The following is a 66,635-nucleotide window of genomic DNA, read 5'->3' as shown; positions in this document are numbered from 1 at the left end:
AAGGGCTGGAGAGATGGCTCAGCGGTTAAGAGTACTGACTGCTCTTCCAAAGGTCCTGAGTTCAATACCCAGCAACCACATGATGGCTCACAACCATCTGTAATGAGATCTGGTGCCCTCTTCTGGCCTGCAGCCATATATGCAGGCAGAGCACTGTATACATAATAAATAAATAAATCTTTAAAAAAAAAAAAAAAAAAAACAAAAAAACAAACAAACAAACAAAAAAAGACATATATTTTTTAAATAATGTATTTATTTTTATTTTATGTGCATTGGTGTTTTGCCTGCATGTATGTCTGTGTGAGGATGTAGGATCTTGGAGTCACAGACAGGTGTGAGATGCCATGTGGGTGCTGGGAATTGAACCTGGGTCCTCTGGAAGAGCAGTCAATGCTCTTAACCTCAGCCATCTCTTCAGCCGCCAGGACTTGTAATTTTTTAAATTTACATGTAGTGTTAAGTATGTGAGCCTGTGTTGAGTAGATGTAGCACCACATGCATACAGAAGCCCTTGAGGGGGGTCAGATCTCCTGGAACTGGAGTTAAAGGAGGCTGTGAGCTGCCACGTGGGTGCTGGGATCCAAACTCAATTAATTTTCAAGAGCAATCAGTGCGTCTAACCACCACACCATCTATACAGTCTCTCGCTTTTATGTCCATAATTTCCCCGGTCTTCCTATCTGACATTAAGTTAACCTCTCCGAACTTCAATTTCCCTATCCTCAAAATGGATTAATAAAATCCAGTAAAGGGTGGTCGTAAGAATGACCTCAATATAGGGGCTGGGAATATGGCTCGGTTAGCAGCGAGCTTGTGAAAATAACATGAATAATTGAGTTTGATCCCTAGAACCCATGTGAAAACATGAGCCTAATCTCTTTTCTTTCCTCTCTTTCTGAATCCATCAAAGGACAAACATCTCCAATTTGCTCCTCACAACAGTTCCTACATTGATCTACTTTGTGTGTATTCATATACATGTTCCTGTGTGTACATGTTTGTGTGTCGGGTTACTCATGTGTGCATGTGTGTACACACAGGTGTGTGAGGTATGTGCATGTGTGCTTGTGTGTGTATGTCATGTGTGTAGTATGTGTGCATGTTTGTGTGTGTGTGTGCTTGTGTGTGTACATGTGTGTGTGCATTTGTGTGTGTTTGTGCATGTTGTGTATGTGTGTGCTTGTGTGTGCCTGTGTATGTGCGTATGTGTGTGCCTGTGTTTGTGTGTGTGTGTGTGTGTGTGTGTGTATCAGAGATTGACATCAGGTGCCTTCCTCCATCACTCAATCACTCTCCATCTTATTGAAAAATTTTAAATTACATTTGCTTATTTACTTGTGGGGGGAGGGCATGGGTGTACGGATAACTACGAAGACCACACTAAGTACCCAGGACTCTCCTTCATCTACCCTCTCATCTCCACTCAAATACTATCAAACCCCTCTCCTTCTTACAGTAGACTCAGGGCATTCCTTCTCTGGCTTTGATTCTTTTCCACCAGGCTCCACCCATAGTCTCCATCCCTATCTACATTCAGTTTCTGTTCTTTACCAGCTCCGCTTGAGGTACTAGCTACCTCTTGTCCATTTCCTCGCCCATCCAAAGCCATCCTTGAAAGCCTGGCTCAGACCTCAACTCCTTCCTCAAGCTTTCTCTGACCACTCCAGTTGACAGCACCCCCTTCCTCTGAGTTCACTCCGAGGGTGCAGGGTTAAGCAGTGCTCGGCTCTGTGAGGTTAGTGCCTGTGGGCACACTGTTGGCCTCCCACTTATACCCGGTGGCAGAGACAGGACTCTCCACTTCCTCCTGGGTGACAGAGCGTGGTGATTTAGAGATGAACACGTCATCCTTAGCTGTCACTCTTTCACTGGTTGTGAGGCCTTGGCCACTTCTCCAGGTCTCACTTTTCCTCATATGGAAAGTGGGTCATAAAGGCCTCATAGAGCTGTGGAGATCAAATGATCCCATATGCCAATGGCTCCGCACAGCACCTGGCACACGGTCCGCATCCAATAAAAGGTAGCGATTATTATAGATCCTGCCATTCTTGCTCAGCCCCACTCATCTGCATAGCCAAGCAGTAATTTACATAGACTGTTATAGTTCACTCTCTCTGCTTCCAAAACAGCTCTCTTCTCCAACTTTCCATTTTTATAAATGGCATCACTGTTCCAAGGCTCCCAGGCAAAAACCTTGGCAAAATACTCATTTTTTTTTTCTCCCTATTCTTTCATGGGCCAAACCCATTGGCATTTAACCATGGGCTGTCTCCAACTGTCCTGGAGATGTCTTAACTCCCCACTGGGACTCTAAATGTCCGACACTGCCTTGGAGTCTATTACAGACTCCAAGCAGAGAGCAGTGTTTGTTTTCTGAAAAGATTTCATCAACAGATTTACAGGGACAAGTGTGAAGAAGTGTGACAAGGTGCAAAGGACGTGCCACACTGCTCTTGTTCCTTTGCTTTCTCCACTGCTGACCCTCCTGCTCATCCTGAAGTCAGCATAGCATTACTTCCTGCCTTCATTGACACTACACTCGTAACCCATAGGGATTTACCACAACTCTTACGCTAAACGTTGAACTGAAATGTAAATAATGTAGAAACACCCGAAATGATGAATTTTTCCCTGTGTTCCCACTTCTCAGAGGTAACAGCTTCCAACATTTTGCAGGCTTCTCCGCAGACCTTTTTCTGTTACGCTGGGAATTATCTTATGTGAGAAACAAATATGAAAATAATCTTTTTTAAAAGAGAGAATAATCTTTTCAAAATTATTGTTTCCCTAAGATTTTAATGTGCCCCTAAATGGCCATTGGGTGGAGGATTGACTAAAATAAATCCAAATTGTGAAATGATTAAAATCTGTTCCCAGCACTTTGATAACTCAGAGTACTTAGCACCCTGTGTGGTTTTTCTACACATCTCTCAGAGCTAGCCTGTACTCCAGGCAAAAGCTGACATTAATTTGTATATTCCTAAAACCTAACTTGCACATAAGCAAATAATCAACAAATACTGAATACAACTTAACTTTCTTCTCATATAGTTTATGAGATTCCTTTTGAAAATGTTACAACTCACCTTCTTTTGGGATTTGTTTGTTTGAGAAAGGGTATCTCTATGTAGCTCTGGCTGGCCTAGAATTTACTGTGTACGCCAGGCTGGCCTCAAACTCACAAAGACTTGCCTGACTCTACCTCCCAAGTGCTAGGATGAAAAGCTGTGTCACCACACTAGGCTGGTTGGGAGACTTCAAAAAAAAAAGATAGCCCAGGATGTCTTTGAACTCATGGCAATTCTCCTGCCTCAAAGTCTGAAGTGCTAGGATTATATATGTGAGACACTACTTCTAGCACAAATCACCTTTATATTTTTCATTTTATTTATTTTTTATTTAAAAATGTATTTATTTGGGACTAGAAGATGGCTCAGGTTCAGTTCCCAGCATCCACATGGTAGCTCACAACCATCTGTAACTCCAGTTCCAGGGGATCTGATGCCTCTTCTAGCCTCTGCAGGCACCAGGCACACATGTTGTATAAACATATAGGCAGTCAAAACAGTCATACACATGTGATAAAGAGACCTAGCCGGGCGGTGGTGGCACACGCCTTTAATCCCAGCACTTGGGAGGCAGAGGCAGGTGGATCTCTGTGAGTTTGAGGTCAGCCTGGTCTACAGAGCGAGATCCAGGATAGGCACCAAAGCTACACTGAGAAACCCTGTCTCAAAACCAAAACAAAACAAAACAAAAAGGCTGTAATATACAGGAGAGACCACTGCTGCTAGAGTAACAAAGAAAAATGTGCAATGTGAGAAAGGAAAAGACGAGGCTGAGAGCACTCAGCAATGTAGAGCACTGGCTGTGCTTCCAGAGGACCCAGGTTCGATTCCCAGAACCCATAGGATGGCTAACAACTGTCTGTAACTTGAGTTCCAGAGAATTCTGACTTCCTCTAGCACTGTATGCATGTGGTACCCAGAGATCTGTGCAGGTCAAATACCCATATGCATGAAATAAAAGTAAATATTATAAAAAAGGAAGGAAAAGAAGTGTGAGTTGTTGGCTCTAGTACTCAGAACGAAACACAGGGCTCTCACGTGAAAGGAAGTGACGTAGGCACCCCAAGCTGTGTGCAATGACAACTTGTCTTTAAATAGCTCATGAGGACACCTGCAGGAAATGGAGTTAACCTCAGAGAAACTTTCTCGTCGGGACTGTCCAAGAGGCACGGGCAGAATGAAATGAACCAAACTGGGAAGCTGAAATGGGCAGAGGCTGGTAATACCCGGAAGCCATCGCCAGGCCTGCTTGAGAAGACAGGGTGTGTAAGGGTGGGATAGAGGTGGAGTGTCCTGAGCAACCAGTAAATGACCTATTGGAAAGAAATAGTCACCACAGGAAAGTTAAAGAACTGCCCGGAACAAGGTAAGCCCTAAACTCTCGCTCCTCTTTTTGCCAATGTACTGGTACCTCTCATTGGCCCAATCCAAGAGCAGTGGATCCAGGCAAGAAGGGCCACGAAGGCGGGCACAAAGTCCCGGGCTACCAACTGTCAACTACATCAGAGCCAAGAGATTTCAGCATGTTTACTCTTCCACTTGGAATCTGAACAGTAAAATTAGCCACCGCCAGCGCTTTTCATATCAGATAGCAGGAAAATTGTGAAGAAAGAAAAAAAAAAATAGTATGTTGTATGGTGATATTTTATTTGTGTTAAAATGTTATTTGTATGTTAATAAATAAAGTTGCCCGGGGGTCAGAGCTATTAGCAAGCCATAGGAAAGCAGGGCAATGGTGGCGTATACTTGTAATCCCAGCACTTGGTAGGCAGAGCTAGGTAAGTCTCTGTGTGTTCAGGGATACAGCCAGTATTGGATATACATGCCTTTAATCTCAATACCAATCATGGAAAACCTGGAGGTCTATACAGACAGGCCGTGATGAGGCGGTCATGTGGTTGGGTTTACAACCAATGAGAAGGCAGAACAGGAACTCTATATAAAGACTTTAACACAGGGGTAGCTCTGGTTCGGAGAGGTAGGACCACCGCAGGAGGAAGGGTAAGGTTTTAGCTCTTAGCTCTGACCTCTTGGTTTTCTTCTTTGCATTGGTTCTGTGTTTATTTAAAAAGACGGTTGGTTACATCTACAATATTGTTCATAGAACTGCCAAGTGTGGTAGCCCACACTTGTAGGAGGCTGAGACAGGAGGATTGAGAGCTAAGTGTGGTAGCCCACACTTGTAGGAGGCTGAGACAGGAGGATTGAGAGTCCAAGGACAACCTGGGCAACATACTAAACCCATCTCTAAATAAAGACATACATACATAACCAGAAATGCAAAGCCAAACAATTAGAAGGCATCTGCAGAACTAGCCACGCTGCCTCTGTGAGTGGAAATGATGCTGAAGTGGTACTTATTGCTGCCTTCTTCCAATCTCCAGTCCACGTTTCCTTCACCACTGCCAGCACGTTGCTATAGGCCAGTCTTTGCTTGCTTAAGATAACCAGACCTGCTGGGCGGCAGTGGCACACACCTTTAATCCCAGCACTCTGGAGGCAGAGCCAGGCAGATCTCTGTGAGTTCGAGGCCAGTCTGTTTTACAGAATGAGATCCAGGACAGGCACCAAAACTACACAGAGAAACGCTGTCTCGAAAAGCCAAAAAAAAAAAAAAAAAAAAAAAAAAGGATAACAGACCTTCATTTCCACAAGATTCAAGCTGTTAGCGGTCCCTTCTTTACTGCTTCGCTTTACACCAGCAGTTATTAGATACGGGAACACTAAGAGGCTCCCTGGTGGAGCCACCGGAAACAGACAGTTCTCTTTGTCCTTTTTGATAGTCACAATCTAATTTCCAAATGATGATGAGGACCAATCACTCCAGCCAATACTGTAAACTCCTTTTCTACCGTTGGTTCAATAGTATGAGGAGCCCAAGTTAACCAGCGGGGATGTCTGAGCTTGTAAAACAGGTAGAACCAATTTAATATGTGTCTTCCCTGGAGGAGGCATCACCCCTTTGGGAAATGGGCTCTCCGAATCCACTGAACAGATTCCTGCAAGGACAGGAAACCAGAATTAGGGAGTCACTAAGTCCCAACGTGAAAAGGATCATTACAGTTTCCACCCTACAGCCTAGTGTTCTGACATGTTGAAGAGAGCACCCCACACCAGTGTCTTTTTTCGGGAGGGAGGTGTCCTTGAGACAGCCTCTCACTATGTAGCTCTGGCTGTCCTGGAACTACTATGTACACCAGGACGGCCCCAAACTCACAGAGATCCTCCTGTCTCTGCCTCCCCAGTGCTGAGATTAAAGACATATGCTACCACGACCAGCCAGGGAAGGAGTCTTAATGTCTTCTTTTTTGTTTGTTTGTTTTTGTTTTTTGAGACATAGTTTCTCTGTGTAACAGTCCTAGCTGTCCTGGAACTTACTTTGTAGACCAGGCTGGCTTTGAGCTCACAGAGATCCTCCTGTCTCTGCCTGCTGAGTGCTGAGATTAAAGGCGTGCGCCACCATTGCCCAGCTGAAAGGAGTCTTAATGTAAGTGAATCACATGCATGTAGTGCCTGAAGAAACCAGAAGGGGGCGTCAGAGCCCCTTGGAGTACAGGTGATTGTGAGCTGCTGTGGGGGTGCTGGGAACAGAACCTGGGTCTTCTGAAACAGCAGTGAGTGCTCTTAACCACTGAGCCATCTTTCTAACTCCTATCTTACATTTTCATTACCCAAATCAAGAAAGCCAAGCTGTAATTTTGTTCATATAGGCAAGCCCTGGTCTTGGACAAAGTCTTTGGGTTTTTCCATGTTATCTGGTGTGCCATTATCATTCATAATTCTCCTCTCCTTGCTTTGCCCAATACAGTGTACAATGTGTTCACCACACCTATCTCAACAATTTTCACAGAGACTTTGAATATGCTAATGAAGGGCTGGAGAGAGCTCAGTGGTAAGAGCACTTCCAGAGCGCGCGCGCACACACACACACACACACACACACACAAACACATACACACACTAATAATAAAGTATTGAAGTTAACAACTAATTGCAGTAGTTGTTATACACTAGGTATTTGATGCTCCATGATGAATGGAAGATTTCAGGAACTCATACCAGGGAAATTTAACTAGAAGAAAAAGACTCCAAATTCTGTTTTGGTGTTTGGTGGCCTGGAGCTCACTCTGTAGTTGACCTTGAATTCCTGATCCCCCTGTTTACACCCTTTTAGCACTGGCTGGGCAGACCTTTGCCACCACACTTAACTTTTACATTTCTTCCCATACCATGCCTGGCACTGTGGTCCTGGATCTTCAGCAGCTCTAGGGAGACTCAGGCAGCTTCCAGGCAGCCATTTCCAACATCAAGAGCAGTAATGTCTCCATTTCCCCTCCTGTGGTCCCCTTCATCGTATTAGGGGAGAATGGAGGTGTTCAAGCATCGTGTTTTGCTTTTTTACACACCAAATCTGGTGTCAGGCTTGAGGTTCTGGCAGGATGGATGGTTATTAAGACTGACTTGCCGGGCGGTGGTGGCGCACGCCTTTAATCCCAGCACTCGGGAGGCAGAGCCAGGCGGATCTCTGTGAGTTCGAGGCCAGCCCGGGCTACCAAGTGAGTTCCAGGAAAAGGCGCAAAGCTACACAGAGAAACCCTGTCTCGAAAAACCAAAAAAAAAAAAAAAAAAAAAAAAAAAAAAAAAAAAAAAAAAAGTGAAGACTGACTTGAGGAGATTAGGGAAAAGCAGCCGAGAGCTGGGCAGGCTCTGAACCATCATTCGGCTGCCGAGAAACCTTTGAATGCCTTTCCTATGCACACTCAAGAGGCTTATAAAAATAAAATCAAATCAACTTAAATGGATTTGCTTTTAAATAGAGGGGGTATCCCTCAGATCCAGACATACTGAACTGCTCACGAGTCCCTCACACTTGCCAGGTTCTCTCTTCCCTTCAAGCCCTATCCTTTTTCATTTCTCCCCTTTTTTCCCTGTGGGATGACACCCACAGCCTCACACATGCTGACACTACCACTGAGTACATTCTCAGGCCTTTTCAGTCCACTTTGTGTGTGTCCACATGTGTTTCTATATGCACGTGTGTGTCCGTACGTACTGTGTTCATGATGTGCCAGTGCGTGAATGTGTAAGAGTGGGTGTGCACGCAAGTGTGTGCCTGTGGGTGTGGAGACTAGAGGTTGACACTGGTTATCTCCCTCTGTCTACCTTAATCTCTTAGACAGGGTCTCTGAGTGAGCCCGAGGCTCACAGATCTGCACAGACCGGCTGGACCAGCAGGCCAGCAAGCCCCAAAGGATCCTCCTACCCTGCCTCCCCGGTGGTGCTGAGATAACTAACAAGTGCTAGGCTTTTTTTTGTGGATGTTGGGGATTGAACTCAGGTCCTCGTCCTTGCGGAGAAAACACTACCAACTGAGTCATCTCATCAGCACCTCTGACCTTTATTTAGTGTGTATTTGTGTAGGCCTGTGAGTGCTCCCATGTGCCTGTGGAGGCCAGAAGATAACTTGTGGGGTCAGTTCTCTCCCTCTACCATGTGGTCCTGAGGACCAAACTCAGGTGTCCACCTTGAGGGCCACGGCCTTCTGCGGTGGAGCCACCTCACCAGCTTTTTGTCTTCCAGACAAGGTCTTGCTAAGTTGCTTGGGCTGGCATCCAACTCCCTATGTAGGCCAGGCCAGGCTTGAACTCACTATTCTTAAGCCTTAGCATCCAAGTACTGGATTCACAGGCCTGTGCCACCGTGTCTGGCTTCCAACTTTTCTCTTGATGCCCTGAATATACTTCTCCCGAGTCCCTTTGTGCTCCTCCAGGAAGCACTTCTGGATCCTGAAGACCAGGTTAGGCAATTCTCCTCTTTACTGCTGAGATATCTGTCCTTCACCCCGGGGCTCCCCCTCCCCCAACTCCCCCCCCTCCCCAAGACAGGGTCTCTCTGTGTAGCCCTGGATGTCCTGGAACTCCTTCTGTAGACCAGGTTGGCCTCTAACTCACAGAGATCTACCTGCCTCTGCCTCCCAAGTACTGGCATTAAAGACATGATGAGTCACCTCCTCCTGACACTGGCCCCACTTTTTTTTTTTTTTTTTAAGATTTATTTATTATGTATACAGTGTTCTGTCTGCATGTATGCCTGCAGGCCAGAAGAGGGCATCAGATCCCATTATAGATGGTTGTGAGCCACCATGTGGATGCTGGGAATTGAACTCAGGACCTCTGGAAGAGCAGCCACTGCTCTTAACCTCTAAATCATCATCTCTCTAGCCCCCACCGGGCCTACTTTTTAAAAAGACTTTTTTTTTTTTTTTTTCTTTTATGAGTGTTTGGCCTGCAAGTATGTAGGAGCCAAGTATGTAATACCTGCAGCAGCCAGCAGAGGGTCCCTGCTCCCCAGGGAACTCAACTTGGGTCCTCGGCAAAAGCAGCAAGTGTTCCTAAGAGCTGAGCTGTTTCTCCAGGGCCCTGCCCTTACTCTTACTCTAGCATTTACCATATTGCCGATTTTCTTTTCTTTTCCGGAGCTGAGGACTGAACCCAGGACCTTGCACTTGCTAGGCAAGCGCTCTCCCACTGAGCTAAATCCCCAGCCCCAGCCGATCTTCTTACCTGTGTCCCCTTTGTCATCAGTAACCTGAGGATAAGATCCCACATAGTATTTAATTTCACCGGTGTATTTGTAGAATCTAGCACACATTCTGGCACATATTATATGCTCAATAATAGCCTCCTAGATGATCTTCAGTATTCAATTTCTTCAGCACAGCCAAGGATAACTCTTTTTTGTTTGTTTGTTTTTCGAGACAGGGTTTCTCTGTAACTTTGGTGCCTGTCCTGGATCTCACACTGTGGACCAGGCTGGCCTCGAACTCACCGAGATCCACCTGACTCTGCCTCCTGAGTGCCGGGATTAAAGGCATGCGCCACCACCCTCTGGCCAGCCAAGGATAACTCTTTCACACAGCCTACAAGGCCACATAGATTTGACTTTATCTGCCTCATCTACCTCACTTACCCCCTTGTGCTCACTGAATTCTCAGCTCCATATTTTCTCCGCTCCTTTTCCTTTCTGATTTTTTTTTTTTTTTTTTTTTTTTTTTGGAGACAGGGTTTCTCTGTGTAGCTTTGCGCCTTTCCTGGAACTCACTTGGTAGCCCAGGCTGGCCTCGAACTCACAGAGATCCGCCTGGCTCTGCCTCCCGAGTGCTGGGATTAAAGGCGTGCGCCACCCCCCCCCCACCCCCCCCCCCACCCCGCTCTGATGTTTGTTTTAGTTGCATGCTATATATTATGTTCATGCCCAGTACCTTTAGAGGCCAGAAGAGGGCATCAAATCCTCTAGAACTGGAGTTATAAACGCTTGTGGCTCACAGGGAATTGAACCTGCATCCTCTGAAGGAGCAGGCAGTGTTCTTAACCATTGAGGCATCTCTCCAGCCCTTATATTTGCCTGTTTCTGATCCACTCAACTAGTTCCTGCTTCAGAGCTCCTGCATACACTATTCCTTTCCTTCAGCATGTCCGCCCCATACCCGTGATGACTGGAAGCTTCTCCATCAGGACCCCTCAGAGACGTTCCTGGACCATCCTACCTAAGCTATCCAACCCCACCTCTTTTCAGTCCCTCTACCATGGTTCCTTGCTTTACTGTCTTCCTAAAATGTCTACCCTGTTTGTTTACTTGGTGTTTGTTTTCCTTGCAGAGAAAACAGCACAACTCACTCAAGCATCGAGACCAATGTCTGGCACCTGTTTAGGAAAGTGTGCAGGGAACATGTATTGAAGAGATGCATGCATGTGAACACGGGGGAAAAACAATGCAGTCTTGAAGGAGACCTTGTGAGTAGGCGTGTCTAGCTTTCTCCTGACCGTGTCATTGCTTGAAAGTCCTTTGGAATCTCATCCTTTAGAACGGACTTCCATGCCACATTTGTAACCCCAGCACTTTGGAGGCCAAGGGAGGAAGAACTGGAGTTCAAAGCTAGCTTCTGGTACATACTGAGTTTGATGCCATTCTATCTGCTCTATGAATTAGACCTTGTCTTCTTCATGACTGTATCCCCAGTTCCCAGCACAGTGTCTGCCACATAGTGTTTAAAATATTTCCCACTCTAAGTACTACAAGATTTTTTTTTTTTACCTCCTTTACTCTGCCTAAATTATTTAAATGACCTCCCCTGCTCCAACCTCGGTGTGAATGCTCACACTTGTAATCCCAGAGTTTATAGACTGAGCCAGTGGGGCTCCAGGCCAGCCTTAGCTACAGTCTCAAAATAAATAAAGGCCGGGCGGTGGTGGCGCACGCCTTTAATCCCAGCACTCGGGAGGCAGAGCCAGGCGGATTTCTGTGAGTTCGAGGCCAGCCTGGGCTACCAAGTGAGTTCCAGGAGAGGCGCAAAGCTACACAGAGAAACCCTGTCTCGAAAAACCAAAAAAAACAAAAAAACAAAAAAACAAAATAAATAAAGGATCTGGGCATGGTAGCCCATGCATTTAATACCAGCACTTTGGAGGCAGAAGCAAGAGGTTATCTGTGAGTTCGAGGCCAGTCTGGTCTACAAGGCAAGTTCCAGACCAGCCAGGACTACACGAGACTCTCTCTGAAACAAAAAGATATTCCTAGACTGTCCATTTCATGTGTAGAAAAGACAATGGTCTCATCTTTATCTCTCTTTCCATAATGGAAAGTTTAGGGCTGGGCTGGGGCCAGAAGGTATTATCTCATTGAAATTCCAGTTTTTTCTTGGATCAATCAGTAGCAGTTGATTTCCTATTTTGCTTTTCTTTTCATGGAGTGCAAATAAAAGTTCTGATGGCAGAAGATGGATCCTATCTCCTGAAGACTAAACTGTTCTCTCCCTGACCCTAAGACTGGCTAATTGAGACCAGGCTGAGCAAAGCAAGCGGTAGTGTCCCTTGGGTCTGGGTGTCTTCACCTTGAATACGGTGCTTCTGACTGCCATTGCCTTCAGTTTGCATCTACTTCAGTCCCCTTCCTTCCTTCCTTCCTTCCTTCCTTCCTTCCTTCCTTCCTTCCTTCCTTCCTTCCTTCTTTCAGATTTATTATAAATACAGTATTCTGCCTGCATGTATGCCTGCAGGCCAGCAGAGGGCACTAGATCTCATTACAGATGGTTTTGAGTCACCATGTGGTTGCTGGGAATTGAACTCAGGACTTCTGGCAGAGCAGCCAGTGCTCATAACCTCTGGGCCATCTCTCCAGTCCTTCAGTCTCTTTTCTGATCTCACAGCTAGAATAAGTCCTCTAGAACAGGGTCGCTAATTCAAATGCTGAAGGAGACAGGTTGATCATGTGATTGTCTAGGGAACTGAAGGCAGTGGCCATCTACAGGCCAAAGGTTTGAGGTGCATAGTAGGCCCCAGTGTTTCCTAATCTTCAAGAAATCTACTAGACTTTGAAAGAAGAGGGGGTTCAGTGGGAGTGGGAGGAGATGAGAGGATAATGGGGTTCATGTAACCAAAATGCATTATAAACATGGATGAAGTTGTCAAAGCATTAAAAGTGAGAATGTAGGTCTGTGGTGGAGAGCTTGCTTAACACATGGGAGAGCTATGAGCGCATGTACCAACGTGAGCTAAGCTGACCTGCCCTTGGATGTAGGAGGAGTCCCTCCTGGAGAAGAGGCATGTGGATATACCTAGGATAGAAAGAGGTACTGCATGTACTGTGGACCAATAGCCCAGGAGCCCCCATGGTACTGGACTAGGCCCTCTGGATAGGCGAGACAGTTGTTTAGCTTAAACTGTTTAGGGGCCCCCCAGGCAGTGGGATCAGAACCCATCCTTAGTGCCTATGGTGAGACACTTTGTGCAGCCTTGGTGCAGGGAGGAGGGGCTTGGACCTGCCTCAACTGAATGTACTAGGCTCTGCTGACTCCCCATGGGAGACCTTTCCTTGGAGGAGGTGGGAATGAGGGGTGGGTTGGGGTGGGGAAGGCTGGGGGGTGGGAGGAGGGAGAACAGGGGAATCTGTGGTTGGTATGTAAAATGAATAGAAAATCTCATAACAATAATAATAATATACTAAAAAAAAAAAAAAAAGAAAAAGAAAAAGAGGTACCAGGGCAAAGCTGGGTTGGATGAGGGAGGGGAGCAGTGACTGAGGCTAAGGAACCAGCATGTGTGCAGTCTGAGGTAGGCAGGAGTCCGGCTTGATTAAGGAACTGAAAAAAAGCCGGGTTGCTGCACCCAGGAACTGAGACGCTTACTAGCAGGAAGTAAGAAAGCCAGGCAGGGGCAGCCATGCTGGCAGAACCAGATCAAACATGTTGTAAGTGTTCTTTTCTTTATGACCTGAAAAGGTTAAATTCCTCTGTGTGTGTGTGTGTGTGTGTGTGTGTGTGTGTGCGCGCGTGCATGTGTAAAAGAGATTAAAGGAGTAGAAAGATGGTTCCGTTGGTGAAGTGTTCCCATGTGAGCATAAGAACCTGAGTTCAGATCCCTAGCACCCACATAAAATATCAAGTACAGAGACACGTGTCTGGTCCCCGCTCTCAGGAGGGTCCCTGGGGCTTCCAGGACAGCCAGGCTAGCCAGTCTTAGGGCCAGTCCAGGTTCAGTGAGAGACATGATGTCAGCAAATTAGGAGAAAAGCAATTGAGAAGGACATCCAGTGCTGACCTCTGTCTGGCACACACATGCACACACACATACACACACACACACACACACACACACACACACACATACACACACAGAGAGGTGCATGCTAAGGAGGTTGAAAGATATAATCTGGTATGGTTTGCATCTTGATATTGTCCTGTCTAGTTTTATGTCAATCTGACACAAGCTAAAGTCATCTGAGAGGAGGGAACCTCAGTTGAAAAAAATAAAAAAACCCTCCATAAGATCAGGCTACAAGGCAGGTAAGTGTGTGTTGTGAATTTTCTTAATTAGTGTGGCCCTGGGTTCTAAAAGAAAGTAAGCTGAGAAAACCATGAGGACCAAGCCAGTAAGCTGCACCCCTCCATAGCTTCTCCTGCCTCCAGGTTTCTTTTTGGGTTTCTGCTTTGGCTTCCATCAACAGACTGTGATTCAGGACCTGTTAACCAAATAAACCTTTTCCTCCAACAGGTGCTTTTGTTATGATGTTTCATCACAGCAACAGTAACTAACTAAAACAAGAGGGGTGTGTGTGTGTGTGTGTGTGTGTGTGTGTGTGTGTGTGTGTGTGTTTATTTTTCAGACAAGGTTTCACTATGTAGCTCTGGCTGTCCTGGAATTCACTATGTAGACCAGGCCGGCCTTGAACTCACAGAGATCTGCCTGTCTCTGCCTTCTGAGTGCTGGGATGAATTTCTTTTTAAGCCAAGGTTGTACTCTGGAATTTAAATTTAGGTCAATCCCCCTGTCACAGCCTCCCAAGTGTTAAATTACATGTGTGAGCTAACAGGCCCAACTCCAAGACTTGCATTTTGAAAACAGTGTGCTAAATTCTGGGTATGCAGGTAACAAACAGAGTGTAAAGGTGGGAAATTGTTAGAGATGTAGAGGCCTAAATGTTGGCTGCTCACACAGAGGCAGAGGCAGTGGAGGCAGAGAAATTTGAGTGGGATTCATGTTACTATTTGGTAAACAACAGGTTTTAAGACTACAGGGGTAGAGCTGAGCAAGGCGGCTCCTGTCTTTGATTCCAGCACTCGGGAGGCAGAATTAGGCAGATCTCTTTGAGTTTGAGGCCATCCTGGTCTACAGAATGAATTCCAGTACAGCCAGGGCTATGTAGAGAGACCCTGTTTCTTTTTTCTTTTTTACTAATTAATTAATTTATTTATTTATTTATTTTTGGTTTTTCGAGACAGAGTTTCTCTGTGTAGCTTTGCGCCTTTCCTGGAACTCACTCTGTAGTCCAGGCTGGCCTCGAACTCACAGAGATCCGCCTGCCTCTGCCTCCCAAGTGCTGGGAGTAAAGGCGTGCGCCACCGCCACCGCCCGGCTCGAGACCCTGTTTTAAAGAATGTTTTGTTTTTGTTTTAAAAAATACTACAGGGGCAGCCAGGGTGTGGTAGCACAAGCTTTTAATCTCTATGAAGGTAGAGACAGGAGGATCTCTGTGAGTTGGAGGCTAGTCTGGTCTAGGGTTAGTGGAACAGTGAGGTGTGGAAAACTGTCAGGACAACCTCTGAGGAGCCATATCAGGGGTGGAAATAAGGTAGGAAAAAACAACAACAACAACAACAACAACAAAAAAACCTGGCTCTTTGGAACTTCCCCACCTCCAAAACACAGTCTAGGTAAAAGCCAGTGAAAAGGATGGAGAGCAGGCCTTTCATATCCACAGGCACATGAGACACCCCGAAATCTTCGTTAGACACTAAGCGTGTGGGCAGAAGGAGTGATTGTTTTTCTATGGCTGTGATAACGCACCATGACCAAGGCAATTTATAGAAGAAAGAGTTCATTTAGGTTTAGGGTTCCAGAGGGGAAGAGCCCATCACCGCACGGAAGCATGGAGGCAGGCAAGCTGGCAGGAGCAGCAGAGAGCTCACATCCTACACGGCAAGCAGGCAAGCACCAGGCAGAGTGAACTAGAACTGGAATGAGTCTTTTAAACTCTCCACGTCCCCCTCCAGTGACACACTTCCTCCAACAAGGCTCACCTCCTAATCCTCTCCAAACAGCAGCCCCAACTGAGGGCTGCATTCAAATATCTGAGACTACAGGGGATAGTTTATTCAAACCACCACAGCAGGGTTTGCATTTGTTTGTCTTGCTCCACAGGCAGTCTTTTCATGAGTCTGTCACCCTCAACTGAAGCTGGAGACGTCCGGACCTCTAGGCTTCAAGGGATGGAATTCGCTTCCTTGCCCCCAGGGAACCCCCTGGGTTAGCCCCCACCCTATGTTTCTAAATGGCTAGTTCAACAGCAGCCTCCTCAACCAAGATTCTCTCACTAGGAAAAAGGCCTCGTGCAGCCCCCTCGATTCTACTTTCAAAGCAAGCAAAGGTATGGCATGATGCTGGGCGCTTTAGTTTTTGTTTTAACCGTGCATATATTAAAATGTATTGCGGGATGTTCTGATGGACAGATGCAGTAACTAGTGAGGCCAGTCTTAAAAAACCCGCAGCCAGCACCACCCAGCTCCTTCCCAGCCACGTCTTTATCAAAGTTTTATCAGCCTCAGCTCAAGGTTCCTCTATCTGGGCATCTCATTACAGAGCAAGGACACGCCAACCATCTGTAACACCATCCCCCAGGATTTTCATGGACGGAAGCACACAGGAATTGCAGGGGACCCATAAATCCTCCTCTCCCCTCGCCCTCCTCTTGGATTTGCTCTCTCCACCTATTTACCTATTCCTCTGCTCTGAAATTGGATTACTTCTCCTCCCTGACAGCAGCTCTCACATTTCATTTCTGCTCATTTATTCACACTTCCTCTCTCCTGGAACTTATTCTCCCGATTCAAATCTGCCTTCTGCTTTGAACTCAGTAGCACTTAATTTTCACCTATGTTTTAGCACTTGTCACATTGCATTCTTCATTACAATTGTCAGAAACCAGTCTTTTAGGAGGGAACACTCACTCTGTCTTATGCAATAAGGTGTTGCCTGATTCTAGAACCACAAATAAAAGCCAATTAAGAGTCTTACATCTTCCAAAGGCACCTCCCATATATATACACAATTAAATTAAAAGAAATAGATCTTATGGCTCAGCCATTAAGAGCACATACTGTTCTTGCAGAAGACCCAACCAAGTTCAAGTCCCAGAATCCACATAGGGTATCTTACTATTCCTGTAACTCTAGCTCCAGGGGCTCCCACTTCCTCTTCTGCTCTTCTGGCCTCCGTGGGCACTGTATTTACGTACACAAAACTACACACACACACACACACACACAATATTAAAAACAAAAAACTAAAAAATATTTAAGCTGGGTGTGGTGGCACACACCTTTGGTTCCAGCACCTGAGAGGCAGAGGCAGAGGCAGAGGCAGGCTGATCTCAGTGAGTTCTAGACCAGTCTGGTCTACATTGCAAGCTCCAGGCCAGGTAGGGCTATAGAGTGAGACCCTGTGTAATAAAAGCAGCAATTAAGACAGAAACATGAACATTACAGGATCTCATAAGAAAAATGTTTAGTTGCCTGACTATCTAACTGATTGAGATAGAAACCAACAATAACTGTAAACAAAGAAGGTGTGAACTCTGCCTTTCTTTTTGGTGTACTAGGGATAGAATTCAGGGCCTCAGGGCTGGAGGGATGGCTCAGTGGTTAAGAGCACTGGATGTTCTTCTAGAGGTCCTGAGTTCAATTCCCATCAACTACATGGTGGCTTACAATCATCTACAATGGGATCTGATGTCCTCTTCTGACATAAAGGCATACATGCAGATAGAGCACTCATATACATAAAAAATAAATAATTTTTTTTTTTTTGTTTTTTGAGACAGGGTTTCTCTGTGTAGCTTTGCTCCTTTCCTGGATCTTACTCTGTAGACCAGGCTGGCCTCAAACTCACAGAGATCCACCTGGCTCTGCCTCCCAAGTGCTGGGAGTAAAGGCGTGAGCCACCACCGCCCAGCTTAAATAAATAAAATTTTTTAAAAAGATTTATTTATTTATTGTGTATACAGTGCTCTGTCTGCATGTGTACCTGCAGGCCAGAAGAAGGCAACAGTTCAAGATTTGAAAACTGAAATCGAGACAATAAAGAAGACACAAACTAAGCCGGGCGGTGGTGGCGCACGCCTTTAATCCCAGCACTCGGGAGGCAGAGCCAGGCGGATCTCTGTGAGTTCGAGGCCAGCCTGGGCTACCAAGTGAGTTCCAGGGGAGGCACAAAGCTACACAGAGAAACCCTGTCTCGAAAAACCAAAAAAAAAAAAAAAAAAAAAAAAAAAGAAGACACAAACTAAGGGAATGCTGGAAATAGAAATCCTGACTAAACAAACAGGAACTACAGAAGCAAGTATAACCAACCGAATGCCAAGAGATGGAACAGAGAATCTCTGACATTGAAGACACAATAGAGAAAATAGATTCATCAGTCAAAGAAAACACTAAAGACAAAAAAGTCATAACACAAAACGTCCAAGAAATTTGGGACACCATGAAAAGACCAAAACTAAAGAATAATAGGGATAGAAGAAGGAGAAGAATACCAACTCAAAGGCACAGAAAATATGTTCAACAAAATCATAGAAGAAAACTTTTCTAACCTAAAGAAAGAAATACCTATGAAGATACAAGAAGCTTAGAGAACACCAAATAGGCTGGATCCAAAAAAAAGTTCCCTCGCCACATAATAATCAAAAAACTAAACATACAGAACAAAGAAAAAATATTAAGAGCTGCAGAGGAAAAAGACCAAGTAACATAAAGGCAGACCCATCAGAATAACACCAGACTTCTCAATAGAGACTATGAAAGCTAGAAGGTCCTGGACATATGTTATGCAGACACTAAGAGACCACGGATGCCAACCCAGACTATTATACCCAGCAAAACTCTCAATCACCATAGGCGGAGTAAACAAAATATTCCATGATAAAACCAGATTTAATCAATACCTGTCCACAAACCCAGCCCTACAGAAAGCACTAGAAGGGAAATCCAACCCAAAGAAACTAAACACACCCATGAAAACTCAGGCAATAGATAATCCCACACCAATAAACACCAAAGAAGGACAACACAACACAACCACAAAAAATAACAGGAATTAACAATCACTGGTCGTTAATATCCATCAATATCAATGGTCTCAACTCACCTATAAAAAGACACAGACTACCCAGCACTCGGGAGGCAGAGGCCGGCGGATCTCTGTGAGTTCGAGGCCAGCCTGGGCTACCAAGTGAGTTCCAGGAAAGGCGCAAAGCTACACAGAGAAACACTGTCTCGAAAAAACAAAAAACAAAAAACAAAAAACAAAAAACAAAAAAAAAAAAAAAACAGGATCCATCCTTCTGCTGCATACAAGAAACACACCTCAACTTCAAAGACAGACACTACCTCAGAGTAAAGGGCTGGGAAAAGGCTTTCCAATCAAATGGACCTAAGAAACAAGCTGGTGTAGCTATCCTAATATCTAATAAAATAGACTTCAAACTAAAATCAATCGAAAGAGATCATGATGGACATTACAATTTATCACAGGAAAAATCCACCAAGATGAAGTCTTGATTCTGAACATTTATGCCCCAAATACAAAGGCACCCACATTTATAAAAGAAATATTACTAAAGCTTAAATTGCACATCAAACCCCACACATTAGTAGTGGGAGATTTCAACATACCACTCTCACCAAAAGACAGATAAAGGACCTAACAGATGTTATGACTCAAATGGACTTAATAGATATCTACAGAACATTCCATCTTAACACAAAAGAATATACCTTCTTCTCAGCACCCCATGGAATCTTCTCAAAAATCGACCACATGCTTGGTCACAAAGCAAATCTCAACAGATACAAAAACATTGGAATAACCTCCTGTATCTTATCGGACCACCATGCCTTAAAGTTAGATTTCAACAACAACAAAAATTACAGAAAGCCTACAATCTCATAGAAACTGGATAAAGCCCACCTGAAACACCAATGGGTCAAGGAAGAAATAAAGAAATTAAAGATTTCCTAGAATTCAATGAAAATAAAAGTACAACATACCCAAACTTATGGGACACTATGAAAGCAGTGCTAAGAGGAAAATTCATAGCTCTAAATGCACACACAAAGAAGATGGAGAAGTCTCACACTAGTGACTTAACAGCACGACTGAAAGCTCTAGAAAAAAAAGAAACAAACTCACCCAGGAGAAATAGATGCCAGGAAATAATCAAATTGAGGGCTGAAATCAATGAAATAGAAACCAAGAGAACAATAACAAAGAATCAATGAAACAAAAAGTTGGTTCTTTGAAAAAAAAGAAAAATCAAGAAAGACAAACCCCTAGCCAAATTAACCAAATGGCAGAGAGAGCACCCAAATTAACAAAATCAGAAATGAAAAGGGAGACATAACAACAGGCAATGAGGAAATCCAGAGAATCATCAGGTCATACTTCAAAAACCTGTACTCCACAAAACTGGAAAATCTGGAAGAAATGGACAATTTTCTGGATAGATGCCACATACCAAAGTTAAATCAAGACCAGATAAACTATTTAAATAGACTAATAATGCCTAAGGAAATAGAAACAGTCATTAAGTCTCCCAACCAAAAAAAGCCCAGGACCAGATGGTTTCAGTGCAGAATTCTACCAGATTTTCAAAGAAGAACTAATTCCAATACTCTTCAAATTGTTCCACACGATACAAATAGAAGAAACATTACCAAACTCTTTTTATGAGGCTACAATTACCCTGATAACCAAATCACACAAAGATGCAACAAAGAAAGAGAATTACAGACCAATCTCCCTCATGAACATTGGTGCAAAAATACTCAACAAGATATTGGCAAACCGAATCCAAGAACACATCAAAAAAAATTATCCACCATGACCAAGTAGGCTTCCATCCCAGGGATGCAAGGATGGTTCAACATACGAAAATCTGTCAATGTAATACACCATATAAACAAACTGAAAGAAAAAAAAAACATGATAATCTCATTAGATGCTGAAAAAGCCTATAACAAAATCCAACACCCCTTCATGATAAAGGTCTTAGAGAGATCAGGAATACAAGGAGCATTCCTAAACATAATAAAGGCAATTTACAGCAAGCCAACAGCCACCATCAAATTAAACAGAAAGAAACTCAAAGTGATTCCATTAAAATCAGGAACAAGACAAGGCTGTCCACTTTCCCCATATTTATTCAATATAGTACTTGAAGTTCTAGCTAGAGCAATAAGACAACAAAAGGAGATCAAAGGGATACAAATTGGAAAGGAAGAAGTCAAACTTTTACTATTTGCAGATGATATGATAGTATACACAAGTGACCCCAAAAATTCTACCAGGGAACTCCTACAGCTGATAAACTCCTTCAGTAAAGTGGCAAGATACAAGATCAACTCAAAAAAATCAGTAGCCCTCCTATACACAAATGATAAAAGGGATGAGAAAGAAGTCAGAAAAACATCACCCTTTACAATAGCCACAAATAATATATAAAATACCTTGGGATAACACTAACTAAACAAGTCAAGGACCTTTTTGATAAGAACTTTAAATCTCTAAAGAAAGAAATTGGCCGGGCGGTGGTGGCGCACGCCTTTAATCCCAGCACTCAGGAGGCAGAGCCAGGTGGATCTCTGTGAGTTCGAGGCCAGCCTGGGCTACCAAGTGAGTTCCAGGAAAAGGCGCAAAGCTGCACAGAGAAACCCTGTCTCGAAAAAACAAACAAACAAAAAAAAAAAAAAAAAAGAAAGAAATTGAAGAAGATATCAGAAAATGGAAGGGCCTCCCATGCTCATGGATAGGTAGGATTAACATAGTAAAAATGGCAATCTTACCAAAAGCAATCTACAGATTCAATGCAATCCCCATCAAAATCTCAACACAATTCTTCACAGGCTTGGAAAGAAAAATACTCAACTTCATATGGAAAAACAAAAGACCCAGGATAGCTAAAAGAATCCTGTATAATAAAGCAACCTCTGTAGGCATCACCATCCCTGACCTCAAGCTCTATTATAGAGCTATAGTAATAAAAACAGCTTGGTACTGGCATAAAAACCAACATACAGACCAACGGAATCAAATTGAAGACCCTGACATTAATCCACGCACATATGAACACCTGATTTTTAACAAAGAAGCCAAAACTATATAATGGAAAAAAGAAAGTATCTTCAACAAATGGTGCTGGCATAACTGGATGTCAATATGTAAAAGATTACAAATAGATCCATATCTGTCACCACACACAAAACTCAAGTCCAAGTGGATCAAAGACTTCAACATAAATCCAGTTACACTAAACTTAATAGAAGAGGAAGTAGGAAGTAGTCTTGAATGCATTGGCACCGGAGACCACTTCCTAAATATAACACCAACAGCACAGACTGAGCACAACAATTAATCAATGGGACCTCTTGAAACTGAGAAGCTTTTGTAGGGCAAAAGACACAGTCAATAAGACAAAAAGACAGCCTACAGAATGGGAAAAGACCTTCACCAACCCCACATCTGACAGAGGACTGATCTCCAAAGTATATAAAGAACTCAAGAAACTAGACATCAAAATACTGAACAATCCAATTAAAAAATGGGCTAAAGAGCTAAACAGAGAATTCTCAAAAGAAAAATCACAAATGACTGAAAGACATTTAAAGAAATGCTCAACATCCTTAATCATCAGAGAAATGCAAATCAAAACGACTCTAAAATACCTTACACCTGTCAGAATGGCTATGATCAAAAACACTAATGACAGTCTATGTTGGAGAGGATGTGGAGCAAAGGGAACACTCCTCCACTGTTGGAGGGAGTGCAAACTTGTACAACCACTGTGGAAATCAGTATGGCGGTTTCTCAGAAAATTGGGAATCGATCTACCTCTAGACCCTTGGGCATATACCCAAGGAATGCTCAATCATAACACAAAGATACATGCTCAACTATGTTCATAGCAGCACTATTCGTAATAGCCAGAACCTGGAAACAACCTAGATGCCCATCAACTGAAGAATGGATTAAGAAAATGTGGTACATATACACAATGGAGTACTACTCAGAAGAGAAAAACAATGACAGCATGAAATTTGCAGGCAAATTTCATGGAACTAGAAAATATCATCCTGAGTGAGGTAACCCAAACACAGAAGGACAAACATGGTATGTACTCACTCATAAGTGGATACTAGATATAAAGCAAAGAACAATCAGACTAGGATGACTGTGGCTTATAATAAGTTTTGGTTTTGCTCAATTACTGGGCAAACCTCAATGAAACATTTCACTATCAGGATAAGAATTTATACTGTATCAAGCTGAAAATAGAAAAATAAAAATGAAAAAATACTTCATTATAAAAATAAAACATAACCCTTCAAAGGTCCAGTAACGGTCAGCAGAACTGGTTATTATATGAATTATATAAAATTAATATTCATAACTTTGCTTAGAATGTAGCTCAGGTTGGTTGAATGCTTGCCTAGCTAGCATACACAAAGCCCAAAGTTAGACTCTCAGTGCAGCAAAAGCAGGGGGTGGTCATGCAAGACTGTAATCTCAGCTATGGAGATGGAGACAGGAGGATCCAGTCAAGCTCATCATCAAGCAATGTGGTACATTCGAGGCTAGCCTGGGACAAACAAGGACCTGTTCAGAAAACAAAAAAGTGTGTAATAATTTGTACCAGTCTGTCTCTGTGATGGGAGGTCTCCCCTCCTGTAGTAAAAGTTCGTGGTAGAACTCTCTGAGGAGAGAATTGATGAATGAGTTCTTATTGAAGGCTCTGTCTTTGGACAGATAAGGACATTTAGAAATCCTTAACCAGATTGCCTATTCGTGAGCAATGTATCAAAGCAAAATATCTTGGGGTGGCTTTTCTTGAACGCTTTCAATGGCTAGCTTCAAGGAGCGACTCAACCACAAATGCTGAAGACACATGGTTAAGTGACCATAAATGGGATAAAAATTTATAAAATAGCATTTTAGAAATCTTTTCAGGTGGTTGTGGTGGCACATCCCTTTAATCCTAGCACTCCAGAGGCAGAGGCAGGTGGACTTCTGTGTGGACTTCTACATATCAAGTTCCAGGCTAGCCAGGGCTACATAGTAAGACCCTGCCTCAAAAACAATAACAAAACAAAGAAACGAAGTCCCAAAACAAAAAAGACAAACAAAAACACACAAGCTTTTCAGTAACTCAGCATCTTAAAGCTGTGTTGATGATATTTATGAAATTTGTAACTTTTATTTAGATCTTTATTTGTGTGTGTCTATGCTCTTGTGTCCCAGCACACATGTGTGGACTAGAGCTCAGCTTTTGAGAGTCAGTTTTCTCCTCCCATGTGGTCTTGGGGACCGAACTCAGACAATCAGGCCTGAGAACATGCTAACCAGCTGAACCACCTTGACATCTCCGCCTCAGACTTTCAATGGGAGAGACTTGGGCTCCATCTGCATATAGCACCTCAGGATGAGGGGAATACCTTGGAGGCTACGTACCCTGGTCTTTAGAGCAGTATTAAGTGCCTGTCTCATGGTGATTTACCTCTGTTATCCCAGCATTCTGAAGATTAAGACTGAATTGCTGTGAGTTCAAAGCCACCCTGGGCTACAGAGGGAGTGCCAGGCCAGCCAGGACTCTGCGGTGAAATGCTATGTTAAGAGAAATAGGGGTTGGGGATTTACCTCAGAGGTAGGGCTCTTGCCTAGCAATCACAAAGGCCCTGGGTTCCGCCTCAGCTCCGAAAAAAAATAAAATAAAATAAAATAAATTAAAAAAGTTTCTGTCTTTTTGAGTGTAGTACGATCCATATTGAAGGACCCAGCATTCATACCAGCAGTAGGAGCATGAGAACTATACAGCCAACGCAGATTAAGGACTGACTGGGTCTGTGATCAGCTTTTTACAGAATAAACAGAAGGCAACAAAATGCATACGCTAAAATGCCTCAGTCTCACCAGTGCTAGGCCTGCAGGTGTGCCCTCTGACTAATCTAACCAAAACGTTTCTTGGTTTGTTTTGCGGGGATTGGGTGTCCCTTCGATACCCTCCGTGGCTTGGAGCTCCCTTTTGCGGTAATTCTGTGTTTCTCCCTCCTCAGCGCAGGCGCACACTACAATGGTGCGTCTTAATCTGCCCCTAGCGTGTGTGTCGAGGTCAGAGGACAATTTGTGAGAGCCAGTTCTCTCCTTCCACCATTTAGGGCCTGGGGATAGAACGCAGGAGACAAGCAGATTTGCCTGCGGATCCGACCCCAAATGCATCCTTTAACAAGAATTCTCTCGCCAGTTTTGAACCTGCTATCACGGAAAGCTTAGCACCCGACTTCCTGGATGCCCTACTTGGGTCTGGAGCCCCTTTCTTCGGCCTTGGAGTCTCCGATTGACCCTTCTGAGCAGCAGTCCTGTAATAAGTGGCATTTAGTCTTCTACTTCTCCCTCCAGGCTTCCCTTTCTCACACCCGCCTGCCACTTACTTACTCCTTGGATCAGCCTCACCCAGTGCTCCCATCTTCCCATCCCGTTGGGGCCGTCTTTCCCTGTCTTACGGCCTCACATTGCTTTAACCCTCTAGCCCGTCCCTGGGTTCCCAGAAGCGTTCCTTTCATTTCCTAGCCGGAGGGGCGGAGCGGGGGGCCCTCGGATTCCTCTCTGGAGCACATCTCTCCAGGGATCTCCCGCGGCTCGGCCGTTGGAGGAGGCGTGGCCCACGAATAACAGGTCCGCTGCCCCACACTCGGCGGGCCGGCGCGCAGACAAAGACATTCCACAGCCCCCGCCCCCTCCGCCCGAGTGTCGGGGGGGGCGGGAGGGGGGAGGAGACACGTGTACCGCTAGCGCCGCGTCACGTGGAAAAGGAAAAAAAAAAAAAAAAAAAGAAGCGAACGAAGGCGGCAGGCGCCCGCGCAGGCGCAGTAAACTCGAAGCCCGAGCGGGGAGGCGACGTCTTTAGTCGGCGCAGGCGCCGTGGCCAGACTGGGGACTTTGTTCTCCGCGGAGAAACTCAAGGGCGGTGCCGGTAGACGCCTGCGCACGCGCGCCGCCTCATTTCCGGTGCTCTCTCGCTGGGTCGCTCGGGTCGGCTTCGGTCGCCGTCGCTCCCGCTCTTCCACCCCCGCCAACCGCCGCTCGGGCCTCAGCCGCCGCCGCGTCGCTCCCTCGCTCGCTCGCCACACATCCTCCCCGATGCAGCGCCGGGACGACCCTGCCGCGCGCCTGACTCGGTCCTCGGGCCGCAGCGGCTCCATGGACCCCTCCGGTGTCCACCCCTCGGTGCGTCAGACCCCGACACGGCCGTCACCGCTGCCTCACCGGTCCCGGGGAGGCGGAGGTGGGCCCAGAGGGGGCGTTCGGGCCTCGCCCGCCACGCAGCCGCCGCCGCTGCTGCCTCCCTCGGCCACGGGTCCCGACGCGACGGTAGTGGGGTCCGCGCCGACCCCGCTGCTGCCCCCGTCAGCTACAGCCGCGGCCAAGATGGAGCCGGAGAATAAGTACCTGCCCGAACTCATGGCGGAGAAGGACTCGCTCGACCCGTCTTTCACTCACGCCATGCAGCTGTTGTCCGTAGGTAAGCGGGTACTGGCGGTGGGTGGCCGCCGCTTTGTTCCTCTTGCTCCCGCCCCCTCGGGTCCCGGGCATCGAGAGTTACCTTCTCGACCTGGCCTGGGCGAGCCTGGACCCACCAGTCCCACCCCGGCTCAGGGTGTGAGGGGAGATTTCTGAGCCCTGGATGAGGCCCGAAGGAGACTGGCGATCCCCGAGCGCGGAGAGCTTGATGGATAGTACTGTGCTCCCGCCCCATTCTCGACCCTGCCTCCTCCTCCTCTGGTAGTTGCCCCGCGCGCCAACGACCAAATCTTTCCAGAAATGAACCCTCTCTCCCCGCTTTCCCAAAGAGGGAAAAAAAAAAAAAACCAAAAAAACCTTTTTGCTCGCGCGTGGTGGAGGGCGCCTTGATCCGGCGTGTAGGAGGGAAAGACGGCCGGAACCGGGAGGAACTGGGAGGGAGGCCCGGGATGCCGGTCCGCCGCCGGCACGGACTGCCGAGCGGTGCGGGACTTAGCGGGAACTCCCGAATTTAAGTTACTCAAGAGGCTGGAGCGACGAGAGAATCGGAACTTGAGTCTTTTCTCTAGCCGAGTTTTCCCCTTCGGCCTGTCGAAAAAGAATTGCTGCAGACCCGGATGGTTTGTCTCCGTTATTTTAAAATGTCTCTTGGCAATCATGCAAAAGTAGGGAAAGTAACCCAGGAGACCGTGGGAAGAAATGATAGAGGGAGGTAAGGGACCGCAGGTTCTTCAGCGCGAGATGAACGAGAAATGGGTGTTCTTGTTTTAGTTTTGGCTTGAGTAGAGATAGTTTAAGAAAGGTAGCCTTTGTTCTCTGCAGACTAGCGAGTTCTCTTGACTTCAGTGACTTAGTTTTCTTATTCAGACCATCTGCTTGACCTTCACTTGTGGTTAAGGCATGGTTTTAATAAGTATTTTTTATATCTAAATCTTATTAAGCATATAAAAACCCACAGTCCGTCTCACTGATGAGTAAGTTGGACTCTGGCCAGAATGATACTGTGGACAGTTCATTGTGAAAATACCATTATCTGAGGGAGAGATGGATCAGCGGTTAAGAGCACTTTCTGCTCTTCTGCAGGGGTTCGGTTCCCAGCACCCACATACACGTGGCTCACAAACACCTGTAACTTCAGCACCAGGGGATCTGTCCTACAGGCACTCAAATACAAATCTGAAATGAAGTAAAAGGAAAATGCCATTTTCCTTCATTTATTCTCTATCTCCCAGCATTGATGAAGTGGCTTTACTGTTTTTATAATGCAAAAGGGTCATGTATCTAGAATGATTTAAGGACGTGGTTTTCTTTACAGACACATGAAAACAACAATAAAGAGTCTTAAAGCACAGTGAACAAAGCCTGTGTCAGTAAATAAAAATGTTTAGATCAGTTGGTTGCATTTCAGCTTAGTGCCCTCTATGCTGTACATACTGGGGTTCCTATGTTTCATTTAATTTCTTTCTTTTTGGGGAGCGGGGGTTTGAGACAGGATTTCTCTGTGTTTTCCTGGCTATCCTGGAACTTGTTCTGTAGACCATGCTAGCCTCAGACTCACAGAGATTGACCTGCCTCTGCCTCCCAGAGTGCTGGGAGGCTTGGTTCTTATGTTTCTGTTCATTATATTCAGACAAGTTATTTACCGATAAGAATTTTCATATTTTTCCTTAATTTTTTTTTTTTTTTTTTTTAATTTTAGACAGGTTTTATGTAGCTGAGGCTGATTGGCACTCACTATGTAACCAAGGATGGTTTTGAATTTCTGTTCCTTCTGCCTCTGCCTCCAGAGTTTGGGAGGTGTGCCCCACCACACTCAGTTTGTGCCGAGGCTCAAACACAGAGCTTTATGCACGATAGGCACTCTACTAACTGACCTTCACATTCAGGCTGTCTTTTATACTTTTTTCCATACTGACTTGAAACAACAAAACACTAGTGTTTGGTTGACTGAGAACAAGTGTCTGCAGACTGAAGAATGTCGCTATGGTAAAGGTTGACTTGGAGGTCAGAGAACAACTTAGGGTGTCAGTTCCTCTCCACCATGCTGGGGTAGATCAAAAAAGTTCAGATCATCTGTGAAGCTTAACATCAACAGAACACCTTTACCCTCTGAACCCTCTCACCAGCCCTTAAAACTAATTTGGAGACAGTCTCACTAACTTGTTTAAACTGGCTTTGGACTCACTTTATAGCTTAGGCGGGCTGTGAACTTGTTATCCTCACCCTGAACAGGCATCTTACCACTGGAGTTCTTTCCCAGCCTGTTTTGTGTGACACAAGGTCTGTGTGTAGCCCAGGCTGCCCTCCAACTTAAACTATTTTCTGCCTTTTTTTTTTGGTTTTTCGAGACAGGATTTCTCTGTGTAGCTTTGCGCCTTTCCTGGAACTCGCTTTGGCTGGCCTCGAACTCACAGAGATCCGCCTGCCTCTGCCTCCCGAGTGCTGGGATTATTGGCCAGGTTTAAAGATATTTCTGAATAATCCAGAAAAAGGAAAAATGTGAGAAAGAAGACTGAATTTAAGCTGTAGACAGATCACAAGAAAGGAAAAACAGCTAATGTTTACTGTGCTGGGCAGTGGATTGAGTATATTAACTTTTTTTTCTTAATTTATTTTTATTTAGGTGTGCGTACATGTGTGTGTATGCCATGTGTATACAGGTGCTTCCTGGAAGCCAGAAAAGAGCATCAGATCCTCTGGAGCTAGTTACAGGCATTTGTGAGCTTCCTGATGTAGGGATTGAACTCAGGTCCTCTGGAAGAGCAGTAAGTGCTCTTAACTACTGAGCCATCTCTCTAGTCTGTATTTACCTTTCATAAGGACTATGTGAAAAAAGTTTTTTTGTCTAGGGAGGGTTTCTCTGTCAAGTCCTGGCTGTCCTGGAACTTGATCTATAGACCAGGCTGGCTTCAAACTCAGATCCACCTGCCTCTGCCTCTGAGTGCTAGAACTAAAGTCATGTGCCACCATGGCTGAGAATATAATCTTATTACATTACAGATAATAATTGGCTAAACTAAATTAGTAGCACAAACAGGATTTACAATCAGTCTACATTTTGATTCACACACTTGACTCTTTTTTTCCCTCCATCACCTAAAAGTTTTTTTCTTGACTCCTTTATTATATACTACCTACTACAAATTGACATTTAAAAAGGAAGCTCTAACTGGGTAAAATGAGAAAACTATGAGAAAGTATAGAGTGCTAGAAGGGAAGAGAGAATGAAAAGGCTGAGATAAAGAACACTGGAGAGCAGAGCCCAACACTTAAGACTGCCTTTTTAGGCATCTGTCCATTCCCTATAAAGTGTAGTGAGACCCAGAACTACCATTCCTGTTACTACCACACAGCCCTCCCTGACCCTTGCCCAGTTTAGTTTATGTTTATTAGCTTCTGGTGCACTAGTAGTTTAATAATACATTATATGTATATATATATATATATATATATATATACACACACACATACATATATATACATACATACATACACACACACTCGTATATGAGTGTTTATGGTGAGGAGTAATGAGGGCAAGATCTTTCTACTCAGTGCTCACTGTGTAGACCAGGCTGGCCTCAAAACTCACTAGACTACCTGCCTCTGCCTCCTGAGTGGGATTAGCCACCAAGCCCAGCTGTAACTGTATTTGTTGAGCATCTCGATTTGCAATGATCTTTTGTCTCCTTTTCCACCACTCCCCCCCACCCACCTCCCTGTGTCTTGGAAGGGTGCTGCCCAGAGTGGCCTCAGACTCTGTTATAAATTACTTTGATGGGAAAATGCTGAGGAATATAGAACATAGAGTTACTGCTGCTGCTGTAGGCCAAATTGATGTTCAGCTGTGATGATAGATACAGTGCAGATCTGCAAAGACTCAGTTACCTATCCATGCTAGACTTTTTTTTTTCTTTTGGTTTTTGAGATAGGGTTTCTCTATGTATCCCTGACTGTCCTGGAACTCACTCTGTAGACCAGGCTGGCCTCGGATCCACCTGCCTCTGCCTCCCAAGTGCTGGGATTAAAAGCCTGCACCACCACCCTGCTATACTTTTTTTTTCCTTGACTCAGGGAAATGTATGTAAGAATTCTAGTTTGTCAGTGCTTTTTGCACTTAGGAAAGTAGACTTTATAAATGACTCAAATAGTGAACAGTTTGAGTAGAATAAGAGTCAACAGAAGATCTTTATTTGAATCAGAAGAATTGTGTGCCATGTCCTTGGAGAGCAGGGAGACTAAAGCTACAGAGAAGACTTTTTTTGGGTTTCTCTGTGTAGCTTTGCACCTTTCCTGGAACTCACTTGGTAGCCCAGGCTGGCCTCGAACTCACAGAGATCCGCCTGGCTCTGCCTCCCGAGTGCTGGGATTAAAGGCGTGCGCCACCAACGCCTGGCTAGAGAAGACTTTTTTATTAACTTTTTTTTTTTTTTTTTTCATTTTGTAAACTGATTACAATTAGATTTAGTTTTCTATCTTGAAGGCCCGGAGTATAGTTCTGTGATAGAATGCTTGTTTGGCATGTACAAGGCCCTGTGTTTGATGTTCAGCACAGTAAGGGATTTTGGGGAGTTGTAGGGGAGAAAAATATGTTTTGCCTTTATTAGAATATAAATTAGCTAAAAGAGTAAATGAAGGTAAACAGTTAAAAGTCTTTTAGAGATAGGAAGACATTGAAGACCAAGGAATGGGCTGAGACCTCAAGTTAGAAGGAGTTTGTACAACTCTGGCTAAGTCTGACATTTCACTTGAAAGCAGAACGCTAATTCCTTAAAGCTCAGTAACAGAACTGGGCCTGTTCGTACAGGCCTGTTAATCCCAGCTGCTCAGGAGGCCAAGGCAAATAAATCTCAAGTTCAAGGCATGCTAGAGCTACAGAGTTCAGGGCTAGCCTGGGAATTTAGGAGACCTTGTCTCAAAATGAAAATGTAAAAAAAAGCCATGTATGGTTGAGTGGTAAAATGCTTGCCTAGCATGTGTAAAGCCCTTGCTTTTTTAAATTTTTTTAATTTTTTTTTTTTTTTTTATTGTGGCTGGATCTCACAGTGGAGCCCTGGTTAGCCTAGAACTAGCTGTAAACCAATCTGGTCTCATTCACAGAGATCCCCTTACCTCTGCCTCTGAGTGCTGGAGTTAAAGGTATGTGTGCTGCCACCCTGCTAATGAAACATTTTCTTTGAGACAAGATCTTGCTGTTTAGCTTGGGCTGGCCTTGAACTTGTGAATTTAGTGCAATTCAGTCTCTTGAGTGCTACCACACTTGATTCTAGCATTCTTGAAAAAACAGTAAGGATGGAAAACAGATTGGTAGTTACTGATGTTTAGGGAAGAAAGATGGTGAAACCTGTAAATAAGGTAGCATGTGCGTGGAAAAATGGCTCAGCAATTAAGAGCATTTCCTGCTTTTGTGCATGACCTTGGTTTAGTTTGCAGCGTCCAGATTTTAGCATGTAACAGCCTGTAACTCTAGTTCTAGAGGATCTGATTGATGTCCTCTTCTGGTCTCTCTAAATACCAGGTATGAGCTATACATACATAGGGCAGGCAAAATGTGGCTGGAGAGGTAGCTGTGCAGTTGAGCACTGATTATTCTTCCAGAGGACCTGTGTTCAGTTGTAAGCAACCACGTAATGGCTCACAGCTGTTTGTAACTCCAGTTCTGGGGGATATGATGCTCTCTTCTGGCCAGCACTGACACCAGGGCATACAAGGGGTTCATAGACATGCATTCAGGCAAAACACCCATACACATAAAATGAAATATTATTGAAAAAAAGTGCACTTAAATAGTTTTTTTTTTTTTTTTTTTAATTTAAAAAGAAAAATCCCTAAGGGAGTAGTGGCACGTGCCTTTTATCCTAGCACTTGGGAGGCAGAGGCAGTGAGTTCAAGGCCAGCTTGGTCTATGGAGTGAGTTCAGGACAACCATGGTTACACAGAGAAACCTTGTCTCCAAAAACAAAAAAAAAGAAAGAAAGGAAAAAAAAGAGAGAAATCCCTACCTTTTAAAGTCGTTCCCTAATGAAAGAATTTGGGAAGCCAAGATAAATATGCTATAATTGGGTTTTACTTACAAGAATTGAGCTCCTATACAAGGGTTCCAAACTCAGGCTTTAGGGGGAGCCAGTATCCACATTTTCTCCATTTTTTTGAGGGGGAGATGGGAAGGTTCTAAGCAGGGTTTCTCTGTAGCTCTAGCTGTCCTGGAACTCACTTTGTAGACCAGGCTTGCCGGCCTTGAACTCAGAGATCCACCTGCCTCTGCCTCCCCAAGTGCTAGGATTAAAGGCATGTGCCACCACTGTGCCATCACTGTCAGGCCATTTTCTCCATTCTTAGCCAGTATTGCATGTAACATACTATGACCTTGTGTGTATTTGTGGGGTGGGGTGGTTAGCTTGCACCTTTCTTCAAATTCTTGAAGGGGCCCATGACCTCCTCCCTCGCCAAAGAAAAGGTTAGGAACCTAATGTGTTAGGTGTTCTTATTTGAAATGGTTTGGTAAATAAAAATTCTGGACAAGGGTTCTTTTACACAAAGATCATTGGGTTTATGTTTCCCAAAGGTGACACTAACAGAAAAAGTTGTAAAGGCTGGAAATAATACATGTATGAGGGAGGTTCAGAGGTTTCTTTCATATGCGTGTCAGCTCGGCATTGTACTAAGATTTGAAGATACTTATTTTGATTGTGGAATTCCAGAAATTGTTAACAGGAGGGTACAGTACTCCTAGAGGCTAGAGGATGACAGAATTTGATTCTTTGGAGCAGATTTGCTAAGCCAGTCTTGACACCTTAGTGAAAAAGAAAAATCTTGACTGTTGTTTGCTCTATATGCAGCTCTTAGCAAATGTTAAGAAAATTACTATACTGTACATTGCTGTGGGATGGTCTGTATGTCAAATGTGTTGCTGATTGGTCAATAAATAAATCACTGATTGGCCAGTGACCAGGCAGGAAGTATAGGCGGGACTAACAGAGAGGAGAATTGAGAGAACAGGAAGCTGGGTGAGAGAGACACTGCCAGCCACCACAATGAGAAACAGCTTGTGAAGATGCTGGTAAGCCACGAGCCATGTGGCAAGGTATAGATTAATAGAAATGGATTAATTTAAGCTGTAAGAACAGTTAGCAAGAAGCCTGCCACGGCCATACAGTTTGTAACCAATATAAGTCTCTGTGTTTACTTGGTTGGGTCTGAGTGGCTGTGGGACTGGCAGGTGATAGAGATTTGTCCTGTGGGCCAAGCAGGAAAACTCTAGCTACAGTACATGGCAGTCTGTTTTTTACTCAATGCAGTTGTTTCTAAAATTTGTTTTGGTGGTACTGAGGATTACCCAATGCCTTTGTATGTAGCATGCTAAACAGGTGTTCTACCATTGAACTCTATAATCTCAGCTCTCTTTTTACTTTTTGGTTTTTCAAGACAAGATTTCTCTGTAGCCCTGGCTGGCCTGGAACATGCTCTGTAGACCAGGCTGGTCTCAAACTCAGATCTGCCAAAGACGTGAGTCACCACTACTTGGCTCCTTGTACTTTTTATTTTGAGACCAGATCTCACTAAAATTTCCAGGCTTGACCTTGAAATCCTTCTGTTCCAGCCTTCTGTGGTAGCCAAGATTGCAGGCCTGAACCACTAAGTCCAATCCATTTTTTTCCCCAGGCTTATTTAATGTTAACCTTGTTTCTTTTTTAATCCTCTTTTGTTTTGGGGGGTGTAATTTGAAACAGGGTCTCATAACCCAGGCTGGGCTTGAACTTCTGATCCTTCTGCTTCTTCCCAAGTGCCTGGGTTATAAAGGCATGGATCGACATAGCATATGTTTGGTTTATTCTATTTCACAAGTAGGGTCACACTTTATAGATGTAGCAGAGCTAGTATTCAACTCAGTTTTGTCTATCCCTCAAAATGTATGTTCTAACTCGGTATGCATGCATGATTATGCACATCTATAATCCTTGTCCTCTGGAAGTTGAAATTCTCTTTAAATAAACAATCAAAACCCTGTTCTTCGCTCTGAGATGCATTAAATAATCCCAATTTTTGGATGCTTAGAGGGGGATAAAAGGGAGAAAAATGTGTAAAAGTTTAAAAAATGCCATATGTTTAATTCGGTCTACTATTGCAAAACAGTGACTTGTTGCAAGTGTTCTGTCACTAGTTTGGCGACAAATTTCATAACTTCTGAATTCAGTTTCTTTGCCCATTAAATGGGGATAATGTTGGTTATAATGAGTAATCCAAAACTCCTGACACATCAAAGACACTGGATAAGATATGATAAATTATGATTACCAGGCCAACAAACAGATGGGTCACATCTCTGTGTTGTTTATCCCTTAGCTTTTCTTTCTTTGGCTCTTGGGACATCCAAGGTCTCCAGAGGCCCAGGCAAACTTCATTTGAGGGAGTCATTTTTAGAAATGTTGTCTAGAAAGTGCTTTTGCCTGAGGGTAAGACATCTTTTTAGTTGTTGTTCTTTCTTTTCTTTGCTCTTTTCTTTTCTAAGACAAGTTCTTGATGTAACTCAGGCTGGCTTTGAACTCACAGAAGTCCTCTTGAGTGCTGGGATCACAGGCATGTGCTACCATATTTGGTTTAGGGTAAGCCTTTTCAAATTCTTTTCTTTGTGGGAGGGGCAAAAAATAGGGTCTCACTGTATGTATAGCTGGCCTGGAACTCTTTTCTATAGACCACCTGCCTCTGCTTCCTGAGTGCTGGGATTAAAGGTTTGTGCCAGGCATAAATTGTAGTTTGTAAAATTTTTATAAAGTTAGATAGTCATTGCTTAAAGTGTCCTCTACTAAGAGAACACAGGAAGGATGTGAGATTCTTTTTTTGTTTGTTGGTTTTTGTTTTTTTGGGTTTTTCTTTGAGACAGGGTTTCTCTGTGTAGCCTTAGCTGTCCTGGAATTCACTCTGTAGACCAGGCTGGCCTTGAATTCACAGAAATCTACCTGCCTCTGCCTCCCAAGTGCTGGGATGAAGGGCGTGCACCATCACTGCCCAGCCTTGGAATGTGAGATTTGAAGTTAAAAAATGCCTAGGGTTTTTGGGCTTTTTTTTTTTTGGTTTTTTGAGACAAGGTTTCTCTGTATAGCTTTGCACCTTTCCTGGAACTCACTCTGTAGCCCAGGCTGGCCTCGAACTCACAGAGATCCACCTGGTTTTGCCTCCCCAGTGCTGGGATTAAAGGCTTGTGCCACCATCGCCCGGCTTGTTTTGCTTTTTAAGACTTAATGTGTATGAGTGGTTTGCCTGCATGTATGTATGTATGTATGTGCACCATGTATTTGCCTAGTACTTATGGAGGCCAAAAGAGAGCATCTGGGTGGTTGTGAGCTGCTATGTGAGTACTAGGAACTGAACCAGTGTCCTGTATACAAGAGCATTGAATTCTCTTAACCACTGAGCTGTATCTCCAGCCCCAAGCCTAGATGCTGATCCTTGTTGAAGGGTCAGGTTATTACTCTTGCTTTCTAGGCTTTTGACTCCTTTGTATGTATGTATGGAACCAGGTCAATGTCTGGTGTCTTCCTCAGTGCTTTCACTGAGGAAGTGCAGCAAGTGCTCTTAAGCACAGAGCCATCACTCTAGCCCTCCCTGTTGTTTTTAAATTACTTTTTTTGTATTTTCTTGTTTTGGATATTGAGTTTCATCTAGATAATAACTATGTATTACTACCACATAGTAAGAAATAAACTTTGTTCTTTTGTTTTTTAGTTGGTTGGATTTTGATTTTCTTTTGTTTCTTATTTTAGGAAAGATCTCTTTTATCCTAGGCTGTCCTCAAACTTTGGTGATCCTCCTGCTTGGCTCCTGAGTGCTGGGACCACCGGCAGGCACACCACACACCTCATTGTTACTCTGTCTGTATAGGTTGATTTTGCCTGTATTTGATAAATGAGAAAACAAATATGCAGAGCAGCTAAATAACTTGTCTAAGTTGACAACTAATATGTGACAGAGCAAGAGCAGGTTTTTCAAACTCTTAAGGACTGGAAAACAAAAGCATTGCTGTAGTGGAATGGTAATAGAGCTGTCCGTTGTTATAGTTAGATAGTAATTTTTGTTTCTTTATTGGGATACTTTCAGCTAGAGTGGAACAGTGGGACTGGAGAAGGAACAAAGGAATCTGTGATTGGTTATGGTCAGTTAGCTAGAAACAGCCACCGTGCCCAGCCTTCATAAAAAAAATTTTTTTCTTTAGTTTTTTATTTGTGTCAGTGCTCATGCAGTCCAAAAGACTGCTTTGGATCCTTGGCGCATTAGAGGTGGTCAAGAGTCATTCTGCCATGGGTGCTGAGCTAAAGATTTCTGGAAGAGCGGTGTGTGCCCCTAATAGCTGAGACATCTCTTCAGTCATCTCTGTATTTTCTTCTTGCTGGAGATTTTGATTTGTTTTAATTTTTTTAAGGTTTATTTATTTATTATGTTTACTTCATTACAGGTGGTTATAAGCCACCATGTGGTTGCTGGGAATTGAACTCAGAACCTCTGGAAGAGTAGTCAGTGCTCTTAACTGCTGAGCCATCTCTCCAGCCCCTGTTTTACTTATTTTTTTTTAATATCTCTTTTTCCCATCTCAATTGCATTAATTTAGGTAAATGCATATACTCTCTTTGTTTTCTGTTTTGTTTGTTTTTTTTTGAAACAGGGTTTCTCTGTGTTGCCCTGGCTGTCCTGGAACTCGCTCTATAGCTCATACTGGCCTTGAACTCGGAGATCTACTTGCCTCTGCCTCCTAAGTGTTGGGATTAAAGGTGTGTCTCACCATGCCTGGCCAATGCATATACTCTTAAGTCAAGAAACATGTGAATGGATGGTGTAGATACTTCAGGTGAGGGTGGGAAGTAGGATTCAGTTCCACAGTCAGCCTCTTGCAGCTTTGGGTGCCTTATCCAGTCTATCTAAAATTAGCACATTCTTCTGAACTGTTTACCTTTTTACACAGTACTCCATAATACCGCTTTAAGCAGTCTTGCCAGGTGCCTTTATTTAAAAGTGCAGAAATGAAGTTCTGTTTTTCTTGTTCAGAAATTGAGAAGATTCAGAAAGGAGAGTCAAAAAAAGATGATGAGGAGAATTACTTGGATTTGTTTTCTCACAAGAACATGAAGCTGAAAGAACGGGTGCTGATACCTGTGAAGCAGTATCCAAAGGTAAGTGTAAAAGCTGCTTACTTCCCTGAGTTACCCGTGTAGGTCGGTGTGGGGTTGGCTGAGATGAAGACGTGGAGTGGCCATGTATCCATCTGTAAAGCTTCACTGTTTGAAGTATCTGTTTCTGGAAGTTAAAATAGCCAAGTCCATAACTAATAGCATAGTTATAGTCAAGAAGGAAGCACAGTTACTTTTAGTAATCAAAAGTAACTTCTTTTTCGTGTTTGTTCAGGCTCTAGGTCCAAAATAGAATTCTGGATCTTTAAAGCATTGCCCTTTGTCAAAAGATTGGCTGGAGTTGGTTTTTTTACTCTTTGGGAGCCAGCCACCCATCTCCCAAATAATTACACAGAGACTTAATCTGCTTATGAATGCCTGGCCTTCCTTAGCTTGGCTTGTTTCTAGCCAGCTTTTCTAATCATCCCATTTCTCTTTAACTACGTTTTTTTTTGCCTCTGAGCCTTTTATTTTTCCTTTATATATCTTTATTTATCTTATTATATGTATATGTCTATAAGTGCCTGCATGTATGTTCTATGTATACCATGTGTGTGCTTTGTGCTTGAGGAAGCCAGAAGAGGTTATCAGATTCTCTTGGATCTGGGGCTATAGGTAATTGGGAACAGAATCCAACAAATAATGTTAACCACAAGCCATCCCTTTGCCCCTGACTTAGACTATAAATCAAATAAAATAGAACTTTTAGAGGCCAGCCTAGTCTATAGAATAAGTTCTAGGACGGCCAGGGCTACAGAGAAACCCTGTCTTAGGGAGGTGATATTCTGGGCTCACAAGATGGTTCAGTGGGTAAAGGTTCCTGCCACCAAGCCTGAAGGCCCGAGTTTGATTTCTGGAACCCACATGATAGGAGAGAACCAACTTCCCCAAGTTGTCCTGACCAATGTGAAGTGTGGCTGTCTGGCGCTCTTGTGTGTACTGGTGCACATGGTTGCTCTTTCTCTCTCATAAATTAATAAATATAAAATTTAAAAATAAACGCTTCATCTTTGTTCTCTTTTTAATTTTTTTTTTTAAATTTTTTTGGTTTTTTTGAGACAAGGTTTCACTGTGTAGTCCTGGCTTTCCCGGAACTCAATCTGTAGACCAGGCTGCCCTCGAACTCAGAGATCTGCCTGCCTCTGCCTTTGAAGCTCTGGGATTAAAGGCATGTACCACCACCTCCCACCCAGTCTTCCTTATTTTTAAAGGGAAGTAGTTAGTTAATATTCAGCTTACAATACATGCTACCAAGGGGTACAGCATTTGTTTTGTTCTGGCTCAGAAGTAGAGTACCTGCTTGCTATGTACAATGTCTTGTCTGATTACTAATAAAAATTTATGCATGTTGATGGGAAGTGGTGGTGCATGCCTTATTCACAGCGCTCAGGAGGCAGAGGCATGCAGATCTTTGTGAGTACGAGGCCAGCCAGGTTGACAAAGCGAGTTCCAGGACAGCCAGGGCTACACAGAGAAACAAAATTTTCTGCATGTTAAAATGTTTACGATACATTATTATGAATTGCAATAAGTTGTGGAAAGAGTGCTGAACTTTATCAGGAAATCCAAATACAGGTCTAGGAACTGTACTCTTAGTTACATGACTTAAAGCTAATCACTAATTGATACAGCTGCAATATATTTTGAGTAAAATGGGTATTTCATATATATTTATATATTAAGATTCTTTATAGTGTTGTTGAAGATCAAATGGCGTATGTTTAAATTTTTAAAGAGGTATGTACATTTAGAATTCTGTTTTTTAAATTTTCTGCAGTTCAATTTTGTGGGGAAGATCCTTGGACCACAAGGAAATACAATCAAACGACTTCAGGAGGAGACTGGTGCAAAGATCTCTGTCTTGGGGAAGGGTTCAATGAGAGACAAAGCCAAGGTAAGTTCATAGTCTTGAGACAAAATAAAACCCTAGTGCCTTCTAGTTGAACAGTATCTGATAAGGATGCTTTATGCAAGCAAACATTTTGGAGTTTGTGTAGGGGTTGGGAGGGGTTGACACAGTATCTCAGTATGTAGCTCTGGTTGGCCTGCATCTTGCTGTGTAGACCAGGTTGGTCTCAAAGATCTGCCTGTTTCTGTCTCCCATGTGCTGGGGTTAAAGACATTCACCACTATCTTTAATCCTGTGCCCTCTGGCGTATAAAATATGACTGCTATAAGTTTTCATTGCATATAAGCACTCATTTGGCCATGTTGGGAGGAGCCTAGACATGTCCTAATGATTTTTTTAAAGATGTGTTTATTTTATGTATATGGATGTTTTGTCTGCATGTATATCTGCATATCAGATGAGGGCATCGGATCCCATAGATCTATAGTTAATATAGACAGTTATGAGCCATCATGTGGGTGTTGAGAATTGAACTCAGGACCTCTGGAAGAACAGTTTGTGCTCTTAACCTCTGTGCTATCTCTCCAGCCCAACCCTTCCCCCTCTTTGGCTGCATTATGATATAATTAACTAACATTGTTAGCTTTGGTAAACTTACCTCTGAAAACTTGAAGTGAGAACTGGGTATATACTAAATAAGACTAAAGACACAAAAGTGTGAGCAGCCCACCCTGTTTTCCAGGGACAGGAAATAATGAGACCAGTGGTATGAAGGGCTGGTGAGTTTGGGGTTAGGTAATTTGATTTCTAGCCAACAGGAATGTGCCAAAAGTAAATATGAGTTATCCTGACAAAGAGAACCCACCTAAGGTTTTTTTTCCTTTTTCATTCTACAGTTCCTTACACAGTGAACTGTTAGTTGACAAGAAGCTTCCTACCACACATAATGGTCTTCCTCTAGGATCAGCTTTATAACTAAGATTTGCCTGCTAAAAATCTAGAAACTTTTTTTTAAGGGCCTAACTTTTTTTTTTTTTTTTTTTTTTTTTTTTTTTTTTTTTTTTTTTTTTTTTTAAGATTTCTTTATGTTATGTATACACACACCAGAAGAGGGCATCAGATCCCATTATAGGTGGTTGTGAGCCACCATGTGGTTGCTGGGAATTGAACTCAGGACCTCTGGAAGAACAGCCAGAGTGTGCTCTTAACCACTGAGCCATCTCTCCAGCCTGAGGAACTAACTTTTAGGTAGTTTTTTTTTTTTTTTCTCTTGTCCTTTAGCATTTCTCACTAGATACACAGAATGAATCTGACGTATATTGTTTTAGTTGGTGAGATTTGTAAGAGATTTTCTTCTTTGTCCTATCTTTGTTCTTTCCTTGAACTCCTAGACAATAAAAACACATAAGCAGGACTGATGGTGATAAAGCGCTCCGATGGGTTTAAAAACTACTGGTTGGTCATAAACACATACACTAAATACCCAGCAAACTACTGTTATCTGAGCAGATTCTAAGATTAAGCTTTAACATATCATTCCTTCAAATTCACTGCATTGAATGCTCCACTGTTTAAGGGACAGTAACCAAGTACAGTTTATCGGGTGATATGAGTTCCAGATTCTAGGACTTGCTTTACCTTCCTTAGGAGTTCAGGTCTTTTACATAGTAAGTTATTTCTGGCTCTCCCTATGGCCTAGAGATATAGGTGTTGTTTTCTTTTAGTCTATGTATGACTCGATATTTCTTTGCTCTTTTTTTTTTTAATAGGAGGAAGAGCTTCGCAAGGGTGGAGACCCCAAATATGCCCATTTAAATATGGATCTGCATGTCTTCATTGAAGTCTTTGGACCCCCATGTGAGGCTTATGCTCTTATGGCCCATGCCATGGAGGAAGTAAAGAAATTTCTAGTACCAGTAAGGAAATATGCATATTTTTTATTGTCTGAACAAGGAAGAAGCAAGGATCATACTGTTGAGAAGGCCAGGGTTCTTGACTAGGGTCTATACTTTTGTTCATTTTTCTGAGGTTTCCCCACTACTCACACCTCATTCTTTAGGTACTATACTCCAAAGCCTACTTTTTTTTTTTTTTTTTTTTTAAGATTTATTTATTATGTATACAGTGTTCTGCCTGCATGTATCCCTGCAGGCCAGAAGAGGGCACCTGATCTCATTACAGATGGTTGTGAGCCACCATGTGGTGGTATTTGCTCGTATTTGAACTCAGGACCTCTGGAAGAACAGCCAGTGCTTCTAACCTCTGAGCCATCTCTCCAGCCCCAAAGCCTACTTTTTTAATGTGGCCTCATTAATATTTACTATTATCTTTTGTCAATATTTTGGGTCCTGAGGTGTTGGCAATCTGTTTAACAAATATTTAATAAGGTCTTCATTCAGTTTAGTATTTTGGTACTACTGTGGAACCAGGAGATGGTATCAGGAAAAGGACTTAAGGTAAATCTGCCTTTAAGGAATTTGTGTGCTAGAGTCTTGAATAGAGTTGACAACAGGAAGCTTATTGCATCCAGTGTTCTAATGTAGCACACTGCAGGGTTCTTCTGGTGGAGTTTTTATTTCAGAGTCTGGCTTAGAAGGCGTATATGTTATATGTATGATTATCATTGTTTATTTGAGACAAGGTCTCACTATGTATCCCTGCCTAGCCTGGAGCTCAGTATGTATACCAGGCTGGTTTCCAGCTTGCATAGATCCACCTGCCTCTGCCTTCCAAGTGCTGGGATTAAAGATGTGTTCCACCAGACCTAGAAAATGGTGTGTAATAGTGTTAACCTGATTATAGTACAGGTTAAGTATCAGTAATCTGATCTGTACTGGAATGTTTGAGAATTCCCTGCCCTCCAGATTTTGGACTTTTTCCAAATATTTAAGAAGGTATCTTGAGGATGGGACTCCAGTGTAAGCAAACACTGGTTTTTATTTGTTCTGTTAAGAACCTTGCATGCTGTGCAGCCTGGCCTTAAATTTGCTTTGTAGCTGAGGATACCCTTGAATTCACTGATCTTCATGCTATTATTAAAGCCATGCACTGCCACACTTGATTTTGTGTGTTAGGGATCTAACCTAGGCCTTGTTCATATATGTTAGGCAAGCACTCTACCAATTGAGCTATGTCTCCAGCCCCACAAACTTCATCTATATTTACTAAATACTTTAGAGTAGACTGAAATTTATTACCACCCACCCGCCCCACCACCCACCCACCCCCGACAGTTTCTCTGTGTAACATCCCTGGCTCTCCTGGAACTCTGTAGACCAGGCTGGCCTTGAACTCACAAAGATCTGTCTCCCTCCCAAATGCTGGGATTAAACCCGGCTCCGAAATTTATCTTAATTGACAGATGAGACTGTTGGAGATACCTGAGCAATGAGCTGAGCATTGGTAGTACTTGACCCTTTCTAGTCTTAAGTAGCAATGATATATAAGGTCAAGGAAAGTACGGAGTTTCGGGGGACTGTGTCATTCCTTTTTTTTTTTTTTTTTTTTTTTTTTGCGAGGGAGTTGGGGGGTTCTGACACAGGATTTCTCTGTGTAGCCCTGGCTGTCCTAGAACTCACTCTGTAGACCAGGCTAGCTTCAAACTCACAGATCTGCCAGCCTCTGCCTCCCAAACACTGGGATTAAAGGCGTGTGCATCATGCCTGGCGTTTCTTGGGTAACTTTTAATTTCACTTTTCTAAGCCATGGGCTTCTTGTTCACCCCAAATGTTAAGTCATAGTAGATAAGCAGTAAAATTGCGCTTGGCTATAAAGGTACAGAAATGGCTCTTGAGGCTAGGGAGATAAACTCAGTTCACAAAATACTTGCGATCAAGCTTATGAAACTGGGTTGGCTCCCCCAGCACCAACATGAAAGCTTGCTGTGGAGACAGGAAGATCTGTGGGGCTTGCTGAATAGCCTAGTGAGTGAATGAGCTCCGGATTCAGAGAGAGACCTTGTTTCAATAAGGTGGAGAAGCAGTTGAGAAAACAGTGAACCTCTGGGTCTACATCCATGTACATCTTGAAAATCTCAGTCTATGTGAAAACTACATGGTGTTTTAGGGAAAAAGGTGTGGTTTTGCAACAACAAAAAAAGAGGATCTTTCCCTTTTGGGGCTGCATTAGGAATTTCTCAGGACTGTGTGTGTACACTAGACATGCTTTTTACTCCCTAATTATACCCCTCTCCTTTTAATGTGTCTTAGAAGGGTTAGAGTTTCCAATTATACTGTGAGGAGATCTTGGCAGGGTCATTTTGACAGTTAAATGAAAAATCCATACGGAGCTTCTTATATAGCAGCCAATACATAGAGCTTCATTAATGGTAGTGGCTTCTGTTATTCTAGGAAAAGTAACTGTTTGCAAAGACTACTTGTGAGAATATTCCAGGCGGTGAGCTATAGGTTGTTTGGCTTGACTTGAGAAAGGTTTGTATATATGTAATATACATACACATATATATGTAAAAGAAGTGATCAAGCAGGAACTACTTTCTGAAAAACCTCATCTATTAGTAAGGGTCTGCTGACAAGGCCTTCCTCAAGTGACAGGGTATAATTTGACTTCAGAGAATGAATTTCTTGACTTGAGACATCACCTAGGATTTCAAGACTCTTCTTTTTGGGGGTGGTATTTTGAGACAGGGACTCACTATGTGTCTCTGGCTGTCCTAGGACTCAAAACTATGTAGTTCAGTGTAGCCTCAATCTCACAGAGATCATCCTGTCTCTGCCTCCCAGAATGCTGGGATTTAAAGGTATGTGTTACTATTGCCAGCTTCAAAGCTGTTTTTAAGATTCAAGGCTGTGTCAGGGCCATGTGAATTTTGGAAGGAGAAGTTACACATTCTTTGTTGCCTTTAATTCCCAGGATATGATGGATGATATCTGCCAGGAGCAGTTTCTAGAATTGTCCTACTTGAATGGAGTTCCTGAACCTTCTCGTGGTCGTGGGGTACCAGTAAGAGGACGAGGAGCTGCCCCTCCTCCTCCACCTGTTCCCAGGTAAAAAAATAGTTGAAAAGGAAATATAAATCTGACTACTGGTAGTCTCCTTTGCTCTGTCTAGCTCAGGAAGAGTCAGGGTTTGTATGGTATATCAAGTGTAGAATTCTAGATCTTAGCAGTTTGGCCATAGACAAGTGATACAGTCCTACTGAAACTTAGGGGCTTCTAATTTTGGACAGTCCTAGCATTTAAAAAAAAATGTTTTGTTGCATTTATTAATTTGTGAGCATTTGGGGGATACATATGTGGGTGTGGAAGTTAGAGGACAATGAGTCCTATCATCCGGGTCTTAGGGATTGAACTCAGGTTGTCAGCCTTGCTCATCTGTGTGTTTACTCACTAAGCATTACACTGGCCCCCTAGTTGTCTTTTTCACTATATAGCCCTGACTTACCTGGAACTTGCTACATAGACCAGGCCAGTCTGAAACTCAAAAGAGATCACCTATTTCTACCTTCTAGGTTCTGTGACTAAAGTCATAAGCACCAAACCTGGCTATCTAGTATGACTTTAGGATTTTACCTTTTTGGTTTTTCGAGACAGGGTTTGTCCATGTGGTTTTGGTGCCTGTCCTAGATCTTACTCAGTAGACCAGGCTGGCCTCAAACTCACAGAGATCCACCTGGCTTTGCTTCCCGAGTGCTGGGGTTAAAGGCGTGCTCCACCGCCACCCGGTAGAATTTTACCCTTTGAGTTTAACATTTATGTAATATTCATTAGCCTAGACTTGCCTGAGGTGTTGTGATCCACTATTGAGCCCAGAGAGTCTGCTGGTTTAGACCCTGTCATGTGTATGTATATTATTCCATGCTTTAAAGTCTCTTTTAGGATTAGAGATGTGCCTCATTGATAGAATGCTTGCCTAGCATGTGCAAATCCCTGGGTTTGATCCCTAGCACTTCACAAACAAGGTATGATGACACACAGTTTTAATTCCAGTACCTGGCAAGTAAAAGCTAGAAGTGCAAAGTCATCCTCAGCTACATAGTGAGTTCAAGACCATACTGGGTTATATGAACCCCCATCTCAATAAAAGGAAAAAAAAGTAAAAAGAAAGGGCAGTCAGGCAGTGGTGACCCACACCTTTAATTCTAGCACTTGGGAGGCAGAGGCAGGCATAAATCTGTGAGTTCGAGACCAGGCTGATCTACAGAGTGAGTTCCAGGACAGCAGGACTGTTACACAGAGAAACCCTGTCTCGAAAAATTAAAGGGGGGGGGGGGCAAGCAAGAGATATAGGCTCTGACCTATATCTACCAAGCGTAGCCACAGAGCCTCCCTTTAAGAAACTTAAATTAACTAGGTGTGGTGCATACCCCAGTAGAGGCATTGCTAGGTGGATTTGTATGAGTTCTGTATTAGCCAGAGCAGCTCCAGGAGACCTTGCCTCAAATAAGTGAGCAAGTAGTTGAAAAGTATAAAATATTTCTAGCTCGAAAATGTATGAACAACCCTGAGCATGAGTATGGCTTGATTATTGAAAGCTGAAATTTATATAAATTTTGTTTTTGTAGAGGTCGTGGTGTTGGACCACCTCGAGGGGCTTTGGTTCGTGGAACTCCAGTGAGAGGCTCTATTACCAGAGGTGCCACTGTGACTCGAGGCGTGCCACCCCCACCCACTGTGAGGGGTGCTCCAACACCAAGAGCTCGGACAGCAGGCATCCAGAGAATACCTTTACCTCCACCACCTGCACCAGAAACATACGAAGACTATGTAAGAATGTTTGAACAATGCATCATTTCCTCCATTCCTAGGTTGTCAGGGAAAGTAGTGACAAAGAGTCTTATTCCTGTGTGTAGGTAAAAAACACTACTTTAAGATTTGAAGTCTGTTTAGTTGATTTTGAACTATGAAATGATATTTCTTCTATTTTAGGCATTATTACCATCTCTGTATAAGTTAAATGAGAAGAAGTAAGTTGTGGTTTGACATACAGAATTTTACCAAGAGATTGTTATTGATAATACTGAATCATATTATATTTGATTTTTGTTTTGTCTTTCTTCACTCTTCTACAGCGGATATTAATATTTTGAGAAAATGTTCATGGCCTGTTCATTCAGAAGCCCATGATCCCCCAACCTGACCCCCAATTGATTGTAATTATCTTCTCTATTACATGCAATTCTGACCTAATTTATTTGTTCCAGGGATATGATGATACATATGCAGAACAGAGTTATGAAGGATATGAAGGTTATTACAGCCAGAGCCAAGGGTGAGTCAGGCAATAATAGTGTCCTGTATATTGTTCTAGATGGGTGGAGTTGGGGAAACTAAAGATTTGGGCAAACCCCGACCTACAGAGTAATCTGACTTACCATTTTGAAGGTATCTTCTCTGCTTTTGATGACTTAAAGGCATATGGGCCTGCAAATTTGGATAACTGAATTTTATGTAATAATTTAGGATTTGAGGCTAATTGATGAGAAATTCCTGAGCTATGACTACGTAGAAACAAAGAGAAAAATACCATTAAATAATTCTTTTATTAAGAAATACCACGCTCAGTTGGTAGAATGCCTGCCTAGTGTACATCAAGTCCTGAGTTATCTCAGCACGGAATCATGAGTTCAAGGACAGCCTGGGATACTGGAGGCTTTGTCTCATTACAGACAAATCAACTGACCCCACCCACATTGGAGATGCCTTTAATTTTAAGAACAAGCTAGAAACTTAACCTAGGTGTTTTGTTTTTAATTTCTCTTAAACACAGCTTTGAGTATGTGTATAAATATATATATATCTTGCCTATCTCAGATATCTATAATAGGGACAAAACAGGCCTTTTCCTGTTCTCTTCCAGTGAGCTATATGAATACGTACATGATAATATTGTAAGAATCTGATTTAGATTGTGGTTCTCCATATTAAATTGTATGATATCGGGGGGGGGGGGTTGTTGTTGTTTTGTGTTTGTTTTTTTTGCTATACTTAGACTTTTTGGTAAATACATGGTTTATACATGTTTTGTTTGTAACTATTAGGGTGGTTAGGGATGGGACAGAACATTCTCCCTATTTTATAGATATAAAGTGCCGAAGATAGGGAATATTGAAAGAATGCTAAAACTAAAGCCTTTTAATGTTCTGTTTTTGGCTTTCCAGGGAGTCAGAATATTATGACTATGGACATGGGGAGGTTCAAGATTCTTATGAAGCTTATGGTATGTTTTTATTTCTGTGGTGGGGTAAAATGTATAAGTAAGTCTGGAAAAATACTGGTTGATGGATTCTTGGGAGTCAGACAGTCACATCTAAGGAGCAGTAGAAGCCTGCTGCATTGGTAAATGTAACTCTGGAAGTTTGGCTCTTCGATTTTATGGTGTTGTATGTCTTGGGGTCAGATCTAGCTTCACTGGTTTTGGACCTTTTGCTGCTGGTGCCTTGGCCATGTTGAGAGATAGAAGAACTTACTTGTTTAGCTCTACTGTCCTACCCCTCCCTCATTTAAAAAAGAAAAAAAAACTTACTGAAAATAATAGTAGTACAGAAGAAAACGCCAGCTAAAAGCAGCTCATCACAGCAGATTAGAAGGCAAAAATAGTACCTGTTAGAATCAAATCAGAGGCTTCAGGGGTGGAGCTAAGTCACATCAGTAGTAGCACCAAGCTCCTTCCTACTTGGGAGACATATCAAGTCAAATTTCTTACTCTTTAAAAATTTTTATTTTTAAAAAATTTTTATTTTTATTCATTTTATCTCAACCTCAGCCTGCTCTGAATTATATGGCTGATGATGACCTTGATTTTCTAATTTCTCTACTGGGGTTACAGCATGTGCTACCACGTCTGGTTTTATGTGGTAGCTAGTAATGGACTTGTTGTTTGCTAGACAAGTCCTCCATCATCTGAGCTTCATCCCCTGTCAACTCAGGTACTGATCCCATTACAGCAGTTCAGGCTGGGAAGGTAGTAGCAAAACCCAGACTGCCTTCCCAACTGAGGTTTGGTTGAAAACACATTGCTTAATTGTGTCCTTAAGAGCTAATAATGACTTTGTGTTAATGGGTCTCTGAGGATATTTGTATGCAGTGAGAGCAGTCTTTATAAACAGAGGTCTTCTGCATCCCCGAGGAATTCCCTGCAAAGGGGCTTAGTTCATCTTAAGATACTCCACAGAGAGTTAGAAAAGGGAATCTAGTGGGTCCTCCTATAAGACACTAAGCTTAACCTATTGGCATGATACGGCATAGCCAATCAGATCCTGATCCCCAAAAAACAGTTTTTACAAGTTTTAACTAAATAGTACTGCACTGTTGCCATAGTAACATTGCGGCACTCCACTTGTGTGTACTGTTTAGAAGGTGGGGTGATTATAGCTCAGTATTTCCCTCCATCAATGAGGCAATACAAGAGTTTCTATATGTGTTTGGCAAAAATGCATTTCTTTTTTGTTGGAAAAGATTGAACTTAAAGAGGCTGAAACCCAGCATGGTGGCTCATGCCTGTAGTTGTAGCAGATGGGAAATAGAGGCAGGAACATCAGAAACTTAAGGTCATCATCCATGATATACCAAATTTGAGAGTAACATGAGGTACATGAGATCCTGGTTAAAAAAAAAAAAAGATGCAAACTATATCCCAGGTACTTGAGACTAAGGCAGTAGAATTGTAAGTTTGAAGCCAGGTTAAGCTACATACTGACTTCAAGTCTATCCTAAGATGAGATACATAATAAGACTGTATCTCTAAAAATAAAGAGGCAGATTATTATTCATGTGTTCCTGGTATGATGTTATCATGATCAGTATTTTCTGATAGATTCCTTTCTAAAGAGAATTAGAAACACACTTTTTTGTTGGTACCCAGGAGCATCTTGCAAAGTGGATGGGCCTTGTATATTGTACTAGAAGCATAGGTAGAATTCTATGTAATTTTTGATCCATACAGAAAAGTAAGACCTTTGGTAATGGTACCTAGTATTTACATGTAGTCATGAATTGGTATGGCAAAGGTAAGGATAAATATAAAAGAGGTCATCTGTAGAAGTCACGAAGAAAAACATTTTGAGAATGTTAGTGCTTCTCAGGGCTGTTGGCCTGAGAAAAGAACTAAGAAATTCTCTACAGTTTTATAATGCAGTACTTCTTTATACTTTACCCCTAGTGTGTGAGTACCATGTTGTGGTGGAGGTCCTCATTTAATTGGCCTTGCAGATGTTTTGCCATCTTAACTGAAGACGAGTGCCAAATGGCTTTGGGAACTGGAATAGCCATTGCAGACTCCCTGAGATTAATGACTCCTTTACTGCCTCAAGCAATGTGTTGCATTTATCCAGGTTTTGGAACTGGGTACCATTTATGTTGCTTATGGAGAATGTTGCTGCTCAGGAGAACTGTACAGTAAAGGCTAGCATTTTCTGAATTATTCCCTTTGTCTTCTACTCAAAATGATGGGAGATGACCCATGCTGATCAAGGAGGCCCAAGTAGAAGTGATCAAAGAACACCAGGAATGTATCAAGATGCTGGAAGAAAAACAGTATTTTTTTTTTTAAAGATTTATTTATTTATTATGTATACAGAAGAGGGCGCCAGATCTCATTACAAATGGTTGTGAGCCACCATGTGGTTGCTGGGAATTGAACTCTGGACCTCTGGAAGAGAAGTCAGTGCTCTTAACCTCCGAGCCACCTCTCCAGCCCGAAAAACAGTATTGTTGGTGATACATGTCTGATGTTAACTTACCCTGGTTATGCCGAAAAAACATTGGCCCGTGGTTTATAAAGTGTTTCTGCTTTTTCCACAGGACAAGATGACTGGAATGGGACCAGGCCATCACTGAAGGCCCCCCCAGCTAGGCCAGTGAAGGGATCCTACAGAGAGCACCCATATGGACGTTATTAAAAACAAACAGGAGGGGAAAATATCAGTTATGAGCAAAGTTGTTACTGATTTCTTGTATCCCAGGATTCCTGTTGCTTTACCCACAACAGACAAGTAATTGTCTAAGTGTTTTTCTTCGTGGTCCCTTTCTTTTCCCCACCTTCCTCCATTCTTAACTCTGCATTCTGGCTTCTGTATGTAGTATTTTAAAATGAGTTAAAAATAGATTTAGGATATTGAATTAATTTTTTAAGTGTGTAGATGCTTTTTTTTCTTTGTTGTTTAAATATAAACAGTGTACCTTTTATAATAAAAAAAGAAGTTGAGTAAAAAAAAACACAAACATGTTAGTTTCAAAAGTGGCATTGCTTGCTTAAAGGTTCTGAAGTAAAGGCTTGTTAACTTTTTCTTAGTTTTGATTTGAGGCACCCCGTAAAGTCATAGTTGCAGAATCCCAAACTAGGCTACATTTCAAAATTCAGGGCTGCTTAAGATGTAAAATCACAATGTTAACGGCAGTAGGTGCCACCATGTAAAAGTGAGCTCAGACGTCTCTAAAAACATTTCCTTTAAAAGCACATGGCGGTTGAATCTTAAGGTTAAATTTTAATATGAAAGATCCTAATGAATTAAATAGTTGATGCAATTTTTAACGTTAATTGACTTAAAACAACAACAAAATTAGGTTTGTAAAACTGACTTTTTCATTATGTGGGTTTTGAAATCTAGCCCCAGACATACAGTGTTGAGAGATACTTAGTGGGGGGTGGGTAGGGTTTGGATAAGGTTGATGGGGGAAAGGAGTTGGCCACCTAAATGGAATTTGATGGTGTATTTTTTAGCCACAATCTTTTCATTAATAGTACTAATAATCAAATTTTCAGTATTTAAAATGTCAGAGTATTTTGTCCATCTGAGCTTCTGCACTCCATGAAAAACTCACTTGGACACTGGGGCCAAAAGCTGATGATGTTCATTGAATTGACCATTGTCAATTTTGAGCTGTTCCCAAGGTAGTCAAGTATGTCTCAACACTAGCATGATATAAAAAGGGACACTGCAGCTGAATGAAAAAGGAATCAAAATCCACTTTGTACATAAGTTAAAGTCCTAATGGATTTGTACCGTCCTCCCATTTTGTTCTCGGAAGATTAAATGCTACATGTGTAAGTCTGCCTAAATAGGTAGCTTAAACTTATGTCAAAATGTCTGCAGCAGTTTGTCAATAAAGTTTAGTCCTTTTTTAATCAAAGTAAATGTGATGAATTGTCATTTTTGGGGGTGGACAATAAAATAGTTTTCTCTTTCACATAAACTTAAATTAACTCTAAAGTTAATGGGCTTGTTAAAAGTTGGAGACATTCTTAAAAGTGGTGGTGGGGATTTTATTTTAAGTTTACCAAAAAAAAGTTTATGAGTTGTTAAGTTTTAGTTTAAAAAGAACCAAAGCTTTTTCACCCCCTGGAAGTTGTTGAAAGCAGTTTTATCCAATCCTATCAAAAATTTAATTTCTAGAGAGAAAAACCCAACTGACTAAAACAGATTGGTTTTCATGTGAAGGTATAGGTACTTCAAGTGCCAGCCACCCTAGCTTGCACCTTCTGTAGAAAGAACCCTTAGGTGGCCTTAAAGAATGATACCAAATCTCTGGGCTCAGACATTGATTTTACTTGTGTTCAGATACTACAATTCAGCAAAACCTGGATGCCCTTGAGGGTTTCCCTTCTAATCCTAGAGATGCTGTTACAACAGGTCAGCTGGCTTGGGGCAGGAGCTGGCATGGTAGGCTGGTCCTGAATTCCATCCCACAAGACTATGTAAGAAAATGGAATTGGTTGGCCCTGTTTCCACTCTTCATTCCCAGGGACCTCATTCTTTCCCTGAGAGCCGCATAAACTGCTCGGGGGTGAAAAATCCTCTTGTGTGACGTGCCAAGCTGCCTGTAGCAGTGCATGATGGGCATTTTTGTTTTTTCTTTTTAAAACACACCAACAAAAAAATGTATTTATAGATTGTGATAAAGTGTAAATAACTGAATTTTCAACCATGGTTTGAAGTCAGCTTTCAGGGCATTATGTCTTGTTTTGATGAAAAGAGATCACTCTATACCCCCCTTTTTAAAGGAAAATTATCGCAAGAGAATCAGGATGTGTAAAGCTAACATGCATCGCAAAAAACCAAAGGTAACCTAAATGTCTGATTTTAATAGCACATATTTCTCTTTTATATAAACTGTGACAGCAACTTGCATAAACAATTCTTTAGTTGTTAATTTTAATGTTAAAACTTTGCAAAAATTGTTTAATAAAAATAGCTGTAAAAAGAAAAACCATATGCTGCCGCATAAATTCTCCATAACTCTTAATAATCCTGCCCATCACAAGTGAACTGTAATGTAACTTGGGCACAAAGTCTGACATCTTAAATGACACATTGTAAAATTTCAATGACTGTAGATAAGAAGACCTGCTGCACCCCAGAGTAAAGCTTTCTGCTCAGCTGTTTTAAAATGTACAAGGATGAGCCCCCAAGACACCATATTGATATTCACAGTGCAATGTTATTTGAATTTTCTGAAAAATTGCATGTTTCTTTCCTGTAATGTGTAAATTGCATGCAGGATCTCTCTCTTTTATTTTGTATGTCTTTAAAGCTTCTTCTAAACACTCATCCCTGATTTCTCAATTTTCAGGTGACCGAAAATTCCTGAGGCTTTTCCTGGAATAGAATGGGTATCGAAGACCCATGTCAGGTATGTTAAGGTGGTTTTCATTGAGGGTTGTAGATGTGTCATGGCAAAGTACTAGTGCTAGGAGGTGGTTAACAGGCCAGGCATTCCTAAACTCACTTTACCATAATCACACTTCTATGTGTGTTTACAGAACATGTGTAATAGGCAAGACCAGCCAGTGCCCAGGTGGTGGTGACACACACCTTTAATCCCAGCACTTGTGAGGCAGAGGCATGCAGATCTCTGGTCTACAGAGCCACCCAAGTGCAGTGATTAAAGGTGTGCACCACCATGCCCAGCATTTGTATAACTAATTAAGTTTCTGTGTTAATCAGCTCCACTTGTAAAATCTAAAATTCATGCCAACCCATTCAGTTCAGTGTTACACAAAATAAATTTTAGTGTTCTTTTTCTTAGAATCCTTTTCATTCTGCTTGAACTCTGATTGGCAGAGTTGAGAGCTTTTGGCCTTCCTGTTGCTAGAAGTCATTGAGATGCTGGCTACCATATTTTTCCCTTTGCTTCTGAATGCTTCGTTAGAGTGGTATTGAGAAGAAAGATTCTAGCTAGGCAAACCAAAGGTGTGCGTGTATCCCTGAGAATGCAGTTTGGCTTCTTGGAGCTGTTTCTTCCAAACACTACCTCAGTGCCAGTAGTTTATGAGATCTGGAGGCGACGAGTACGGAATGTTGTTCTGAGCACCCTGAAGATGTTGTAAATTTGAAGTTTGTCATGTGACTGGCCAGGAAATTTAGATGAGGAATCCCTGATTTAAATATTGAAGGGCTAGAGAGGTGGCTCAGAAAGGACCTGGTCTGGTTCTGGTTCCCAGCGTCCACATGGTAGTTCACAGCCATCTAAAACTCCACTTCCAAGGGATCTGAGTCTCTCTTGACACCATGGGTGCCAGAAACACAAGCAGTGCATACATAATTCAGCCAAAACATTTGTGTATAAAATTTTAAAAGTTTTAAGATTTTACTCTCTAGGGTAGTCTTCTGACCTCCACAGGCACCAGGAATGCACATGGTACACATACATGTATGTAGGTAAAACACTCATACACATTAAAATCTTTAAAAATAATTGTAATATAAGCCAGGAAGTGGTGGTATCCCTGTACTTGGGAGGCAGAGGCAGGCAGATCTTGAGTTCAAGGCCAGCCTTGTCTACAGAGTGAGTTCCAGAACAGGCAGGGCTACACAGAGAAACCTTGTCTCAACAAAACAAAACAGAAAAGTAGTATATGGGCCAGGTGGTGGTGGTGCACGCCCAGCACAGAGAAACCCTGTCTCGAAAAACCAAAAAAAAAAAGTAATATATGTGTGTGTGTGTCTATTTCCTTTGACAATAGGTACTAAAGTAGTAGTTGGTTAATATTAGCTGGTTGGGTTATTTTAGTGTCACTGAGGGTTTCTACATAATAGAGCTATTAAATGCTTGGTTGGTGATTATAAAGTCCTATACACTACATTCTGCTAAAGTAAGGAAGCTGTTCTAGCTGCCTTGTGTTGTAGTAGCTCTCTAGAACATTAAAGGCTAAACTCCAACATGCCCTTTTACTGTTTACATACATGATTTGTATGGAGCTTACAGGGACTTTTGGCAATGATAATTCATACTAAGAACACACCTTTCCTTGTCTAGGGGTGCAGCAATTACCCAAAGAGTGAGTTTATTCAGTTTTGTGCTTGGTCCCTCAATTGTTACCCACTGCTCCAGGTGAGAAAGAATTTGGGGCTGTACCCGTAACTGCTGGGCCATTGTGGTTGCCAGCAATAAAGCCAAGTCAGTCCGTTTTCTGATTCAAAAAGATCAGCGGCTTTCTTTCCTATAGAAATGGAGAATGTATCCGAGCCAAGCAAATGGATTTAGTGGGAGATAGACATGGTACTAGATGTTTGCCTTACACAAGTAATTACACTGCTTCTAAAGCAGGTTGAGAGTGCAGCATGCCAGCACTGCTACATACCAAGAATCCATTCTCTGGAATACCTGCTTCTGTACCATATTTATTATCTTCTCAGAGGCTATATATTAAAGATGTATATCTAAAAAAAAAAACTGCAAAGAGGCTGAGAAGGCAGAGGCAGGCAGGAGGATCTCTAGGACTTTGAGGCCAACCTGGTCTACAGAGCCAGGGCCAGGACAGCCAAAAAAAAAAAAAAAAAAAAAAAATGAAAACTGCAAAGAGCCAAGCAGTGGTGACACATGGCTAATGTCAGCACTCGGGTTATGAGTTCCAGGCCAGCCTGGGCTACAGAGTGAATTCCAGGACAGCCAAGGCTCCACAGGAAAACCCTGTGTGTGGAGTGGTGGGGGAGCTTCAGAGAAAACTGTAACATTCCTATAGTGAGGCCTTTGTTACCACTGTTTGTGCTGGCTTTCCAGGGAAGCAGATACCATCTCATTAAAAACTTAGGTGTGGGGCTGGAGAGATGGCTCAGCAATTAAGAGAACTGACTCCTTCCAGAGGTTCTGAGTTCAATAGCACCCACATGTGGCTTACAACCCCGGGTAATGAGATCTGGTGTGCGTCTTCTGACCTGCAGGGACACATGCAGGTCTACTATTGTGTACATAATAAATAAATCTTTTAAAAATAACGTAGGTAGCCGGGCGGTGGTGGCGCACGCCTTTAATCCCAGCACTCGGGAGGCAGAGCCAGGCGGATCTCTGTGAGTTTGAGGCCAGCCTGGGCTACCAAGTGAGTTCCAGGAAAGGCGCAAAACTACACAGAGAAACCCTGCCTCGAAAAACCGGAAAAAAAAAAAAAAATAACGTAGGTGTGTGAAGACCTGTGTATGGAGGCCTTAGGACAACTGGTAGAGTTGGTTCGTCCCCCACCTTCACATGGGGTCATGGATTGCACTGGAGTCACCAGACTTGTCCTGTAGACGCCTGTACCCACTGAGCTGTTCCACTGGCTCCAAAATTTTCTATACATAATGAAACTTCAACCCCAGAAAATAGCAGCAACATGGCCAGAGTCACACAGCTGTTAGGTAGCTCAGGTGAGATTTTTAGGCAGTATGATTTCAGAGTGATCATTCTCAAGTACACACTACATAAAGCTATTTTGGAGAACCCATCATCATTCCTTTGGAATGGAGACTTCCTCTGCCAGGATATTATTCCAGATACTTGCTGAAGCATGTGTGCCTCTACACTTGCTGGGCTGAATCACAGGGCTTCTTTTTTTTTTTTTTTTTTTGGTTTTTGGTTTTTTGAGCCAGGGTTTCTCTGTGTAGCTTTGCGCCTTTCCTGGAACTCACTTGGTAGCCCAGGATGGCCTGGAACTCACAGAGATCCGCCTGCCTCTGCCTCCCAAGTGCTGGGATTAAAGGTGTGTGCCACCACCACCGCCACCGCCACCGCCACCGCCACCGCCACCGCCACCGCCGGTCTTCATCTTTTTATCATCCCTGCCTTCAAGAAACTCATCTGACTGGAGAGGTTAAGGCCTATATAGTTATGGTATTCTGCTGCTACACAGAGTACTAGGGAACCTGGAGCTGCTGAGAGGCCTCAGGAGTGCCAGAGGGAGGGGGAACCGAACTTAAAGGATGACTAAGTATTTGCCATGTTAAGACAGAAATACCTTGTTAGGGCAGATTTTAAGTTCTGCCATTTCCAAAGCATTACTGGTGTACATGAAGCCATTGATCCTTTGCACCACATAAATTGTGATGGTGATAATGAATACTAGCTGTAAATACAAGAGTATGTTAAGACTGATTTTGAAAAGTTGAAATTTGAGAAAGTGTTTAAGGTCTTAGGACTGAGTTTTTAGAGCCACACCTGTGTTTGACAATTGTGCTAGCAAGGAAGGGGAAAGGAGAAGCCGAAAAATGCTACCACGTTTTTGCTGGAGAGTAAAAGGGATGGATCCTCTCCCCACATCTTGCGTTCCTCTTGCCTGAAGTCATTTTGGTTCGTGTATTACAGGAAGGAGAACCATTTCTCTCTCACCAGATATTTGTGCTGTGTAAGGATGGGATGTTTGCATTTGGCCATGTTTATGGTCTCCTAGTGTTCTGTGCTTTTTACTACTTGTGAGTGGGAAGCCAAACTTATTCTCATGTATCCCAGGCTAACCTTGACCTTCTGCTTCTCCTACTTCAACCTCTCAGGTGGTAGGTGTTTGGTGCTGGTTCTTGAACTCAGGGCCTCATTAATGCTAGGCAGGTACTCTACGACCTGAGCTACATCCTCATCTGTCTAAAAATACAACTCTTTAAGGACTGGAGGTTGGGATGGCCATCTTTATTTTTTTTGAGCTGGGGTTTTACTATTTAACATTGAACTAGAACTCACTAAGTAGACTAGGCTGGCCTCATTCATAGAGATTTGCCTGCCTTTGTCTCCCAAGTGCTTACAGGTGTGTGCTACTATATCTGGCACTGGAATTCTTGAGTCTCATCTAATAGAAACTCTCTAGGGACTATTAATCAAAGCTTTGTTCAACTAACTCCTGAGTAGAAGAGTTTTCTGCCTCATTAATTATTGTTGTTATTATTATTTTGGTTTTTTGAGACAGGGTCTCACTGTGTAGCCCTGACTGTCCTGAAACTCATTATGTAGACCAGGCTAGCCTCACAGATCCACCTGCCCATGCCTCCGCTGTGGTGAGATCAAAGTCATGTGCCACTAGGCCTGGCCTCCGCCTCCATTTTAAGTTCTCCATTCTGAGTATTGCTACGAGTATGATGCCAACGTCCCATTTAGTCCTCACAATTGACCATGCGAGGCTAGGATTACTGCTGGTGTATAGCAAGCCACACTGTATGCTAATGAGCATTCTTCGAGTGTATGGTGGGTTACAGGATAGCAGCATTGAAGAGCTCAAATCCAAACCCAAGCCTTAGGCTCCTACGGAACTGTTGCCTGCTGAACTCTTGTAATTTGAGTAGCCACAAGATCAATCAGTTCACTGAAAGGTGCTCCCAGCCTTGGGGTTTAGAATTCACACTTCTGACTTTGCTTCTGGAATCCTGAAGTTAAAAGATTGGAATTCTTACCAATTTGCAGCCTCTGTAGACTCACAAGTACTCTTGCATGCCAGATTAGTAGTCATTGCATGTTTAAAGCTAGCACACATCTGATGAATATTTAATAGCATCTAACAGACAGGCTGGAAACAGCTGTGTGAGACAGCAGCTGTTGGGGGGAGGGGAGGAAGTGCACTACACTGCCTAATTACCCATTCTTTTGTTTCCAGGCCTAGAGAAGGGCCTGTCTTTCTAGGCCCTTTAGCAACAAAGTTTTATGGTGGTGATCACTGCACCCTGGATCAGTTGAGGCAATTAACCATTTTCCATACCCTAGGCTGATGTCTTTCTTGTTTTAATATTTAGGGTCAAGTATACATTCTCATCTGGTACTGTGCTAACTGCATCTCTCCTACAGGAGAAAGGCTTTGTGTGTTGTCTCACAGCTCTAATCCCTAGCACCTCAGCAGACAGAAGCAGGAGATTAAAGGCCAGCATTTACTATATAGCAAGACCCTGTCTAGAGACTTGGGTCTGACAGGGACTTGAATTTCATGGGTAGGAAGAATGTATATTGTACATGGACTCCATAAATAAATACCCAAGCATGGTGGTACATACATGCCTGTGATCTTGGCACTCGAGGTAGATATCAAACATAGTTTTAAGTTCAGCCTAGGATGCAGAATGAGACCTTGTTTTAAACAAATTTCCCCTGAAAAGTTCCATAGCCTTAGCTTCTTGCCTTCCTTTTTCTGTTATTCTTCCTGGTTTTGTTTGTGCTTTTGTGATAAGGTCTCTCTGTGTGTCACAGACTGGCCTTAAACTTAGAAAAATCACCTGCCTCTGCCTCCCAAGTGCTGGAGTGAAAGACACATGCCACCATGGCCAGCCCTTTTTTTTTTAAAATAGGTTTATTTTCTGTGTATTTGTGTTTTACATGCATGTAGGCCTGTGCACCAAGTACGACAGTCTGGTGTCTGTGGTGGTCAAAAAAGGGTCTTAGGCCGGGCGGTGGTGGCGCACGCCTTTAATCCCAGCACTCGGGAGGCAGAGCCAGGCGGATCTCTGTGAGTTCGAGGCCAGCCTGGACTACCAAGTGAGTTCCAGGACAGGCACAAAGCTGCACAGAGAAACCCTGTCTCGAAAAATCAAAAAAAAAAAGGGTCTTAAATATCTTGGGATTGACAGGACAAGTTTACAGGTGGTCGTCAGCCACCATGTAGGTGCTGGGAATTAAACCCTGGTCCTCTGGAAAAGCAGCCAGTGCTTTTAACGACTGAGCCATCTCGCCAGTCCTCTGTTTGGCATTTCTTGACCATAGGTGTAGCATCTCACCCTTACCATTCCTGGCCAGTGCGGTAGTGAAGGCACCCCTAGCAGGATGTGGACAGGTAGAGTTCTCATGTTTTACAGCAGGCCCTGCCTCCACCTAGATTTAAGGAGCTTCCTGTTTCAAGAAGGCCCTGGGTGAGGTGTGGCTCTTCTGAAGAGTCAGATCCTTCTAGGTGTTTCTGGACAGTGAGGCACAGGCTCTCAAACAAGATGAGTCAGTAGATGGGACATAAGACAGAAACCGGGGTGTGACTAAAATTCAGAACTGTATTAAGATTTCTGTATTGCCTGCCTCTTTATCAGCCTTTGGGGTTTGCCTTGTCAACTAGGGTGTGCCCACTCTACCGCAGATACTCCGGTTATGTGAGACTTGAAACAGACAGGTTTGGAGTCAGATGTAGGGCAAGTTCTCTAGGATCTTCAGACTCCAGCAGTTTAGATGGAAGTTGAGCATGTCCCATCTCCCAGCTCTTTGAAATTGGAGTGTTGGAGACAACATACTTGCCTTTGAGAACGAAGTAGGGGCTAAGAGTATAGCTCAGTGGTACTGGGTAGGATGTGTAAGGCCCTGGGCTCCATTCTAGCACTGAGAGAAAGGGAAATAGAGGAAAACTACCCTGTACGTTGATAGGACCTTTCTTGGTTTTATTTTTATTAAACAGTCTTGTGAAGCATAGGCTGGCCTTGAACTCACTGTAGTAAGGACGACACTAAGCTCTTGATCATCCTGCTCCCACCTCTGAGTGCTAAGATTACAGATATATGCCACCAAGCCATAGTTTCATGCAATTGAAACTAAGGATTTGTATATATTATGTAAGTATTCTGCCAACAGCCACATCACTAGTCCCTGAATAAGATTCTTTTATTGTCTGTCTGTTTTTTGAGACAAGGTTTCTCTGTGTAGCTGTGGCTGTCCTGGAACTCACTCTGTAGACCAGGCTGACCTGAAACCCATAGAGATCCTCCTGTCTCTCCCTCCCGAGTGCTCTGATTAAAAGCCTGCACAATCACTGCCTGGCCCTAATAGAATTATTAATAAACTTCTTTCTAGAAATTGGTACAAATGGTCCTTTTAATTCTTTTTATATATATTGACTTACAAATTAAAATACCTACTGTGTGGTAGTCATGGGAGATTGAGTGATCAGTAGTAAACCTAAGTCGTCCCTCACTTCATGGACCTTACAGACTATTTTGAGATGTGAACACTACACAGAAAACTCATTAACCGCATAATTTCAAATTGTGGCGTGTCCTTTCTTAGAACTCTTCACTCTGGGGAGTTCCTTCACCTTTTCTTTAATGTATCTATATTACTGAAATAGCAATAATTTATATTGTGCTAAGTTCTAAAAGGAAAACCAGTCTATTGAGAGTATATCCTACCTGGATTTTCTTAAAAGGACAATTGCCACCTAAAAGAATACTTGGAGCCGGGCGGTGGTGGCGCATGCCTTTAATCCCAGCACTCGGGAGGCAGAGGCAGGCGGATCTTTGTGAGTTCGAGGCCAGCCTGGTCTCCAAAGCGAGTTCCAGGAAAGGCGCAAAGCTACACAGAGAAACCCTGTCTCGAAAAACCAAAAAAAAAAAAAAAAAAAAAAAGAAGAAGAAGAAGAATACTTGGCTGAGCCCTGGGGCTTGGGAGATGGGTTGGGGAAAGGCTATGGAACACTGAGCTAAGCAGAAGGTAAGACTAAGACAGGTCAGGTGGGAATCCAGACTTTATATGAATGTGCCGTTCACACTATTCTGCGGGCTTGTGTATACTATGCAAACCCTTCCACACCCAATCATGTTTCTGATTTTAAAACTTGTTCATATGTGGAAACCTGTTTGGGAGCCTTGTTAGTCCAGACCAAAAGTAAGTGAGGTCTGCAGAGGGGTTAGGATGTAACTTGGTAGTGTAGATGTAGTGTCCAATACTATAAGTTTCTAGGCAGCCATACCTCCACATGTGTGGAGGTCAGAGGACAGGTCTGTGGAGTTGGTCCTCTCCTACTTTATGTGGGTTCTAGAGACTGTATACTCCGGTTGCCAGGCTTGCAATATTGAGCAGCCAGCCCCTTCATGCACTGAGCTTGTTGGCCCAACCTATTTTATTTTTTAATTGAAAAGAGGGTCTCGCTATGTATCCCCGGCTGGCCTGAGATTAGCTGTATAGACCAGGCTGGTTTTGAACTCTGATCCTTCTGTGTGCCTCCTGGTTGCTGGAATTAAAGGTATGTACAAGCATATAACCAACCTATTTTTTAAAAAGGGTAGGGGGCACTAGAAAAGAGTGATCCATTTACCCATGTGATAGTGTGCATGTATAATCCCAATGCCAGGGAAACTGACATGGGCAGATTCTTGGGACTTGGTGCCCAGCCAAGCTCACCTCTACTCAGTGAGTCAGGTCTCAGCAAGAGAGTGTATCTTAAAGCAAGGTGGAGCATTTGTGTAGTATATGCGCCAGGTCCTGAGATTGATTCCCCAGTGCCCAGCGTCATGCAGCCTGTACTAGAGTGGTATAATTGGAAATGAAAGCTGGAGGTTGAAAGATGGTTAAAAGGTGGTTAAAAGGTTTCAGAGAGCTTGCTGTTTTTTCAGAGGACCCAGTTTGGTTCCCAACATCCAGATTAGTAGTTCACAGCTACCTGTAGCTTCAGCTTCGGGGGATTTTATGCTCTCCTGTGGCCTGCTTGCACCCTGGCACAGAAGTACACAACATATACATATTTAAAAAAACTTTTTTTTTTTTTTTTTGGTTTTTCGAGACAGGGTTTCTCTGTGTAGCTTTGCGCCTTTCCTGGGACTCACTTGGTAGCCCAGGCTGGCCTCGAACTCACAAAGATCCGCCTGACTCTGCCTCCCAAGTGCTGGGATTAAAGGCGTGCGCCACCACCGCCCGGCTAAAAAAACTTTTAAGTGAAAAATGTAGAGAACTAGGTGGATACAAAAGCTCTTAGAACATGATTTAGTGACTGGCGAGAAATCGGAGAAAAGAGATACACTAAGTTTTTTTGGGCTGAAGCCAGACATGGAAGGTAGAGCAGGCCTTTAAGTCAGGAGGATCTCTGCATTTGATTTCTATCAGGGCAACAATGTGAGACAAAAAAGGGAGAAGGAGAGAGATTATGGGCTGAACAGTAGGTGTGGGAAGCAGTGTCATTTAGAAGAGGCAGGAGCCAGGCAGTGGTAGTGCATAATCTCAGGACTCGGTAGGCAGAGGCAAGTGGGGCTCTAAGTTCAAGGCCAGTCTGATCTACAGAGTAGTTCAGCCAAGGCTACACAGAGAAAGCCTGTTCCCCCTCTGCCCCCAAAAAGGGAAGAGACAAAAGGCCATGTCAGCTGGGCTGGAGAGGTAGATCCAGCTTTGGTTTCCAGCACTTGTGTCCACCAGCTCACAACCACCTGTAACTATAACTCCGGGAGATTGAATGCCTCTGCCCTCCAAAAGCACCTGCACTCAGGAGCACATGCACCCTCATACATACACATGTTTTTAAAAATCTTTCCAAAAATGGAATCACTTCTGAGGGCTTTTTCATCACGTTAGGTCCCGGTGTCTAGGGATGAGATGTGTCTTCTGGATGACCCTGGGTTTGAGGGTCAGGGATGAACTCCTTTATAAGGTCAGATAAGATGGACCCTTGGACCTAAAGTCAAACTTTCTCCTTTTCTTCCAAGAGTTTTTAAAACTCAAACTTTTCCATGTCTGGGAAAACCAAAGCATTTTCCTATTTAGAAAGCTGGAAATGTTGGAGTGTGATGGAACATGCCTTAAATCTCAGCACTATGGAGGTAGGAACAGACATATCTCTGATTTCAAGGCCAAACTTGTAATACATAGTGAGGTCCCAATTGGGGTTATATAGTGAGACACTTTCTCAAATAAGTAAGTAAGTAAGTAAATAATAGATAGGTAGATAGATAAATAAATAAAAACTGCATAGTGGAGTGAGGTCCCAGTTGGGCCTATAAAGTGAGACTGTCTCAAACAAACAAACAAATAAAACGCGAAAATGGCTGGTTGGCGGTAGCGCACACTTTTAATCCCAGCACTCGGGAGGCAAAGCCAGGCGGATCTCTGTGAGTTCGAGGCCAGCCTGGTCTACAGAGCAAGATCCAGGACAGGTGCCAAAGCTATACAGAGAAACCCTGTCTCGGAAAAACAAAACAAAACAAAACCTAAAAGCAATGTTAAGGTTTCAGTTCATTATTCCCCAGATCACTCTGCTCAGTCATATTCAAGGGTCAGGGGATTTAAGACATTACCTAACTGGCTGGGGGGATGCCTCACTGGTTAAAAGCACTGGCTGCTCTTCCAGAGGTCCTGAGTTCAGTTCCCAGTACCCACATGGTGACTCAGAACTATCTATAACTGTAGTCCCATGGAATCTGATGCCCTCTTCTGATGTGCAAATGTACATGCAGACAAAACACTCATTCATAATTAAATAGATAAGTCTTTTTTTTTTTTCGAGACAGGGTTTCTCTGTGTAGCTTTGCGCCTTTTCCTGGAACTCACTTAGTAGGTAGCCCAGGCTGGCCTCGAACTCACAGAGATCCGCCTGACTCTGCCTCCTGAGTGCTGGGATTAAAGGCGTGCGCCACCACCGCCCGGCAGATAAGTCTTAAAAAGAGCTCACAGGGGGGCTGAAGAGATGGCTCAACAGTTGAGAGCACTGGCTGTTCTTCCAGAGGTCCTGAGTTCAATTCCCAGCAACCACACGGTAACTCACAACCGTCTGTAATGAGATCTGGTGCCCTCTTCTGGCCTGCAGGGACACATGCAGGCAAAACACTGTATACATAGTAAATAAATAAATCTTTAAAAAAAAAAAAGAGCTGCACAGGACTGTGTGCTTCTGTCTTTTGCCTGTCTGTTCCTGTCAACCTGCCTGCTGAATGCAACAAGTGGAGTAGAGCTGTGGAAAGGGAAGGTTGTAAGAGACGAAGCCAGACCAGATGACGGCTGAGAAGCCCTTGTCAGCCTCAAGTTTCTTAATTTTCCACTTTGTGTCTTTGCAGCTGTCAGAGGACCCTGAATACCAGGAGCTACCTGCTGTATAGAGGCTGGCCTGGGGCATTTGCTGAAACATAGAAACCCAAGAGAGGAGATCAAGAATTCTGTGTCACCCTATCTCTTGATCTGATTTACCCACAGAAAGCCAGCCAGGATCTTAGGAGACTCATTGCTCAGTTCCACCTACTCAGAACATTTTAGTAGGAGGGGCTGAGGCTTTAACTCAGTGGTTGAACATTTCATTAGCACATATGGAAGACCTGGGCTCGTTTTCCATCACCTCCCCAAAACAAACAAAAGACATCTTTAAATGGCTTTTAAAGAATTGAGAGGGGGCTGGAGAGATGGCTCAGCGGTTAAGAGCACTGGCTGTTCTTCCAGAGGTCCTGAGTTCAATTCCCAGCAACCACATGGTGGCTCACAACCATCTGTAATGAGATCTGGTGCCCTCTTCTGGCCTGCAGGGATATGTGCAGACAGAACACTGTATACATAATAAATAAATCTTAAAAAAAAAAAAAAAAAGTTGAGAGGGAGCTGGGCATGGTGCACACATCTTTAATTCCCAAACTCAGGAGGTAGAGGCAGGCAGATCCCTGAGTTCTAGGTGGGCCTTGTCTGCAGAGCAAGTTCTAGGATATCCAGGACTACACAGAAACGCTGTCTGGAGAAGGGGGAGTGAGGGAAGGGACTACATCCCTGAGGTGGCTCTCCAGGTCAGCACACACTCCGCTCCAGTGCCATTGTCAACCTCTTGTTTCCCCTTAGCTTCCATAGAATGTGCTAGAACACCCTACTACTACCTGTGCCCCTGCCCTGCCACACTTCTCTTGGAACCTTCAGCCTGGGGGTCCTTAGACTATTTCCAGAGGGCTCCGAGGAAAGATGGTGAGCTTCTGTAACATGCTAAGGAAAGTCAAGTCCAATCAATTTAAGGGGAAGTTAATTCAGATTCTGAGCCTGTTTTCATCCTTGTTGTCAGTACTTGTCCAAAAAGTTCTTGAAGGATGGGGCTGTTGCTGCTTCACCTGTATCACATTTCTCAAGTATCTGCCCCTGCATGAGGGGTTCAATAAAGGTTTGGTCACATGATGAATGGTGACTGCTTCTACTATATAGCTTCTATCAGCTTGGGAGAGAGCCAACCCACCCACCCACCCATCCCCAGCTGTACTGGGCAAACGTCTGGTCCTAAAGTTTTCTTTTGAGATTGGCAGGTCATCCACAATCTCAAGGTACAAGATAGCCACTTGGGAGTCACAGAATTTTACAGGAAAGTTTAAAATTGAAGTCAAACATCTAGATTCAAACTTCAGCTCATCCCTTGTGTATTTTTCAAGGCCTGTTCATTCCATAAGTAATTCCTCCCTTCTTAATGGAACCTGAGAAACAAATGTACTTATTTTAAATGCCCAGTCCTGGGTCTATGCAGAATACTGCTCAGCATTGAAGTGTCTGTCGTCCTTTCTTCCAGGCTTGTTCGTAAAAGCCCTGTCTGGCAGCTTCCACCTTCCTCCCGTTACCACTTAGAGCCCTAGGGATCTTTCTTTGGAGAGCTCTGACTTAGGACGTTTGGCCCACACACCCAGCTGCCATGCTTGTCAGTCACCTGCAAGCTGAGAAGGATGACATCAGCTTTCCCCAAGCCTCTGGATGCTTTGAGCCATAAATGTTTTAGAAGAGCCTTTCTCTAGCTGTTGCCAGGGCGATGGACTCTCAAGGGACTGGGGTGGGAGTGTGGAGGCAGGACTGGGCTCCAAAGGCTCCTGCTCTGCCTGTATGCTTTCCTTTCTTGAGTCCTTTAGTAGTTCCATTGCTTCCTGGCCCTTCTCTGGTCTTGGATGCTGTTTGATCTTTGGTAAGTTGAATTTTCCTGGCCTCTGTTTTGACATTTCTGGGGGTGGGAGATCACCGTATGTCTTAGTGGAGGTAAGTTGAAAATAAAGTAAAAGAAGTATTCTAAGTCTAATGGTGTGTTTTGCTAGTAAATTATGAGTGGAGAAACTAGGCCCCATTGCTGCTTTTTCATTTGTTGGTGGGGAAGGGAGGCTGAGGTCTCTCTCTGTGGTCCAATCTGGCTTCAAACTCCGCTCCAGAGGGCTGCGATTGCAGGCATACACGGACACACCTGTCCCCGTTGCCCTTTCTAATCTAGAGGCTGGAATCCTAACGCCTCATGGATACTGCTCCCACACAATGACCTTTTTTCTCTTCCCTTCACATAGTGACCTCGGCGCGCATGCGCGCTTGTGTGTGTGTGTATTGAGACAGGGTTACTTCAGGCTGGCTTTGAATCCTGGCTCTGGCTCCAGCTCTTTACTTACTAATAATAATCTTTATTATTTTGAGACCCAGTCTCCCTATGTAGCCCTCAGAGATCTGCCTGCCTTTCCATCTCAAGTGCTGGGATCAAAGATGTGCACCACCATACCTGTCCCCGAGCTCCTTTCTCTAAGGGTCTCAGTTCTAGCTAGACTGTTTGGGTGGCACAGGATTGTGCCTAGTAATTTAGAAGCAGAGTTCATGGATGT

At 43.2% G+C, this 66,635-nt stretch overlaps 1 protein-coding gene across 2 annotated transcripts; it reads left to right on the top strand.

Moving 5' to 3' along the window:
• Window positions 1–25,598: 25,598 nt before the first annotated feature.
• On the top strand, window positions 25,599–53,133 carry Khdrbs1 (KH RNA binding domain containing, signal transduction associated 1). Of its 2 annotated transcripts, XR_009377674.1 has the most exons (10): window positions 25,599–26,192; window positions 37,229–37,353; window positions 39,128–39,244; window positions 40,969–41,115; window positions 44,072–44,205; window positions 45,723–45,924; window positions 46,362–46,429; window positions 47,319–47,377; window positions 49,960–50,150; window positions 52,729–53,133. XR_009377674.1 is itself a non-coding variant. In XM_059255043.1 (9 exons), exons 1-9 carry the CDS (start codon window positions 25,811–25,813, stop codon window positions 50,055–50,057), a joined length of 1,332 nt encoding a protein of 443 aa, XP_059111026.1. In that variant the 5' UTR covers window positions 25,599–25,810; the 3' UTR covers window positions 50,058–51,293. The 2 variants fall into 2 exon arrangements, 1 of the variants encoding a protein (XP_059111026.1); XM_059255043.1 differs by lacking the exon at window positions 52,729–53,133 and having other exon boundaries at window positions 49,960–51,293.
• Window positions 53,134–66,635: the final 13,502 nt, after the last annotated feature.

This window comes from Peromyscus eremicus, chromosome 2 (genome assembly GCF_949786415.1).
Source record: "Peromyscus eremicus chromosome 2, PerEre_H2_v1, whole genome shotgun sequence".
In the NCBI taxonomy this organism is placed as follows: domain Eukaryota; kingdom Metazoa; phylum Chordata; class Mammalia; order Rodentia; family Cricetidae; genus Peromyscus; species Peromyscus eremicus.
The sequence above is the reverse complement of the archived record's forward strand: the minus strand, read 5'-3'. Positions and strand labels throughout refer to the sequence as shown.

Excerpts from the sequence above, each read along its gene's own strand:
- Khdrbs1 (XM_059255043.1), top strand. The coding sequence starts at position 25,811 with ATGCAGCGCCGGGACGACCCTGCCGCGCGCCTGACTCGGTCCTCGGGC. Across the intron at positions 26,193-37,228 it reads CATGCAGCTGTTGTCCGTAG|AAATTGAGAAGATTCAGAAA; the intron begins GTAAGCGGGTAC and ends TTTCTTGTTCAG. Across the intron at positions 37,354-39,127 it reads CTGTGAAGCAGTATCCAAAG|TTCAATTTTGTGGGGAAGAT; the intron begins GTAAGTGTAAAA and ends AATTTTCTGCAG.